Genomic DNA, 72,089 nt, shown 5'->3' with positions numbered 1-72,089 from the left:
CAAAAAGAATTAAAGCTGCGGCCCTCACCAAAGAGCTGCAAAGATGTGTAATTACACTACTTCCAAGGAAGAGCACATAGGCCAAATGAAGAGAGAAATATTAGAAAGGATGGAAATGGTCTCAATATACAAAGTCATAGAAACTGCACAGGAAATGTAAAGGCAAATCCCATTCCTTCTCTAGGAAAGAAAATGTGGCAATACAATTTTAAATTATTTTTTAAGTGTGGATAATTGTAATGAGTCCTTCTCTATACCGCCTGCTCCCAAATAACAACATAAAGACTTCTCATTAATTATGAAAGCTCGGTCTATACCTTAGGCTTATTCCTAACTAGCTCTTATGACTTAAATTAACCCATTTATCTATGTTCTATCTTGTGGTGTTACCTCTGTTCTGTCTTGCACCTCCTGTTTCCTCTCTGTGTTTCCTGGGGTCTCCTGCACACCTCATTGCCTCCTTCTCTTCCTTTTTCTCCCCAGAAATCCCGCCTATAACGCCTGCCCAGCTATTGATGTTTAACTTTTTATTACACCAATCACAGCAATACATTTTCACACAGTGTACAGATATCTTACAACAGATAATGAAATTAAAAATGTAGGGCCTGGAGAGATGGCTCCGCCATTACAAGTGCTTGCAGAGGACCTGGGCTCAATTCCCAGCACCCACATGGTGGCCATAACCATCTGAAACTCCAGTTCCAGGGGATCCAATGCCTCTTCTGGCCTCCAAAGGTATTAGGCATGCACGTGGTGCGCAGACATACATGCTGATGAAACACCCATACATATAAAATAAAAATAAATAAATATTTTAAAACATTAAAAAGCAAAAGAAGAGAAGTAACTAATTGGCTCTAAGGATGAATTACTAGAGCATTTAAGGAAAAAAATCAAATTCAAAGTGATAGCTGAGAATTCATCCATACGGAAGCATGGAAAAGTTCCGCTGCATAGCTGGGTTGCTTGCATTTGAGACAATAAAAATAACTAGCAAGATTATATAAAAAATGAATGAGATCAGAGAATCACATAGTAAATAACTTGTGATAACTGTGATTTAACACTGCCTTAGTGCTTTTTCATTGCTAGGTACAATTCTCAACACTTCACAAGATCAAAATATGGAAACTGCATTACATCTGATGAGGTAGTTACTGCATTATGCCCATTTTTCAGATGTGGAACTGAAACCCAGAGAGTTCATATTCATTCAAAATCACAGTAAATGAAAGATCAATATTTTAGGTATTAGTTCTAAATTATACTTCAGAGTTAATGTAATACATAGTACATGAGCAGGTCAGCTTCTTGGTTCCATTAAATTTAGATTTTTGAAGATTGTAGAGGAAGGAAAAGGAATTCCAAAACACTAAAAGAAAATTGATTGGATGACAATTAGAAAATAAGGAGAAAAAGTTAAGGCCAAAGGCTGCATTCAACTTTGAGAAGCAACAATGAATTTCAATGTGGATCAGATGAAAGGAAGACTTGGTGTGTTACAGATAAGAACGGAGTTTGTTTATTTAGTGGTACTGTGGATTAACCTAGGACTCTGTGGGTGCCAGGCAAGAGCTCTTCTCCTGAGTTATCCCTCAGCCCTCCCTCTACTTTTTTAAAGTTCTGAGTCAGGAACTCACTATACTCAGGGACTCACTATACAGGTTGGTCTTGAACTCTCTCTGTAGCCCAGACAGGCCTTAACGTTTTGGTTTTCTTGCCTCGGCCTCTCAAGTAGCTTGAGTCACAGGCCCAACAAGACATTTTATCTCTAGGACCGATAGTCCTTAAAAGGGGGAGGCTGAAATGAGATGCAAAGTTTAGCTCTGAAGAGTTTGTAGACCATTGGCATTGTGTTTCAGCACGCATCCTTCTGAGAATGACTCCCTATAATTCACATAACTATTTAGAAACTGTGACGGTCCTATTCACCTCATCCTCCAATATTCTACTCCAGTGATGTTGTTCCTTAAAGCTCCACCCCTCACTCTGCCCTTCTTGAGCGCAGCTGACGGGAAGGAGCTTCAAAATTCTTAACAGTCCCGCACACTACTCCATTCGAACTATTTTCCCACACCACTGTGCTATTATTTGTTCATAAGCACACAGGCCTTAGATAACCTACAAGCTTCCTTGGCGGGAGCCAGTCAGGACAGGGCACATGCTTGGAACAGAAGAAAATATGCTGAATGGGAACGAACACCCGACAAGCCGCATGCAGTATTCTCAGTTTTGCAGCTCTTGAGACCGGGCAGTGATGATAAACAGAAGCGGATGGATGGATGCTGCTAACCGGGGACCCGTAGTGGAAGGGAAAGGCAGGGCGAAGAAAAGAGTCAGGGGTGTTGCCAAGCTATTTCTTTCCAGGAGTCACCTGCTGACCTTGTCCTCTAAGGCTAGAGCAGGAATTGCTGGTTCTTTGACCTTTGTCCTTTGAAGGGCAAAGAAAACATCCCCAGAGTAGCCCTCAAAACCAGAAGCCAGAAAGAGGGGCAGACTGAGCCTGGCTATCCTGGCTTCCTTAAGGTTGTGTCGCAGTTTTGTGTAGCCTTAATGCTTTGACTGTGACCTCTGTTTGCCCCAAGGTCAGGTCAGCTTTGAGCACAGCTTACAGATTAAACCCTCCAGACCTTCCTAGAGCCTGAGCTTTAACTGGTTTCAAGAACCCATGCCCAAACCCGCATATTATTTTCTTTGGCCTTAGAGGGGATGGGGCCTTCTTTTAAACCCCAGGTTCAAAAGACAGTAGCTGGAATTTATGCTGAAGTGGAGTACCGGCCTCCGGGCTGAGCAGTGCCCTAATGCAGGTGAAAAGCATGTATTGATTACTTAAAAGAAAGTTAAAATAAAAGCAATTTTTTCTCCCCATTTTGGCACATTGCAGCTTTTGGCCTATCCACTCATAGCTAAAAAAGCATTCTTTCCTCATAATCAAGCTTCAGCTGTCTGAATTTCAGGCCGAGCCTCTCCTCCTGAGCTCCGCCGAAGAGCTGCTTTAATTAACCATTATACCACAGATGTTATTGATTTTTTTTTTTTTCTCAAATCGGGTTGAAACATCATTGTGCTGGATCATGGCCAAAACCAAGGCCTGAATTTGTGCGCGGGCGCTGTCTTACTCTTTCTGCATACCTTATTAGTCTCTGTGTCTGCTAAGTGCAGTCCTCAGTATTAACTCAGAAAATATAGAATTGATTTTTTTCACTCAGCAGCCGATCTAAGGGCCCGTAATTTGAAATCTGAAAAACCTGGGTCTGAGGAAGTCTTTCTGCTCTGACTCCACACTTCCTTGAAGTAAGCTTTTTATTCTTTAATTTAAAAAAGAAATCTCCCTCTGCCTTTTGACTTGTCTCTCAAACACACATCTGGGGGTTTCCGCAAGAACCTGGCCCGGTCTTTGCCTCTGAACTTTGTCCGGAAAAGGCCCCCAGAGTCTTAATTCTTGTCCATCCAACAGGCTTGAGCAGCGGTGTCAATGGTACGGGAATTTGAAATCCGAGCGTCTCAACGCTTTCTCTGTTTTGGAGGGAAATTTGGAAGGCCTTGAGCAGAATCCTCGGAGCACTGTGCAGGGCATCAGGCAACAGGACATCTGCATTCCTCTCGCAGCTCACCTTCCAGTGATGAGAAACTCAAGGACCAAACAATCACAGCCGGCTCCCCTCAGTTCTGATAAGGCTTCTGTGAGTTTAGTGATACCTTCTTTAAATGTAATTTGAAGCTTTTAAAACACTGTAATGGCAGCCCTTGACCTTTAAGACTCACACGGAGAAAGAGAGGTGGTGAAAAATGTTTATTTACTCTGCATTAGCGTGAAACTCCCGTTCTCCCCTGAACCAGCGGTCCTTTTATAGTACGGAACTCACGCATGTCACCCTCATTCTTCCAACAGGAACCAGACAGGCCCACTTGAGCTGGAGAAACAATGGCCCGTGGCGGGTCCTATGCCTCAGTGCCAAACAACAATGCAGAGACCTCTTGACGGATCCTGGCGTCGTCGCGAGTGGGATCTTGCAGTTCAACATGTCTGCTGAACAGAAGTTGGAAAAAGAAAAGATCATCTTGTAAACAATTAATTAATGTTTGTCATGAATTATCATTTTTACTTCCTTCTCGAGAGGCTCAAAGGGAATAAAAAGGCATTTTTGCAGGTGGTGGCATTCAAACTAAGGGCAATCAAAGGTTTGAGAGCTGAGGCACGGCACTCGGAGTCTCTAAGGGTGAATGGCGCTAGGATTAGAGCTCAGCGGGGGGTTGAGGGCTTCAGGTGTGAAGCTTAATGTTTGTGATCAGCAAAAAAAGTCTTGAATTTATCTAAACTGCTCTTCTGCTAACAGTACTTCTAGCACATAAATGTTCTGAAACTGACAAGTGTTCTCATTGCTCTTCTAATGCAAACATGATCTGCATTTGAAAGATGCATCCCTTTTGCCTAATTTAGAATGTGCATCACAAAGGGCGTTAGATGATGACCCACAAAGAGATACAAAACACATTCTCTCTCTCTCTCTCTCTCTCTCTCTCTCTCTCTCTCTCTCTCTCTCTCTCTCTCTCTCTCTCTCTCTCTCTCCATGCTGCATGCATGTGCACACATGCAAACGGTCTCTTTCTTGTATGGATCTTCTTTGAAGTACCTAGCGCAAGGATCTTGTGTGATTTTTTTCTTTCTTTCTTTCTAGATTTCTAACACTCAAATTAGGTGACTAATCATCTGGCCCATGAGGTCTAATTCTTCTAATTCTTTTCCATTTAATTTGGATAATTGCCTAGAATTTGTTATCCTAATTTTTAATTTAACTAACTTTCTCCTGTCCACTTTCCATCAGTAGCAATATGCTGAAGGTATCCAACTCATACAAAAATTTAAAATCCACACCATGTGAAAATTTGATAAAAAATTATGTTAAAATTTCCTAAAGAATTCTGAGCAATGTTTGTGACCTCCCAGAACTAATGATGTGGGCAGGTGTTGCCGATAATTTTAAGGTTGCTATCGTCCATATAAACACATCTGGCTACTTTCCAACTCCTTTTCATAATTTACTATTGATCTCTATTCATTTTGTCTCCATATATGAACAAACATCTACTTCATGAACCCCAAGAAGAAAGAATATGACGCAAAATGTGGATGAGATATTGCTTCATGAAATAAATCAAAATTTGATAGGAATGCATGAACCTGAGACTCGAGGTCATTTTTAATCTAACGCTCCGAAGTTCTTTAGCTTTCCTGTGGTGCCCACCCATCTCCTCTCCCTTGTATTACTCACTGATTGTCAACCTAATGTATTCTGGGTCTTAGGGCTTCCAGCCCTAAGGAATCCAAAATAAGGAGAGCAAATGGAGGCACACGTTTGTCCCCTTTGCCTCGTGCTCTGTGACGGCAAAGCTGAGTGCCACTCAGAGGCTTGTGCTTTCCATTCTAGACCATGCCGTGGGGATTTCTCTTGAATCCGAATGTGCAATGCAAACCTGTGGGCTTTGGAGAGATCTCCCAGGAATTAGATGGGCTTAGGTAGAAGGGGCCAAACTAGAGTCTTGTCAGGCCAGAGGCCTGAGGGGAGAGTTTAGAAAGTTTAGAAGAGAAAGGGAAGCATGGAAAGAAGACCAGCAGAGCCTCTGAGGCAGAATGAGGCACACTGCAAGTGTCCGGGAGGCCTGCCCCAGTCTCTGGTAACTTCTAAGGCTAGGTAAAATAACTTCCTATAAAAGTAAGTTCCTTCAAAAAAAAAAAAAAAAAGGTCTTCAAGCCTAAGGTCTTACTCATGTAGTACCTTCCCTTTTTGTAAAGATGTTAAAATGCCAGTAAAAGCCTAATGCTGTAGGGAGACAGGGGGATGGTGGGGGAGAGGGAGAGGGATGGGGAGGGAGAGGGAGAGAGGAGGGGTTTGGGGAGGGGTGGGGAGGGGTGGGGAGGGGTTGAGGGAAGGGGATGGGGAGAGAGGGGGTGGAGAGGGATGGGGAGGGATGCGGAAGGAGGAGTGAGTAGCAATAGTTGTAATCCAAATGATGGGATAATTCATGACACCCAGCACCCAGGGGAACTCCTAAGGCCAGTGACAAGGCTTGTTTCTAAGTCCCAGGACCCTGGACCTTTGTGGCCATACAAAGCTCTACTTGGTGGCTCTCCAGGTGGCACTGACTCCCACAGCTGCTGATCTCCCCACCCTGCTGAGGAACCTCGCCCTGCAGGTCTGTCTCCAGTGTAGGTCGGGTGGGAGAGAGGCAAGGGAAGCCCACCCTTCTTCCGCTTGCTGGCACATTCCACTGCCGCCCGCCGTGACTCAGGCACTGTTCTAGGAAGCTGTGAGGGATTCAGTAGAGAACCAGGGGTGAGGAGCTGAAATGGCTCTCCAAACCTTAAAATGTGAGTCTGTGTGCCTTTTATTGGTATTGAGGCAACTTGCCTGGATGTGAGAAGAAAAATATTTTGGCATAGGATGAATATTTACGAAAGAACATTTTTCTTAAAATAAACATCAATTCGCCAACCATAAAAAAAATTACATGCAAGGAAAGTATCAGAGTTGTATGCCTCTCCTAGTAGGAAAGGAATATAACTTTCCTATTCTCTTTGCAATGTATACAGTCAGATACCCCCGACCCCCCACCCCCACCCTCCACCCCATCTGTTTAACCGCCAGTTGCATTGGCCTGAGCAACATAGGAAGAGTTTCTGGGACTGCTCGGAGTACATCTTCTTCCGCCTATAGTAGGGAACCAGGGATTTGAGACTAGCGTTTTCCTATAAGCTGCTAATGAATGCTCCCCCCAACCAGCCGAGAATGAGTCGATGATGAAAGAATTAAGAACTGTTACCACTTGACTGGCTCTCCTGGTTGGATCTGTCTTTTCCAATGGGATTGACCTTTCTAGGACTTCTGCCTGCGTGAGAGGTCCCACCCCGTCACTATTTTAAGGGGATCTGTGAAAGGCTCCTTATTTCGTGTCCCTCCCCCACCCACATTAGGCCACCACTGTGTGCTAGTGCTTGAAATTAATCAAGGGCCCCTTCTAGGAAAGGGATTCCTCTTTGAGAGAAACGGAACCGGACACTTTGCTGCCTTCCCGCGCGCGCACATCTCTTGGCCCTGCCAGCCCCTCGTTTCCCAAAGCTCTCCCGAGACAAAGCCTGGCGACTCCGGGGGACGCAGCAGCGAGGAGCCCAGGCCCGCTCCTGCCAGACAGCTGCTGTTTGAACCCAGTTCTGACCGTAAAATCAAAAGTGGGTCCGAGGGAAGCGGTAAACACGGTGCAATGAGCCTTTTGAAGGCAGCTGATGCCTCATTTGGGGTGACATGTTGTGGCTGATGAGTGTGGATGATGTGGGGTTTTCGATAAGTACCTCATCAGTATCCTCATCATGCTCGTGTTGCTCTGCCGCGGCGTGTGCCCTGACTTGATTGTAATTGCCCGAATCTGCTCCCGCTGCTCAGGCGCGCACAGTAATATGCAATAAAACAGCAAGGAGTGAATGTTAACCGTCTGAGTTCTGACACGGTGGCTCTGTGGTTCAAGATCTCCATTAAGGACTGGGGAAGGGGGGCAGAGGGGGGGGCGCGGGCTGTAAGAAAAGAAGGCATCAGAAATTTCCCAGGGCCCGCTTGTGTGATGAAAGGGAAAGAACAGAAATTAGGCGCCATTTAGTCTTAGATGCTCGCAGGTAGACACTAACAGGTAGTTTGCTGGCATAGACTTGTAATTAATTTTTTCCATCCCCAGGTGTCCCTGTTGGGCTCATTAGCTCTAACAGCATGCATGGCTGTCACCTTTTTCCAGATGTGCATGGTGGTCACTTTCTGCAGGGGTTGCCCAACCTTCAAGCGCCCAGAGCCCAGAGTCTGCAGAAGGTTGTCCCAGGTAGAGTTGCTAAGGCGTAGTTTTTCAGAGGACTCAGAGGCAGAGCTCAGAAACATTAACCAAAGGACCACTGCCCACCAGCTCCCGTTCACCTTCAGTAGCGCCCAGGGCGGCCTGTGGTCTCCTTTGTTCTATGATGTTCACACATGTAAGGAAGCCTTAGGGGTATGCTTTGGTACCCAACCTGCTAGTGTCAGGGCATCAGGAGACACAGCTCTAGAGGAGGAAGGAAAGGTGTGCCCACCCCAGGACTGCGCCGTCACAGTGGCAACAGAACCCTTCTGAGAAAGAGGGCTGTCAGGTGGGCACCCCTTTCCTGTCTCAGGCAGGTTATTTTAAATGAGGGAGGGATGACTGGAGTCTGTCTTGAAAGGAATGAGGTCATTTTCTTTTTAAAAAATAAATATTTGTGTGTGTGTGTGTGTGTGTGTGTGTGTGTGGTGTGAGTGTGAGTGCAGGGGGTTGTGTCTGAATTCAAGTCTTCAAGTTTGGCAGAAAGCACCAGGCCATTTTAACAGCCCCAGTGACATCACTTTTTGAAATTAAGGTACACTTTGTACAGTCTGGGTTCCCATGCTAGGTCTCATGATAAATATAAACACTTGACAATGTGTATAATTTCTGTATTGTAAACCTAGTTTTCTTGGTCTTAACCCCCACCCCACCCAGCCTTTAAAACCTGGGATGAATCATAAATTGTTTATCTTTCGTAAGTAATGCTCCTACTCAATGTGTTATCTACCTAGAAATATACTCAAGGCATCTCAACTGAGATACCGCTATTCATTGAGATTTCCTATTAGCTGAGTTTTGGGGGAGATAGCGGCAGGAATTTTAGAATGAGATTTTAATTACATATGAGAAGGTCTACCACTGTGTTTCTTTTTAAAGAAAGTAGAGTTTGTTTAAAGGTATCCCCTTTTTCCCTTCCCACCCCACTTTATAGTAGCGTCTTTTCAGGACATTGCAAATGACATTTGTTTAGACTGGGTTTTCTCCTTCTTTGAAAAAAAAAAAAAAGCTTCACATTTGAAACTAATTAATTCAGCCTACACTCCCCCTTGGAAGCCCCTATACAGATGGGATTTCATTAACTGTTTGAATGTATCAGGAACTGCTTAAGAGAAACAATTCCTGCCCGTGTGGATAATTAATAGAGCAATCCCCAGAAAGACCACCTCCGCAGTAACTACCTGGCCCTTGCTTAACAAGCCTCTCAGATTTAACCTCCCCCTGACCCGGCCCTCACCAGTCTTTCCCACAGGTAGCCAGGGGCTTCTTTTCCTGCAGGTAACTGTTTCAGCCCACTAGGTTCTGCCTAAGTCCCTGGTAGCCTTCAACTTGGACATGAGAAGAGAATGAACTTGGCCTTGTTTGCCAGTGTCTGTGGTGATGTGGGAGGCAGCCATTCTCTGTCCCAGGGACAAGCCTTGCTTTGAAAGTAACGGTCCCATCCATGTCTTGTTACTCGTTCAGATTTAACCCCGAGTTTTCAGATTAAGTTCTCACACAGAGTCACCACTCTGTTCCGAACATCCCTTCAGGCAAAGTCTTTCCCTTTTCTTTCTGCCTTAACCAGATGTACAGTGCTAGTGGGTGGTGCTTTGACCAGCTGTTGCCTTTGATCTGAGAATTGGTGTGTTTCAGAGGTGGGTCATTCCTGGACAGTGTTCTGGCTCCTCTAGTCAAGTTGACATTCTACTAAAAGTCATGACATTAGCACATGACCCCTTAGCAGGTGACTTTGTCAATGAAGTATTTTAACCTCTGAAGAACAAGCATATTAAATGTATGCAAATTGGAACAGTTTTCAAAAAGGGGAATGAAGAATTGTATCAGAGAACTGAAAATGCAGGAACCGACTCTGCTGAAAGTGTGAGAGCTCTAAGTCGGTGTGCTACGGGGAATGTTCTGGAAGGAAAAGCTAATATAAGCCAAGAAGTGTTATAAATGCAACCAGGACAGCAATAAATTTCCTCTAAGCAAATGATAGTAGTTTTTTTTTCTCCAGAAATTTATGATTAAGAATGTGCAAACAAATGATTTCTAAAATATATTGGTATGTATAAGATTTTCTAAGATCTGTTGTTAACTAATATTAATTCATTTATACAATGGTCCAAAGGAGTGGTGAAATGAAAAGAAGAGAGAAGTTAGTAGAACTCACTAGATACACCTATGTGCCTTTAGATTTACATCATTCAAGTTTGGCATCTGTACACACATCTAAAGTATGTGCTTACCGTAAGTCCGAAGCCAAGGTTTAACCGAGTTTGGCCCTGGCTTTACAGTTTTCAACTGTAGCAATTAAGAAAAGGTGAAAAGAGGAAAAGGAATTACGAAATGTAAGACGCTTTAGTTAAATGGCAGGTTTAATCAGCAAGAATGCATAAGTCAGCTTTTTGATAGAGCAGCAACCTGATTGGATCCAGGCTTAAAAGATCTGGCTGTGAATTCTGCACAAGCTGAAGGATGTGCAAAAATTGCAGCATCAACAATTCATTTCAAAAAGGAAAGAAAACGCAAACAAAATTAACCCTGGAATAGCATTACAACAGTAGTAGATAGGGTTGCCATGGGAACCAGAGAGACGCTGGGTATCAGAACTACAACCTGAGTTTACCTGGAAGGATGGATGTACAGAGGATATACTTGTGGGGCCTCATGTTATCAGCTGACTAGTGGTGTCTTCTCTGCATAGTCTTAGCACATGCTGTGTACTGATAGTAGAAGAAACTAGGTCCACTTGCTTGTATATCTATGCTAAGTCAAGAATTGTTGATACCCTATTATAGTGTTTCTTATTCAGGTAGTATGAACAGGGCTGAGAATCATTTGATGTTCCCATGTAGTTGTCTGGATCCTGGTCCTTTCCCCACGTGCTATATATTAGGAAAACAAATGGCCAGCTATCCTACCAAGCCTCAGCATTGACTCCTAGCTGCAAAGGGAACTGGAGTTTGGTAAGATCACATGGCCTTGCATTAAGCCAGCAAGAGCCAGGGAAGCATTCCCTGAAGAACCAAATTTCAAATATGAGTTTATCTGAGCAAAGGTTTGGAGGCAAGTAAGTCTCCCCCAAATGAGTTACCCATTCTGATAAAGGTCCCAATCTCCCTGGCATTTGGGATAGATCTTTAGGTCAGAAACAAAAATGTTCTCAAGTTAGAACCACAGCCCTGAGATTTTGGCAAGCATTTGGACTTATTATAAGTGACTATATTCTATTCCATGGTCATGCGAAAGGAGCTTTAGTGGCTAATGGTGGATTTTAGGGTCAGAAGGAGGGTGTATTGAAGACAAGGGAGATGGTGGCCGCAGAGAAAAGCAGCCTGTGCCCTAGTGTGGAGTAAGACATCCTTATCTTTCCTAAACTTGGGACAAAAGAGATAAGCAAAGATCTGAGTTTCATGCACCACCACCCCCTTTGCCAATAAGACGACCTTTAAAAGAAAAATGAATGCATAGAATAAACTAGAAGTGTGTCTCAAGACGGACAAAGGGAATGCAAAATTAAAGTCTTGATGTGAAAGGGAAGGCACAATGGAACCTTCCAGATGAGATACCTTTGGAGAAAATTTCAATTTCACTGTTTTCTTTTCTTTCTTGCTTTTTCTCCCCCTCACAGATGTGTTCTGTGGAAAGCCTGAAAGCCTTTTTTATTATTATTACTTCTTATTTTCTTTCTCTTTTCACTATGTGATATACATTCTTTTTTTCTTTAAATCCCCTCTAATGTGGAGACAGTCCCCTGTTACCCTGTTTTGTTCTGGCGAGTAGCTGCAGTCAGCGATACTTGCATCCAATCCTCTCTTGTTTCATTTCTTATTTTCTCTCCCTTTTCCTCCCTTCCTCCTCACCTCTTATTAACCCTTATGGTTCAGGCATCCTGTGATTTACATAAAAAAGTAATTTCCTTTTATTTTTATTTTTTTTAAAAAAAGCACATCTCACTTACTTTTGGACATAAACTCAAGTTTCTGTCTATGACTTTGTGTACTAAACTAACGGGTTCTGTCTTGTTAGCAAGCAGGCAGTTCATGTTAATTTACTATACTTGTCGTGATTCTGCCTATGTATTGAAGGTGTTTGTAAAGGACAAAAACAAAAGTGTGTTTTCACCTGAGCATTGGCTGACGTGACCCACAGTTTTCTATTCTATAAAGCTGCAAAATTGCTGCCCTTTCAGCTCTGGGTCGGGACATGACTTGAACGTGGGATGATGGTCGTGGAAGAGAGAGGTGTATTCCACCCGGGGTGGGGGGGATTAGGTCTTAAAATCAGAGCTCTCTAGAGAGCAAAACTAAAATTTGTTTTGTATAATTTTTTCTAGATTTATTTATTGTATGCATGAGCATTTTTATCTGCATGTCTGTAGGTGCGCAACGTGCATGCCTGGTGTTCTTGGAGGTCAGAAGAGGGTGTCTGATGCCCTGGAACTGCAGTTATAGGTGGTTGTGAAACTATGTGTGGGTGCTGGAGAGTGGAGCTCAGGTCCTCTGCCAGAGCAGCCAGAGCATGTAACAGCTGAGCCATCTGGCTAGCCCAAGACACGAAAACATGAAGTTGGCTGATGATGGCCGTATCTGGAGCTTCCAGGTGTGTGGCAATGATGTTTGCATACATTCATAGTTCCCCACTCAGAAAAACCCTGGATTTTCTCATTTGCAATGCCCTCTTGGTTCTTGAACATGTGCGTTCTGTGATATCCCTCTGTGTGCTTATGTTTTGATGCTGTGGTACAGTCTGACACTGAGAAAAACAAATGGATGTTCTAGAAAACCAGGGGTGTTGGTAGATGTAGAAGAGGTAAAGTTTTCTTGAATAATACAAAGTCAAAGATGTAGAGTTCAGTATGTTTATTTGCCAGTGTGGGGTAGGGGGATTCTTCCTTTATATCTACCTGGAAAGATACTAAAAAAAAAAGAAGAAAAAAAGCCTCATTTTTCAGTTGCAGGTGTGGATTTGAAAAGGAATTGGTTGGGGGTGGGGCAGGACACAGACACAGTTGCAGGGAGGAGACAGAAGGGTAAAAATGATGCGAGTACAATCCTCATCTCAAAGATTTGTAAACAAAAGAACAATCACTGAATAAATACTCCGAGTTTATATTTGAAGTTCTGTTAGTTAAGAAGCTTGTTGAAGAACTGGTGAGTTGGGGAAAAATACTGTCTATGTGTCAACAACGGAATGGTAGCCTAGTTAACATCTTGGAAATTTCTTTTTTCTTAGTCTCCTCCACTTTAGAAGAAGAAAGCACGCTCCCTCCCCGCTTCCTCAAAGGGAAAGTTCACTTTTACTATAACATAGATTTTAATCTTTACTGCTTAAGAAAATGTATAAAAGTAGCAACTGTTTGGTTGTTTTGTTTTTTAATGTGGCTTTACTTTGTTTTCTTGGTTGGGGCAGTTTGTTGTGGCATTGGGTTTTTGTTTGCTGTTTTAGAAAGAACTTAAAGTTGGGTAGGCAAGGAGTGGGAGAGGATCTGGGAGGACTTGGGGAGGGGAAGAAGATGAACAAAATATTTTCAAGTTTCAAAATTGATTTAAATAATAAAAATATAATGATAATAATGCTCCCCCAAAAGTAATAACTGTGAGTAAAGGGGAACGTATGAGCTACCTGGGTGACAAAGAAGTTCCATTTCTGTGATTCTGTAGTCCCTCATCCTGTCCAGTCCACTCGAGCCACTGAAGCAGAGCAAACTTTAAATAACTGAAGCGATTACCTTGAGGAAAAAGAGATAGAAGTTAATTAGAATGAAGCCAAACTGAAAAGTATTAAAAGAGACTTAGGAACAATCTTGATTAATATCTCTAAAATATGTTGGAAGCTGGGTCTGGAGGCACACACCTGTCATCCCAGTACTTGGGAAGACTAAGACAGTAAAAACAAAAGTTTAAAGCCAGCATCTACAACAGAGTGAGTTCAAGGCCAGTCTGCACTATGTGAAACAAATCTCTCTCTCTCTCTCTCTCTCTCTCTCTCTCTCTCTCTCTCTCTCTCTCTCTCTCTCTGTGTGTGTGTGTGTGTGTGTCCCCTAATAAATAAAAGTATTTTTAAAGTAAAATATTTTAAACTCTTTAAAAAAAATTTTGAAAGTCATTTTGTTTTCCATATTAAGAAAGAAAGAGAGAGAGAGAGAGAGAGAGAGAGAGAGAGAGAGAGAGAGAGAAAGGAAGGAAGGAAGGAAGGAAGGAAGGAAGGAAGGAAGGAAGAAAGAAAGAAAGAAAGAAAGAAAGAAAGAAAGAAAGAAAGAAAGAAAGAAAGAAAGAAAGAAAGAAAGAAAGAAGGAAAGAAAGAAAGAAAGAAGGAAAGAAAGAAAGAAAAAGAAAATGCATCAACTCCTCAGGCTGTGTGCTACCTAAATGTATGGAACATAGAACAAATGTCAAAAGTTTTTTATAGTAGCCACAAAACTACCAGTAGGACCAAAGAACAAATCATACATTCATGGAGTGTAGAACAATTGTTATCACATTTGATGTCGAGGGCATGCTCTTAAACACGTGTGAGAAAGGGCCACAGCAAATGGTCTTTCTGCAGCATGGGGACTCCTGGTCGGCAAGTTTCTCTTCTGGTTTCAGGACACTCTTCCTGTATCTTCACAGATGCCACCCGCACCATCAGGCTTCACATTCACCTCTGTGCTGTGTTTAGGGGAAAGATCATTAGCATGAGTGATTGCAAAGCCCGTGGACCTCAAACACAGTTTTCCTCTTATTTACTAACGTGGGGATGTTGAACTGAGAAAATAATGCATCTAGGATTGCTGAGGGTATCAGATTCTTTTAATAGACAACAGTCATTTTCTCTAACTGCCTTATGTCTCTCCGTGTCGGTCTAATAATTGCATGCTATCAATTTTGTGTCATTGCCTCCGGGATTCCCTGTATACTCTACACCACTCCCAACTGGTTCTCTTTACCCAACACACGGTCTAATTGCTGTGTCGAAGGTTTACTTGAACCCATTTTAAATATTATACATTTGACCATAAAATCATGCATCTGCTGTTGAGTATGCATTTATATCAAACTTACAGCTTTAAATTTCACTCAAGAATGAAGCCTCAGATTTAATGCAGGTTTTGAATGCAGATTTACTATAAAATAAGTGAATAATAATGCCAGGTTATTTTGGAAAGTGTTCTTTTATGCATTTAATACAATCACAAAATGGTTGCCCACAGGTGGCCTTTTCAGAGGGTTAAGCCACAATGCTCCGGACAAAAAGGACACTAGACTCTAATGTTCTTCAGAATTTAAAAAGCTGTTCACTTGCTTTTGTTAATTTTCAGATTTAGCCATGTCCATTATTGTCAAGCCCCAAATGCAGGACATTCTTTTTTGACATTTTGCCCTAAATAGACACTGACCGAGGCTGACTCTCCAACTAGCTGTTTTGTCCCACAAGCGGAAACTAGTTGTGAACAATGAGCAGGCATTCTTGGTACTTAAATAGCTAAGGAATAGGCCAGTTTGGACAGGCAGCAACTCTGGCACATTCTGGGTTAACAAAAGTGTGTTTGACAAAAGATGAATTTCTTTCCCTATATTTCTCCCAAAAGTAAGTATTTAATTATGTCTTAACACATTTTCTTCTTCTTCTTCTTTTTTTTTTTTCCTAGAGGATTATATGCCCCAGTGACAAGCTCATTCACTTTCTGAGGTTATCATGTGGCATTAAAGACTATAGCATTTAAATCCTGCTACAAAACAGACTATTCTTTAACCAAATAATTATTCACTTAAGAGAAAAGGGTTAAGATACATATGGGGTTTCATTGCAGGGCTAATATTACATTGTAGTGCTAGCATTTTGTAAGATGAAATTGTTTATGAAGCTTATGGGAAAATTGAAAAAGGTGGCAATGCCTTTTTCTAAGCAAAGGATTTGGATATATTAAATATATGAGAAAAATGTTTCAAAGGGGGGGTAACTCATAAATAAAGGAAAATAAAACAACCTTTATATTAAAATATATGACTTAAAGCATAACTTTGAACAAGTGGTATAACTTCCTAACCATCCTTATAAAAACTAGCCTTTTCAATTGCACTCTTAGAAATACTAATACGTGCAAAGCATGGACTCACTTACATTTCTGTAAAGCTAAACAGTCCTTCACTTGAAGAAAGAGTCTAGTAATAGGTATTTGTGAGAAGGGGATAAATAATACTTGATGAAATGAATACATTGAAGTAATGTATATGAAATAAATTTCTACTCATTTTCAATAAATGAATAGAAAAAAATAACTGAAGTAGTTTTTGTCTAGGAAATATCACAGTAAGAAAACCCTAATTTAGGTGTTTTATATAAAAATGCAGTTTGGGGGATGTCCTGATCTGTTCCCGATTCAGTTATATCACCTTGGCCATTGGTATCAACAGTGCAGCTCAAAGAACAGCAACATTTGGAATGGGAAACTGGAGGCATTGGAGACTGACCTTCACAATCATCAAGAGGAAAGAGGAGACATTACATATGGTGAGGATTTTTAAACCTCCCTCTGTTATTATGAGTGTGTCTTTGTCCCTGTTGTCAGAAATAAATGGATGTTTTCCAAGTAGACCTTTCAGTGGGTAAGACACAGAGTCTTTTAGGGACAGGGCTCTCCAAATATGTTTTGCTCATAATTTTTGTTAGACTTCCTAATGAACTTTTGCCCTTCAAGGATTCCAAAGTTTTCTACTCTAGAGGATCCCAGCTTAAATTACTTAAAATGTGCTTTATTTTAAGAGTAGCTATGTTTCCCTATGTAAAGTTGGGTTAGCCTCAAAGTCTGGTAAGCAGGATCGCGGTTAGGCTAGGGAATGCTCAACACCTTGCCTTTTACCACTTCTCCATCCCATTGGCTCTTGCTCAGGTTTGAGGCTCCTGTTTAACTGCAAAGGAGTCTGGGAAGTGTAGTTTATTAGTTACTTTTCTCCTGCTGTGATAAAATACCATGACCAAATATATATATATATATATGAGAGAGTTTATTTTGGCTTACAATTCCAGAAGGATTAGAGTTCATCATGGCTGGTAGGTATGGCAGGAGGAAACTGAGAGATCCACCACCACAGCATGAAACTGAGAGAGCAAGCTGGAAGTAGAAGGAGGCTCTACAATTTCAAAGCCCACCCCTGACTGAATTACTTCCTGTGTCAAGGCTACACTGCCTGATCCTTCCCAAACAGTGCCACCAACTAGGAACCAAGTGTTCAAACACCAGAGCCGATGGGGGGGACATTCCTCATTCAAACCACCACAGGACATTTTTACTCAGATCCAAAAATGAAAATAATGGTCGATGATATTCTAACATATCTCTGCCAAAAATGATCTTTAGCAAATGATTAATTTGCCTGTCCCCTCAATTGTTGAAATGTATCATTGATGAGCTGGGCTTATGTGTATAGGCATCACCAGTGTCTTTGTGACTTCATAGACTAAATGGTTCCTTAGCACTTTGGGACAATTATTAAAATACCCTTCCAGCTTTTATGAAGCATTTTAACTGATCTGGATTTGAGGGGAAACACTTCTAATTAGCTACTGAAAGCATATTTTAAAATAAGCTATTTACTGCTATTTACCTAATAAGTAGTGACCCTAAAACTTGTTCTTGCCTATGCAAATCTTACATCTAAACATACAATGAAATGTTAATTTGTAAAGTAAATGCTCAGGAAAGGAAGCTGAAAATGTTTTATAGATATTGTGGGATTCCTGTGATGTAATTATCTCAAATAAGACTATACGAGCATGAGACATGTACTACTAAAAGAAGTAGTTCATTGAAAAATATCAGAGACAATGCTGGCAGAGAAGTATTTGAGTGGTTATGGCTTTCTGGATCATCAAGTTTATATATATATTTATTTTTAAGACATAATTGTACTTTTTATTATCTAGTTCAAAAGTAGAAGAGGTATAAGTCTGCATCATAAAACTTAATATCCGTATTGAATATGCCTCTTCTTTTATTATCCTCTTAGAGAGTTTGTATTGTATTGTGGAACTAGAAAATGATGCCATAATTAATTTCAGCAGCTAGTCCAACCACATGGACAGAAGCAATTCACCTGCACTTATGAAACAAATTGGTAGTGAGAATCTATTTTGCTGCTGAAACCAAATAGATTTTTCATGATATTGTTATGCTAAGTTGAACATCACACCTTTTGTGTTCTCTCCATTTGGCCTTGAATAAACATTAGTACAATAATAATCTAAATGATTTGCAAGTGGTCGTGTGCAGTTGCCCATCTGCTTTGGACAAAATTATACAAATCAATTACATGGACATGAAAGCCAAACAAATGTGGATGAATCAACAGCATAAATAAAAAGGGGGAACCCTTATGATTTTTTCATCATATATCGCCCTTCCTAACCAAAGATGAGTAAATTAGACTCATTAACCTTGAAAAATTATATGATTTGTACATAATAGGTTTGAAACAATACTTTGTGTCCTGGATATGATGAATATTTTGTCAATGGCACAGTATAGCTTAATTGGGAGTTGACAAAGGGGATTATTTGGAAATGGTTTGTTCTTTCCTAGGGAAACTGTTTCATGAAATTGCCCGGTGTTTGCTACCACTCTAGAACTCTGACTGAAAACTCTAATTGCTCCGTCATGTTTAGAGGAAGTGAGTGAGCACTTCACTGCGGGAGAAATGAGTGTGCATTACATTGTAAGAAGTTAGCACTGAATCTGTGGGCAGAGGCTTGACATAAATGAAACCAAAAGAAACACTGTTTAGCTTTTCACTGGACATTTGTCAATAAAGTCTCATAAAACTATTTATTGCTACCCCCCAAAACCCCCCAGAGTTTGGGGGTGGGGGTGGATCCAAGACATTGAGAAGAGGATTTGGGGGTGAATTTGATCAAAATACATTTATAAAATTCCCAAAGAATTAACAAAAATATTTTTCTTTGAGACAGGATTTATCTGTATAACAGCCCTGTCTGTCTGGAAACTCACTCTGTAGCCCAGGCTGGCCTTGAACTCTCAGAGATCTGCCTGCCATGCCACCTAGGTGGTGGCATTAAAGGCATGCACCACCAACACCCATCTCAATAAAAATATTTTTTAAGACATCAGTGAAGAAAATTTTCATTTGGGGTAAAGGGAAGCAAAACCTGAAACTTTTTCTCCCTGGAGGGTGTCCTTCTTGCAGGGAAGTGAAATTTCACTTCTGTTCCAAATACTGTTCCAACATCTCAACTGGTTTGACAATCATGGCTAGAAAGCTCTGTGACTCACGTTTCCAGTTCCCACTTTCTGTTTCTATTTAGATGCTTCAACATCACTGCCTATTGGTTGTCCCTCTCCATCAAAGAACCCCTGACTACCAGGAACTGGGCTGAAAATCCCAGTGGCTATCCTTCTAGAATGGCTATCGATGAAAACATTTGTTTCCAAGCTGAGGTGAGCATATGCATGAGGAGACAGGCTTGTAATTCAGAGGGCGAGGGCGAGAGCGGAGAGCGGGAGCGGGAGCGAGCGGGAGCGGGAGCGGGAGAGAGAGCAAGAGAGAGAGAGAGAATGGGTTGGCATAGGAAGAATGATTTGGTCGCTCACTCATTAAGCTGAAAGAGGTTGTATACACTGATACCTGACATACACCCTCAGATGTTACCAGCCTGGACAAAAGATTCTTTGATCAGCTTATTAATTCTGTAAATCTACCATATAAAATGACCACAGAAAAAATGATTTTCTTTCCACTTGCATCTTTTATCACTATTATATCTTGTTTCCTGGTGACTTTGGTACCCTCTCCTTGCTCAGCTCCCCGTTAAGCGAAATTTTCTTTCATGTTCTTCCTGTACTCTGTCTTCCAAACTTGCTGCTGATAGTGAGATGTGGGACTGGAAAGATGGGTTAGCTGTTAAGAGTACTTCCTGAACAATCATGAGGATCAGAGTTTGGGTATCGGCAAGCACGTAACAAGCTGGGCATCCTGTATACATCTGTTATCCCAGCTTGGAAGGAGGTAGAAAAGAGGGTCACCGAGGCTTGCTGACTTATAGCCTAGCTAAGAAAGCATGAGTCCCAGACTCAAGGAGAGACTCTACCTCAAAAGAATATGGAGAGAGTGATGGAGGAGGACACCTGGCATCCTCTTCTGACATCCACATGCATACACGGTGTGTACCCACACATATATGTGAGCGTGTGCGCGTGCACACAAACACACACACACACACACACACACACACACACACACACACACAAATTTAATCTAATAAATCCGAAGGTGAGATCAATAGAAATGTGTGCTATTCTGAGCCTTAAGTGTGGAGTTTGTTCTGATGATGCCTGGGCAGTCTTTGTAACTTCTTCTTGCTGCCTTTTTCTCTGTGTGTTCTTTCTCTCGGCACCTGCACACATCTTGATTTCTTAATCACCCAGGGTTGTTGCCTGCAATTGTTATGTTTTCAAAGCTCTTCATGCATCAGGATTAATCCAGAGGACTTAAGCTTGGCACTGGGGGAGTTAAAACACTTGAGGAGTAGTGTAAGTTCTTAATTAATACAGAAAGAAGAATCACTTATAATTTATTTCAAAATATCCAGTGCTGATCCAAATAATATTTTGGAGTAAATGGGTGTGTGGTGAATAGTCTTCCATGGTTCCTCATTCACAGATTCTCCCTGCTGGTGTGAGGGCTGTTCAGAACGGCACTTCACTTTTGGGTTTATTTATTAAGATCCTGCACTCAACTATAAGAAATTAGCCTCCTAGAGGTGAATCACTTCCTACACTGCAAAGAAGAAACCTGTTACTATAGCAAAGAAGAAAAGCTTGCAGACATTCCTGAAGCAGACAATAAAGAAAAGATCAAATAGGTTTATTGCATCGTCCATTCCAGGTGTGAAAGAGGGCAGCTGGATGTTTGAATAATGGGCGCTGGCTGTCTAACAGGGTGAGCTTGTTACATCCCATTAGACAAGGGGTATGTCCTAGATGAGTGCATGATAGGTATGTGCATGCGTGCGTGCGTGCGTGCGTGCGTGTGTGTGTGTGTGTGTGTGTGTGTGTGTGAACTTTTCAACTCAAAGCTCTCTAGTCATTTTAAAATGGAACAGCTTAAAGAAAAGTGGTTTTCACCACGTAGGGCATTCTGAACGCTAATAGCAGGGCTGCAATGGAAGAGGTATTGCGAGGAGGCCGGTCAAGACCTGTGTCCAGTATGCAAAAATCACCCAGCTGCAAGGCAGCCAGTGCTTTTATTTTCTGCCAAGGGCTCCAGGAGGCAGCAGTGTCTCTCCTCTGTTTTCACTGAGAGTACTGTCTGCTGGTTAGCTGGGGTAGCGTTGCCAGATCACTAATGCCAAATAGACTTTGAGTCTCTCAGCAAAAATCATATCTTTTTTTCCCCCCAGTGACAGCTACCTTGACTAAGATGTAGCTCAATGACAGAGGACTTGTCCAGCATTGCGGGGCCCTGAGTTCTATCACCAACACTGAGAAAAAGTGAAGAATAAGGGCGACCTCAGGACAAAGTTGTCTATCTTACAATTAAGCTGCCTGCCTGAGCAGAACCGTATACAGATCCCCAAGAAGGCACACAAGGACTAATTCAATTACTCGGTGTTGGTCATGCCCATTCCCGCTCATTCTCTCTGTTCTTTTCTTTGCTATCATAATATAGAAGGAAGCACAAACGTATCCATTCGTTTTTGGAAAGTAAAAGCTCACCTACAGCTCACAGTCCACAGTCATGAACCACAGAAAGATCTAGGTAACCTTCACTAGCACTTTGCTCAACGGAGGGACTTTTTGACAGTGACATTTTTGTTCAACAAGCATTAGCTTAGGGAGTATCCCTAAGCCCTGCTTCTCATATATTCAGTTCTTTACTGAAGTAAGGAACATTGAGCATTGACTGTAAACACAGCACTGGGGTCTGCCAGGCATGTAGCCCCTAGCCTCTTTATTAAGTTTCATGTACTTCCTGCCCTTGCAGACATCCGTGTTAAGGCAGGCTGTGCTGAGCCCATGTTCTCCTCCACACCATCCCTGTCAAAGTCACTGGTTCCGTGTTCCACTCTCTGGAGTTTGTGGTGGGTGGTTGGCAAGTTAATGAAGTATGTGCGTCGTGACTCTGCCAAGTCAAGCCAAGGTTTCTCCCAGGACTAAGGCATTACTGGGGGAAGAGACATTTCTCATTCTATCAGGGCTCATGCTATGAGTGACAGCCTATTAGCTGCCCAGCCAGCCTGAATCTGCCCATGTCACAGCAGAGGCGTGACAGTAATATGGGTAGATCTGCTTCCAAAGAGAGACTCCATTCCAGAGTTGGGGGCAGAGATCTGCTGACCCGCTTTTAGAGATAGATCTGATTAAGCCTCACCAGCCAATGCCAGATACCAGGCATGTGAGGGGTTGTATCAGTACATTCATAGTGGGGTGTCTTTCCTGTAGCATTCTTTCTTTTACGTTAGTACCTCACCAAGAAGGGCATCTTTTGAATTATGTGGCTTGCTAGAAATTGTGATGTGGTTGTACTTGTGATGTGTTAAAAAAAATTCAAGTTTAATGATCTCTGTATCACTTCATTTGAGATGCCAACTGCAATATCGCACATATAAAAAGAGGTACTTTTCATAATTTTAATTTACCAATTACCCCTTTCTTCTTCTGTTTTTATTGAAGACCACCTCAGCCTACACACAGTGTAGACCCACTGTAAATATATTTTCCTCTCCCTGTAGAGGCAAGAATACCAACCTGAGAGAGGACAAGTCAGGCAAAGTCATCCTGCCTTTTGTACTCCTCACCCTGGAGTCTGAAGGCCATTCTCTGCAAACAGGGATAACGCAGAGACCGTAACCTCTTTGCTTATTGAAGGCACACATCTGATGAGGAAATGCATGAGAAGTCCACCAGAGTTTGTATACAAAGCTATTAGCTCCAGCCAGGTCTTTATTCCCCTTTCTATATTTTATTAAATCATTTGTCCATTAAAAAATTCAGAATTAAATAAAAATTTACATTTTCAGTATAGCTACTTTTAAAACGGTATTTAAGCAGATTACAAGAAGGTATTTCAAATATACTCATTGTGGTTTCTTCAAAGGGATCTTTTTCTGAAATGGATGCTCTGAGATTTAGAGGTTAAAGGTGAAGACCCATTCTGTCATAACCACTTTTTAATCAAATTCATGTACCAAATATTTTCATCAGTTCTCTGCCTGGTAGCCAGTAGCCAGCAGGAGCTTGCAAATGCACAAGTCTGCTGGACGGTACTCTGGCCCCTCCACTGACCCCTTAACCCTATTTATAAAACCCTTTGGACCTAGGTCCTTCCTCCCTCTCAAGGACCTGTGCGACACTCTTCCATTTCCAGAGGCCGACAGTGCACTCCACATGTGCCATCTGAACAATGAACTGGGCTGAAGGAGGAAGCGAAGCACGGCATGGTTGCATTTTCTAGAGTCTGCAATGAATTCAGCCAGATGGTCTTCTTGCTGCTTTAGGAACAAGTCCATTCATGAACTTTATATCTAATATATATATATACATCTGCATTTAGTTACTAGCCAAAGAATCGCATTGAAAAATCCAGTCTGTGTATTTAAATATCTTTTGGTTTTGACATTGTATTTTCTCTTTTATTGGAATTCTCTGCTTTGTAAGCCATGAGGATAATGCACTTGGGGAAAGATAAACAACAGGTGATGGCAAGCAACTGTATTCACATAAGTGCACATATATTTAATGTGTAAAAATTAGTGGTTGGTAAAACGTCTTTGTGAAAAGCAGAATGAAAATGTGTAAAAGTGGTAAAAATGCGAAAAATACAGAAGTGCTTCCATTTCCCCATATATTTTTAATAATACTTTCTAACTCTTGAAAGCAGCAGAAAAGAAATATTCTGACAAAGAAGACTCTTTAACCACAAATTAAATCTTGCTTTTTGTGCTGGAAGGGCTTCGAGGAAGATGGCTTTCACGGCGAGTCTGGTAACAAGCATGGTATGAAAGATTAGCAGATTAAAACAAAATGTGTGTGTGTGTGTGTGTGTGTGTGTGTGTGTGTGTGTGTGTGTGTGAGAGAGAGAGAGAGAGAGAGACAGAGAGACAGAGAGACAGAGAGACACAGAGAGAGAGACAGAGAGAGGCAGAGAGAGACAGAGAGAGACAGACAGAGAGACAGAGAGACAAACAGAGACACAGAGACAGAGACACAGAGAAACAGAGACAGGTGAGAGGAATCTGGCCCATGGGGCTGGGAGGGAAGGCAGAGCATACCTGGGTCAGGGTAGAGTCCATTGTAGGATAAGATTTTGAAACAAATAGGAAAAACAAAGCCACAGCCATCTAGTTACATGTGAGTTTCAGATAAACACTGAATACTGGGAAGCTATTCATTACTTATCTGAAATTCTCATGTGACTAGTGCCAAGTGTTTTTTCTGACAACCTTACTCCACTGAGAGTATGATGTGAGCCAAGATATAAAAGGGATACAGGGCAGTCATGTAGGAGAGTGTCTGTTCGGGTGATGAGGGCTGGGGCCCGGGAGTGGAGGGAAGACTGTTGTTGGAAGGGGGAGCTCTGAGGGGGCAGACCTTATAGGGCCCTGTGGGTCTCGGACAGGCTTGGTTACTTCTGCTGGGTGAATTGAGAATGCATTGTAGGATTTTCAGCAACGAAGTTTGTGCACCAACTCCGGGTGTGAAGGAGCACTCTTGACTGCTGTCTGGAGAATAGAGCGAAGCAGGAAGAGCAGAGCCAGGATGCTACGGTACAGGTTGGAGTACCAGCCCCAAGGGGGCTGGCAGGACAGTGGCTCACAACTGAGTTGTAGCAATGAAGCGATGAGAGCCAGACAAAGTTTGGATTTATTTTGAAAGTGTAGATAACATTTTTTGGCCAAAATGAATGTGGTATACGAAAGACAGGAGCTAACAGTGGTCCCAAGGTCATTTGATGCAAAAACCTATAAAGCATTGGTTCTCAGTCTTCCTGATGCTGCGACCCTAAATACAGTTCCTCATGTGGTGACCCCAACCATAAAATTATTTTCACTTCTACTTCATAACTGTAATTTTGCTACTGTTATAAACTGTAATATAAACACCTGTTTTCCAGTGGTCTTAGGAGACCCCCGGGAAAGAGTTGTACAATGCCCACCCCCCACCATGGGTCTTGACCCACAGGTTGAGAAAGGGAAGTGTGGGATACTGAGGTGGGAAAGGTGACTGGAGTAGACACCAGTGGGCATGGGGGTGAGGTGGGTAGGGGTGGGCATCAGAAGTCTGGTGTTCAAATCTTAGATGGTCTTTCAATAAAAAATCCAGAGCCAGATACAGAGTGGAAGCTGAAAGATCAGAGAAGCAGAACAGCCAGCCACTAGTTCTTACCTTTATGAAATCCTCAGCCTAAAGAGAGTGAGTTCCTATTTCCTCATGCCTTATATACCTTTTTCTACCCAGACATCACTTCCTGGGATTAAAGGCATGTGTGCGTCCTAGTACTGGGATTAAAGGTGTGTGCCACCACTGCCTGGCTGTTTCCAGTGTGGCCTTGAACTCACAGAGATCCAGACAGATCTCTGCCTCCTGAGTGATAGGATTAAGTGTGTGTGCCACCACTGCCTGACCTCTATGTCTAATCTAGTGGCTGGCTCTGTCCTCTGATCCTCAGGCAAATTTTTTAGGGGCCACAATATATCACCACAGAGCTAAGTTGGATATGACTCCACCTTCTTAGGCAGTAGGGTGGGGCTGCTGGATATAGGAGTCTAGCCTGGGCAGGAGATGTAAATTTTGTGTTCTCTATCACCTCCACTTAAATCAGTGTTCTCGAAGAGAAAGGACCTGTCACGGTTCTTCGGTTAAGGAAGCTTTCCTTCCGTCTAGTTTTAGTTAGACGAGACGATACCTTTTCTTTGAACTTCATGCTTTGTTGGCGTCTCACCCGTCCATAGCTTCTGAAAGATGGTAGAGTCTGATGGGCTCGAAACATTTCTTTACTTCCCCCCACTAACATCAAGGAAAATGGGAGGACCTTTGTTGTTCTACATAAAGCCCCTGCTAGTGATTTTTCTCAAATGCACCTTTGAGCGTCCAATTCAGGAAACGTGGTTATTTTTACTTTGGCCATGGGCTTTTTCTGAATTCACTGAGAGTTAAAAGTCACACACGTGTCCAGAGCTAGGGGATGCCTGCTGAGTTCCGTGGATGGTGCATCACTGTCCTCTGACTCAATCACCCACCATCTCGGGGAGCTGAGCTTCAGTCCTTTGCAAAAGGGGCTGTCACAGATGGCCTTGTTGACGTTCACCCTCACTCATGGAGGGGTGGGAGCTCACAAGACCCCCACCTGGGTATCCAGCTACTCCATACCACCTGTTGTATACAATCCTGCCTTATTGTATGTACATGTGAACCAGGAGGGACTAGAGTATATATGCCTGGGGGGTGGAGGCTCATTTATGTGACTATGGGGAAGCTTTCGTCCTTGCTGGATAAATGCTTTCTGGGAGAGGATCACCCACATTCCTGTAAGTAACTATGGTGGTTTGAATAGTTATGTCCTCCCCCCCCCCATAGACTCATGTGTTTAAATGCTTGGCCCATAGGGAGGTGTGGCCTTGTTGGAGCAGGTGTGGCCCTGTTGGAGGAAGTGTGTCACTGTGCAGGTGGGCTTTGAGGTCTCACATGCTCAAGCTACACCCCGTGTGGGAAACAGTTGCTTCTGCTGCCTGCAGATCCAGATGTAGAACTCTCAGCTCCTCCAGCACCATGTCTGTGTGCACGCCATCATGAAAATTACAGCCTAAACCTCTGAACTATAAGCCAGCCCCAATTAAGTGTTTTCCTTTATAAGAGTTGCCATGGTCATGGTCTCTTCACAGCAATAGAAACCCTAACTAAGACAGTAACCCCTCACCTCTGCTCTATAATTAAGCTCAATAAACTCACTTGTTCCCCAGAGTGAACTTTGCTGGAATCATGCATTGGTTTGTTGTTAAGACCTAAGAAGAAGGGCTAGATATTGCTTATGTTTCTCCCTGGAAAGGAATTTTAGCAACAGTTGCTGTAGTCAGCAGGATATAACAAAACTGAGAATGAGTTTGGGAAGAGTAGTGGCGTCCATGAGACAAGGAATGAGACTAACAGTTGAAGCAATGTTGCACAAGGAGATGGTTTTCGCAAAGGACATTTTGACGTGGTAGCTTTTTCCTGTAAGACTTGTTGGGGTAGTGGCAGAGAGATGGACGGTGCAGAAATTTGTGAGACGTGTGACTAAGGTGAGGTCAATGGAGCAGGGACTGTTGCGGGGAGAAGTCCCAGGATGGCAGTCTTCTTCCCGGTGGTATAGAGGAGCAGAACTGCCTGCCGAGTGGAGACTGCCCAGGAAGTGTGGAAACGTTCTAAGAACTACTCAACATCTGGAGATGAAATTATAAGCCCTGGATATAGCACATCAGGAGCAGAGGTGTCAGCAAGCAGCTGGAGAGGCCACCCAGGCACTGCTGAGTACTAGAAAATCTACCTGATGTCAAGGTGGCATCTTGGAAAAAGATTGCAAGTGTGAGGAAGGAATTACCACAGAAAGCAGGGTGAGGTTGGTGTCCTCAGTGTTGCCCCCTGACTCAGGCAGCAAATTAGACCAAAAAGAGAAATGGAGATGTTGGCCTGTCGTTATTTTTAAGGATGGGAGTCAAAAGAGGAAGACAGCCGAGAGGAGACCGATAATACAGAGCCCCTTCTGGGACCCTTAAACCTGGGACCCACAGGCATGGGTAGAAATGAGGAAGAGGTGAGGCCCCTTCAACAAAGGATACCCATAAAGTCTGAACTTTGATACAGAGAAAGGGAAGACCCATGGTCCAACATGCAATTGGGGGTCTTACCAATGGTCCTGTGTGAGAGACCACAGTACTTATAGAATATTCAACACTGGAATTCCTGGAATTGGGGGAAAAAAACTGTAAACAAGCCATGAAAGATTCCCCGCATATGGCTTGTAAGTAGGTAGTGAGATATGGAGGCAAATGGGATCCGTTTGGGTAGTGTGGGAGCAGAGAAACTGAGCAATATAACCACACATCAGTCCCTGAGACACAGCTGCATCACCTGAGGTGGTACAAGAGGAGTCAGTTCCTGGTGCACTGGCTCCGATAGCCATCAGAGATGCTTGGTCCTCACCAGGGCAGGTTCCCATGTGTATGAGGGACTGGAGTGCAACTGAGGAAGAATAGATGCTACTTATGGGTGAAGTCTGGGGGAAGCAGTGTGTGACACTCAGGTCGCAGGGTCTAAAAGACAGTGTTCGCCCAAGATTGAACAAGGAAATGAATCCAGCAAGGACCTCAAGACTGCCATGCAGCGTTGGCAGCTTCGCTGAGTACAGGGGGAGGTTTCTCGGTCCCGCCTAGCCCCACGGTCCGGACGAATCTCTCCCGCCCGAGCTCTTACAGCCGTTTATAAAATAATCACCCAGAGGTTTATATTAATTACAAACTGGATGGCCTAGGGCTCAGGCTTTTTGCTGGCTAGCTCTTTCATCTTAAATTAGCCCATTTCTATTAATCTATATGCTGCCACGTGGCCCTGGCATTACTGGTCTGCTGGCATCTTGTTGCTCCTTGGGCAGCAGGCTGGCGTCTCTCCTCACTTCTTCATCTCCATCTTCAGTTTGAATGTCCCACTTAACCTTCTTCTGTGTCACCATTGGCCAAACAGCTTTATTTGTCAACCAATGGCAACACATATTCACAGCATACAGAAAGACATCCCACGGCAGCTGAGCCCTTGGTGGGACAGGGTGTGTAGAGAGTGTCTGTGGGGGCGGGTGGAGAGCCACCTGGAGGAGATGAGAGAAAAGCGAAGCAGAGAAAGAAGAGATCTGTCTGGGTTACTTGGGAACAAATGTGGCAAAGTCATGAGGGAAAAAAGGGGACAAGAAGTCAAATTCTATGCTAGGAAACTTCTGGAAGGCTTTAAAGCCAGAGGAACAGGCATCTCTGATGAAACAATTCAGGTACAGAAAAGCAAGCTGTCCCGGGGTGGGCTGTCACCCTTCAGTCTAGGCAGGACATTTTTCTCTCCTACAAGAGTTAGGTTAAGGGCAGAGATAGTTTGCCTAGTCTGAGCCTCCCACAGCAGCCTGGTGTGGTGAGGCCGCAGCTGCAGCTGCAGCCACGTGCCCACCCAGAGCCTCTGACCTAGGGAGCTGGCTGAGAGCAGTGCAGCAGGGGTGAGTGGTGCCTCGTGTCCCCCTTGGCCCTGGGCAAGGCCAAGCAGCCCAGGTCAGCCCTGAGTTCCTCGGGGGTGGAGAAATGCAAAGAAGCCCATGCAAGAGCCCCAGAGTGTTGGAAGTAGAGAGGCTCAGAAAGAGAGTGACTTGAGGGCTGTGGAAAGCTAAGGTAGTGTCGCCTCTCTATGCCACCGTATCCAACACTGATCTGTGGAGGAAACAGCTGACACTAACGGATAAAATCTTCCCATGCTGTCAGATCTTGCTTATGTTAGACGTTAGTATCTCCTTAGCTGTGACTCCATGCGATCATTAGACACTTGGCTTGGAACAGACGACAATGGACTTTCAAAGTGCTTCATCAGGAGTATCACCACAGTTCCACTCTTCATGATGAGAGGATGAGGGGACTTTGCATCACTGTTCTGCTCATCCTTGGTATAACTGTTTTGTTATATATGTGTATAGACTGAGGGTTTTGGTACCAGATATCTAAACTGAGGATATGACTGCTCCGAGGTGTGGTTGAGGGGAAGGCTTATTGTAGATATGAGGGAGAGTACAGCCAGAGACATCTGGAAGAGTCCAGAGCAGGGAGAGAAAATAGTAGGCTGAACATGACCAGTAGACTGGACTAGGCCATGAGAGGCAGGTGAGGGGCTACAGAGGAAGACAAAGAGAGGACAGATAAGGAAACTGAGAGAGGGCATCAAGAGAGGAAGGAGAGAGAGAGAGAGAGAGAGAGAGAGAGAGAGAGAGAGAGAGAGAGAGAGAGAGAGAGAGAGAGAGAGAGAGAGAATATTAGGTTATAAGGGAATGAGAAGCTGGGGCTGGGGAAGTCCATGAACTGGAGAAGTTTAGGGTAGAGAGCACTGTGAGAAGAGCCATAGGTACTTACAATCGTGCGGCAGCCCGGAGGCCAGCATGTCGTTGGTATGTTAATAGACACCATGGATAGCCATTTATTCTCACTTTCTTTCAGGTCCTGGCAATCCGGATAGCACAACTCTACTCTGTGAGTGTCTTGCAGATCTGGAGCTATGTGAGCACATCTGAAGAAGCGAGCATTGGGGAATTAGTTCACAAAGGAGTGCAAAGGCCGGGGGCCACCGTGAGAATTCTGGAGAGATTTATAGTTGGGGGAGGCACCGGTGATGCCCACCAAGGGCACTGGAAAAAGTTTGCATTAGTCCCCGTCTCTGAACACCGAAAAGGACATAAAAGTTTAAAAACAGGTGTTCTGAAAAGCCATAAGGCGGTTAATTGGGAATCTCTGTGCTAGGAGTGGGTTCCCTTCTTAGGAGTAGTTAGCCAAAGGCCTAAGAGGTGCCTAGAACAGTAACGGCTGTCGCCACTGTTCTTGGTTGCATCCCAGAACTGAATGGTAAGACACTGCTGTTGAAGAGGTTGCATGCTTTGGTTTCTGCACTTGGAGAAATAAAGACAGGACTCGGGCAGCCCTAAGTATCCCCTCCCTGCAAGCTAGCTCCTTTAGTACCAGAAGTAGCTACTGAGCATGCTGGAGAGAAGTAAGGCCCCGTGGATCCTGCTTCACTTGGATCCTGTTTCACGATGGAAGTGCTAGGTCAGATGTGCCGGCCAGTGAACAGTGGCCTGAGTGGTTATGGATAGAACCAACTTTCTTCTGACTGGACGTAAGGCCCACCTCACAGAGGCCATTCACATCTGGATGGGGGACGAAAGCCTGTTACCAGGGGAGTAATGGGCTATAGTGGGGAAACAAGGGTTATTGATTGGTTAGATGATGTACCGGCTTAAGTGCTCCCCAACATCTGTGTTTACAATCAGGTTATTATTGCAGCCCACATCTGTTTGGATACATTTCTGATTCCCTTCCCTCACCTGCGTTTTTTAGTGGGAGAAATACCCAGAAGACTCACCAACGGTCACGTTCTGGATGCAGGTGCAGCCTTCGGCGGGGGTAAGGGGGTCCCCACATCCCTGCAGCCTTAGGAGGAGGGGTTAGAGCTTATCTTCCTCAAAGAAGGAGTTTTTCACAATAATGGGGCATACAGCAATTTCTAGTAGGAGAAGGTAACAGGGAAATTTGGGAAAAGACTATTCCTTCGCATCTAAGGTCCCTAAATTCAGGGAGCTGATAGCTGGGATGACAATGGAGGTCAACTTTTCAAGACAGCATCATTCTTCAACTTATCTAGGAGTGAAATTCCCACTTTTAGGTTTTATAAATATATTTTTTATAGCGTCAAATAATCGGGGGACATGACACATGTATTTTCTGTTAATCTTGTCTCCTCATTAAGGAGAATTAGTATGTTATGATGGAAACAGTCTAAATAAAATTAGCTGTTTAACACAGATTTTCATTTTCCATTCATACCAATGTTTATATATCCACGAGCCTTCATCTGGTTGGTTGGTTGGATGGTTGGTTGGTTTTTTTCAAGCTGTAAATAGAGAACATTTAGGGTCTGGAGAGATGGCTCAGTGGTTAAGGGCATTGGCTGTTCTTCAGAGGAACTGAGTTCCCTCATAGCTGGTTCCCATCTGCAACCTCCAGTGCTAAGAACTGAATGTCTTCTGGCCTCCATGGGCACTGCATGTGTGTGGTACACAGACTACACCCAGGCAAAACACTCCAACACACGAAACTGAAAAACTACTTTAAAGATGGAGAACTTTGGACAACTCAAAACTTTAAATGAGCTATGTTAAACTGTAGAAATAGTCCCCCCTTTGTTGGTAATTGGTTTACAAAAGCATGTGGCGCATTTGTGGGGAGGATGTTGAAGAAAAGGACTAAAGGAAACATTGCTTTTCCCACCATTCTAGACTGTTTTATCTGGACGTGATACCTGAAAGTGTGGAATCCATGTCACCACCGTGAAGTAGCCTAAATGTGAGAGTAGAAACACGTGAGAAACCAGGTCCTCAAGTGACAGTGTTGCTGACCTATGTAACTGGAGAAATAACCAACATGGGTTCCTCTATTCACAGACCTTGGTGTTTAAGCCAGGTCAGCAGTAACAGAAGATTATAACCCACTCATGTTTAGCTTTTCTGGGTGGTTTCATTTCTGTGTTTCTTGAACATGTTCTCCATACTCCTTTCTAAAAGGTTCCAATAGTTCTCTAGAAAGAAGCAACTAGGGCTATTTTCAGGGATATAGAAGAGATCCCAGTGTAGGCTTATAAGGGCAGACATTTCACCTGTTTTGTATCAATGTAGTGTAGTCTCCCTTACCTGAGGTTTTGCTGTGACTTCAGTCCACCTGTACTCAACCACTGTCCAAAAATGTTACATAGAAAATTCCAGAAGGGAATGAATTCCAAAGCTTGCAGGAACATGATGGAATCTTTATTTACGAGGCCGGAATGTGCAACATCTTTGCTCAGTTTCTCCACACTGTACACCTCTCCCTCTGGACTTGCAGGGGAGGCCTCTTAGGCTTCAGATCTCCTGCTGTTGTGCTGGAGTCTCGGTGACACATGTCACCACTCATGTCTTTCACCTCATCCACTGTCATGTAGGCTGTAAGGAAAGTCACTATTGCGCTCCCATTGACATACACAGTGCAAAAAGCACTCGCGTCTGTTCCCAGCAAGTACAGTGCATTGGACGGAAGAGAAGCTACTGTTCTAGACAGTTTCCTACGCAGAGTTGAACTAGATATGGCCCATGTGTGTAGGAAGCACAGTCCTTTTGTTTTGAGCAAGCTCTATCATCTCACAGCAGCACAGGAAAGGTGACTACTGTACAGTAAGGCATCTGAGGAAGAGGCCATAATCAGAATTGCTTTTCTTAAAAAAAAAAAAAATTCACGTGTGTGAGCGCTTTCTCTACATGTATGTCTGTGACCACATTCATGCCCCACTTTTAATTCCTCCTTTCCAGATTTTTCTTTGTAGATGTAAACCATGGTCAGAGACTGGGACCTTTCAAGCATTTTCTTTCTTTCTCTCTTTCTTTCTTTCTTTCTTTCTCTCTCTCTCTCTCTCTCTCTCTCTCTCTCTCTCTCTCTCTCTCTCTCTCTCTCTTTCTTTCTTTTTTTTTTTCCTTACAGACTTATTAGTTGCCATGATAGATCCTCTGCTGCTCATCTTTCTCCTGAAAGTAAGATTAGGGCTCTGAGAAGGGGAAAATCAGTGGGGAAGAGCTGCTATTTAACTGGCTGCTGTGTGAAGCCTGGAGTTTTTCTTCAGCAGCGTGGTGACTTTCAAAGTTCAATTCCCAAGCTATTAAGGTCTACACACTGGAACCAAGGGGAACATGTAGGAAACAGAGCTGTCAGTTAAGGTGAACACACATTTTAGGTCGGTCTTTACTTTTCTGTCTGCCGTTTGTGGGTCCTTTTTCATCTGTAGCAAGTAACTTGTTAATCCACACCTGTTTTAAAATCACATTCTAATGAATCTCTGGGGTGGCTTGTTCTCCAAGATTGGAAGCTAAGTGCTTGAAAAGCTACCCACTCTAGACTCCACACACACACAAACCGGAAACAGAGCATGAGGCACCATATAAAATGCTTACATAGCTTGTATGAGGCCCTGAGCTGCTTATATTTGGCCTAGATCTTTTGCCATTTTTTTTTTTTTAAAGATGAAATCTCATGTAGCCTTGGCTGGCCCCATGCAAATGCATCTGACTATTAAATGCAGTATCTATTAAGTCTGGGTGGTTTAAGATGTCTCGTCTGATCTAAACCTTTGTGCTTTCCTGTATATCTGAAATAGTCACTATTTTAATAGACCTCTAATTTCACAATTCTAGAATGGCAAAAAAAAAAAAAAATTAACTTCATTTTCCTTTGTTTGGCAGAGCAAAATTCTACCAATATTCAGGTTCCCAATTCTAGATAGCTTGGAAAAAACTATTTCTTAGAGACTGGTAGCAGCACACAGGCCATCCTGGAAAGGCCATTTAACCCTAGACCTGCTTACCAAAAGCTTAAGTTTACAAACATTTGAAGCATTTTGTCCTATAAGGATGGATGGGTTATTTTTTAAGTGCCCCTATTTACATATGACCTTATTTTTGTAAGGTTTAGACTTATAGCAAAATTTAGAATCTGATACTAGAACCTGCATGGCCTCCTCCACTGCTCACCTGCTCCTCCAGGTGGCCCACAGGACATGGCTGATACTTCCATGGACATGTCACTATCACCAAGAAGGCAGAGCTAGCTCACAGTAGGGCTCACTCTTGTTGCACATTCTGTGGGTTCAGACAAGAGTACACTGATGTCTTCTGTCCCTTTAGCATCTTAGTCTTTCCGATGCTCTAAACCCTTCTGCTCTGCCTACACACTCCGGATTCTTCGGCTCCCCACATGCTGACCACTGACCTTTGGCCTCCTCCATAACTGTGCCCATGCTCAGACTGTCACGTAGTTAGAACTGTATTGTGTGAGGTCTCTTAGAGTCACTTCTTTTAGAAATATGTTTCTTCATCCGCTGACTGCTCTTTTCCTTTTAGGGCTGAATACAGTCCTTTTTACACACAGAAAGTAGTTTGCCAGACGCTTTCTTTAAAAGAAGCATGTACGTGTACACATTTTGCAATCTGAGAATTTTTTTTTTTTAAATTCATTCCTCCCAAATAAAGCTTCCTGGAGGAAGAGTGTTAAGGGAAGCAATTTCATACATATTTAAGTTTCTTGGAATCATTTTTTAAAAAAAATCTTTGAAAGTTATTTGCTTATATACATAGGCATAATTTTTACTTTGGAACTACTTAAAAATTTAATGTTAAGCATATGAATTTTACAGAAATCTTCAGATTTTAAAAATATATTTAGCTGTCAACATATCAGAAAAAATAAACATCATTTACCATCTAGTTCTAATGAATCTTAAGATTTAAAAAAGTAGATGTATTTAAAGCCATTTTCTGAATAACTTATAGATCTTTATTAGAAATGTCAGTAAAAGTTCAGCCATAGTAAGCGCAATTTTTCTTATTTTCTTGGTTTTGAAAGTATCCATCCTTGACAAGAGCAATGACAGTTGGCTATACCTACCTGCCAATCGTGTGCCATTAGTAGAGGTAAGACAAATCCATGTCAAGAAACTGAGTCTGGCCAGGCGGTGGTGGCACAGGCCTTTAATCCCAGCACTCGGAAGGCAGAGCCAAGTGGATCTCTGTTGAGTTCGAGGCCAGCCTGGTCTACAATGTGAGATCTAGGACAGGCACCAAAACTACACAGAGAAACCCTGTCTCGAAAACAAAACAAAACAAAACAAAAAAAGAAACTGAGTCTAGAGAAAGACCATCTTTACATTTGAATTGACCTGATTTCTTTCAGTTATGAAAGTCCTGTTTCCTTTTAGAACTTATTATACTTAAAACAAACACCTTAAATGTATTTCCCGAAAGCTCAGGGGCTGGGTGTATGGGGAGGAGGCAGATGGTCTATCCAGACTCAGTCTTTCCTGAACAATGATGTTCTTTGGGCTATGTGAACGTGGAAGCTATTCCAACGGCCACCACCCACTGTGTTGTTTGCATTATCCTTTAATTTCACTGTTAGTCTTAGCATAGTTGAGAATAACTATTGATTAATTCCTGGGATAAAAGAAAACATCCAAATGTTTCAAAAAGATGTATGAAAAAATTATATCATTAAGTTTTCAATATAGATCTCACAAGAGTCCAAAGAACCAATATTGGAATAAATTTTGTCTTTTTAAGGATATCCAACTTAAAGTTATAAAATATCAGTTGTTTTAAACAAAATTTTAGATTTATTTTTATGTGTATGAGTTTTAAGTGTGTTTGGCTGGAAGTATGTGTGTGTACCACATGTATGCCTGGTGCCTGGAGAGTTCTGAAGAGAGCATCCGATGGCCTGGAACTGCCACTACATATAGCTGTGAACCACCATGTGGTTGCTGGGAATCAAACTCCATCCTCTGTCAGAGCAAGAGCTCTTAACCACTGAGCCATCTCTCCAGGCCCCAAATATCAATTTTTATATCTGTAACCCCTAAACATCTTATTCGATGCACTGAGATGCCGTCTCTCTATCATACATTTTCAGTTAATATCACTGAAAATTTTTTCTGAGTAAATTGAAATTTTTATAAAGGCCAGAGGTCCCAGCCCATTTTCTTTGTGGCAATAACCTTCATTCATTCCCTAAAGGCCTAGTCACATGCAGCAATTTTTGTGCTTGGAGATCTTATCAAACCAGACATCCTTATTCTGCGGTATACAGTGACCCACATTAAAACAAAACAAAACAAAGAGTTTGAACCCTGGAGACCAAGTGTTCCTAGTCATAACTTGGAAGCACCCACAGAGCGCATGTCTGGCGCGGGATCTACTTCAAGGAAGCAGGAGAGGCAGGCTTCCTACATGGGTGTTTCTCAAAACCTGAGTGTCTCAAGGTCCAAGACACTCTGGTTTGTAAATATCCAGAGTGAGGGAAGGCCAAGCCCCTAGGAAACACTTGATAGAGTGTAACCTGGGATGGACTGAGGAGGAGGTTTGCTGCTGTCCCCAGAAGCAGGTCTTTTTCTAACCACGTTCCACACCTATTTAAGGACACTACCATTAGGAGGAAACAGCTGTGTCACGTAACAAAAACCCAAAAGGAATGGTCATCGGGTAGCTTGGATTAAGGGAGCAATAAGCCTCCCTAACTCCTGGTATCACTTTTCAGTGAGTGATGCACCCAAGAACGGACAAAAGGCTGAAAGCCTACTAGCTCTAGAATAGTTATCGCCAGACCTTCCTCTGGGCGAATTCCCCACGCTAGCTGCCATCGGCATGGCCCTTAGTTCTGGCTTTCTCAGCAGGTTCCAGACGCAACAGTAAGCAGTGGTTCTTGGAGGTGAGGTTCTAAGAGTTGGGATGACACTATACTAAAGCCAATCAAAGACGATTACAAGTGAAGCTGGGCTACAGAGATGGCTCAGCCGTTACAGGCTAGGCTCACAACCAAAATATAAATGGAGGGATAAAGACAGAACTATTGTTATCAGTTCACACGGTAAAGCCAAAGTGTAGCGGCTTTTGTAACTGCGTAAGTGATACACGCAGTAAAGGGTGGGCAGAGAGGGAGAGCAGGAGACAGAGTGAGCTGGGGACAGCACAGCCAGGCCAGTGAGCCAGACCGACGGCTGGTGACGCTTCCTCCAGACGAGCTCCAGGTTCCTGGTTCTCTTCTAACTTCTCTTCATTTACAAGTGGTCCGAGGGACAGTTCTGATTCCTGCCTCCAAACAATCCTCAACCAGCCACTGTGTATTTACTGGATGTAACTGCAGCTACATCTTTTACATGCTGTTTCCAGCTGTGGCGATAAAACTTCTCTGTGAGGGCTTTACTGCCGTCCAAAGACGGACACACATTAAATGCTAATGTGTACTACGTCACTCCTTCAGGACAGACCAGCAGGATTTTGCTCACTGTTCTTCACAGCCATAATGAAGGAGGCTCTCCTGTCATTTCCCTTTAGAGCAGCAAATCAGGGCACAAAGAGATTAACTTGCTCAAGGCCACACAGCCAGCAGAGTGATAAAGTTGATCAATTGTTTATTTACAGTAAGAAAGACATATGGGAAAAAAGTTTATATACATGCATTTGTCAGTTTTTTTTGTCAATAAATTTTTGATAACTGCCCACTATGTACAAAATACTAATATAAACTAAGAAACTGGTTATTCAATGTTACAAATATAAAGTCCTTTTAAATATCACTATTAAAATAATAATCTCTGGTAGATCACCAACAGAAGTTATTTCAAATTAAGTTTTTCAATATCCAAAATGCCTCCTTTAAAACAGAAGGAAATAAATTCCAACAGTGCTATTTTCAGGGTTTACATCATTTCCAAACACTGGAATACTTGATTGTGTGCTGCAAGCCAGACTCATGTGAAAATAAACCTTGACTTCACAGAAAAGTTTATGTTGATAAATATGCTGCAAACAGTTAAACATATGTAGGTTACACGCACATGCATCTTAAAGGAAAGCATTGTGACGAGGCGGTTCTCACGGAAGGTGGTGAGTTGCCATGGATTCTGCTTCTCTTGATTTTCTGAGCAGGGATCGTTTGAGGGCACTAATTTTCTCATCCAGTTCAGCCAGGGAATAGTTCTGCTGGAAATAAGACGAACACAGATTGCTGAAGAAGACTGAAGTTCCTTACTGCAGATAAGGTGCTAAGTGAACCTAACCATGCAGCAGCACAGCAGTGTATGTTTAAGACTGACAGCTGTGGGCGGTGAGTGTGCCAGAATTTAAAGGCATACACTAACAAGGCTGCTAGTTCTTCTGGGCTGCAACCTTATGGCTCAGTGCAGGGCATCTGCCTGGCACATGTGAGGCCCTGGATCCCATCCCAACAACACAGAACAAATGCATATATAAACACAGAGCCATGCTAACCTGCTTCTCTTTCCTAATGACAAAGCTCTCATGGAGTTTTCGTGCTTTGAAAGGCTAGTAAAAGCTTTTGTAAAAACAAAACAGGAGTCCTGTGGATCCTCATAATCTATAGCAAGAACCAAACACTGAAGACTTGCTACCTCCCAGTGCTGAGGAAACAGGGCTCCACACTACACCCTTGCTACCTCCCAGTGCTGAGGAAACAGGGCTCCACCACTACACCCTGCTACCTCCCAGTGCTGAGGAAACAGGCCTCCACCACTACACCCTGCTACCTCCCAGTGCTGAGGAAACAGGGCTCCACAACTACACCCTGCTTTGGATGCAGGTGCTAGGGTCGGATCTCAGGTCCTCTTGAATGTGCTGTAAGTACTTTGCCCACCAAGACATCTCTCCAGTCATGAAGTCACCCTCTTTTTTATTTAGATAATGCTAATTAGTGGTGTCCATAATAAGGAAAGGGTAGAACACTGAAGTTATTTAGGACATTTAAGTGTTTCCTAACCTAAATATTCTTCTATTAAAAATAAGGTAAAGATTTTTATGTTTAGTTGGCCTGTTGGAATCATTCTATGCTCTTAAAAGTAAAACTACTTCCCCAATTCAACCTAAAGTCTGCTAGGGCATGACCTAAATGCAGCCAGAGTGGGCACTATTATTAATCAGAAAGCTCATCAATCTATTTTGGAAGTCCAAAGGAAGACAAAAGAACTTACTTGAGGGGGTTGGACTTTTCTTCTTTTTCCAGAGAAGTTCTAGTTTAAAAGTAACAAAATAATCAATGTTTAGAAAAATATCAGCATTACTTCCTTATAGAAGACTGCAATAAATGATAGCATCTGGGAGCCCCAAGCCAAACTCCAAACTTGCCAAGCACTGTCCATGAAGTCACCTCCACAGGGCTGGGTTCTGTTCCACTGTGGTATATACCAGTGGAGCAGCGAGCTCCTCTCTGGCAAATACCCGCTTCCCATTCATTACCAGCTGCTCATGAGTTTGAGTAATTGTGGAAAAAGGTGCTCTTTCTAGTTTACAGACTCTTAGTATTACCTTAATGAAACAACAAGCCCCTCACATCCTTATTCTGTGTTCTACATAATATAGAATGCTCTGTTTAAGAAGCAGAATCCACTGGAGAGATGACTTGGCAGTTAAAGGCACTGGCTGCTCTTCCAGAGGTCCTGAGTTCAATTCCCAGCATCTACATGGTGGCTCCCAACCATCTACAATGAGATCTGATGCCCACTTCTGAAGTGCAGGCAAATATGCAAATAGAGCACTCATATACATTTAAAAAAACAAACAACAACAACAAAAAAAAAAAACCAACCCATGTTCTGCTGCCTCGTTCCCCAAAGAAGGCATTCCTTAGCCTGAGGAGTCTCAGCTGTGCAAGGAGATCATGATGCAACCCCTTGGCTGCTAGAGCAAGAGTCAGTCAGGGAACCATGTGTTATGGAGCCAATCTGACAGTGGCTTTCTCCCAAAGATTCAATAAATTAAAAAAAAATAAAAAATAGAAGAAGAAGAAGAAGAAGAAGAAGAAGAAGAAGAAGAAGAAGAAGAAGAAGAAGAAGAAGAAGAAGAAGAGAAGCAGCAGCAGCAGCAGCAGCAGCAACAACAGCAACAGAAGAAGCCACCACCAAATTGTAGAGAAACTTCAACGCTCTATCCAGCTTTTTATCTTTTCCAGGCAGGGATTTACTGAAAGCATTTAGCAGGGAAGTGACTCGTAAAAACAGTATTTGGAAAGCTTTATACTCTTTTAGCAATAGATCAACTAAGACTGAAGAGATATTGCTCTATGAGTTTAGGTGTGAAGTAACATCCCGAGATGGGGACAGGATGGGCAGCAAACAGTTAAGAGAAACAGCTTGGAGACTGGATGTAGGAGAAGTCCAGTTTCTGGTTAGTAAAATGATTCTGTCATTGATAGAAATGAGAAAATCTGGAGGGGTGATGCTCTTTAGGGGAATGTGAATTTGAAAGTAGAGAAAGGTATGAAGACAGAAACAGCAAATTATTTTCTGAATTTTATGACCTACACTTGAAATAGCTGAGACAATCTGTGCTGAAAAGCTGGTTGAAACACAGTGAGTGAGAACTCTGCAATACTCCCAGGCATGCGGCTTACTAACTCCACAGCTGCATTGGAAAGAAGAATTAGAAATACAGATGGAGATTAGCTGGAGTGAGTTAGGCATTCAGAAAAGGAGGGATAATGGCAAGTTGGGATAAAGTGGTGCTTTGTGAAAAAAAACGATTTCTAGATCTTTAAAATTACATCTTTGGATGGAAGACACCCTATGGATTAGCACTAGCCATGACATGCAGGTTAACAGCACAGAACTGGAAAGGTTTAGACATCCAGACTAACTCTGTCCTCTGAACAGATGTGGCACAAAGCCAAATGGAAAGATTTTAGACTGGCAATCCATAACAGAGCAAGTCCTCTCTAGGAGCTACCCACCAGTCAACTCAAGGGTTATCTTCCCACTGACAGGAACTAAGAAGTCTGCATGCCTTACTCTCGATACAGAGTAATGGTATAATGTTGCAAATTATCTCCAAGTGAACTGAAAGACTATGTGGACTCTACTCCAGCCTTTCTGGTTAGGGCATAAGGAAACAATGAGTCCTTATGTCTTAAGGAGTGATCGCTTGTTGGAAATTGAATTTCTGAACTATAAAAAGATTTTAATTGAAATGTTTTTTATATAGATTCACATATAGATGAACTCTACACATGGAGAAGCTTACAAAAGCCAGATCAAGGTTGATTTTCATGGGTAATGTCAGAGTACAGCACATGAAAAGGTGAACATTAACAGAAAAAGGAAAATTATATTTGATTCACAGAACAAAAGAACTAAAGTTCTTTCCATTTGTTGAAAAACAAACTCCCAGGTAAACTATTACAAAAAGCAGAAAACTATGAGAAGCATCAACATGTGCTGCATCTTTTAATGTAAATGTTCTAAAAAACTGACCCTTCAACATGGAAATGTTTTAACACAGTAATTTAAAAGTTGTTTTGGTTTTGGTTTTTTGAGACAGGGTTTCTCTGTGTGACAGTCCTGGTTATCCTGAAACTTCACTTTGCAGACCAGGCTGGCCTTGAACTCAGAGATCCATCTGTCTCTGCCTCCCAAGTGCTGGGATTAAAGGTGTGTGCTACCCTGCTCAGTTGTAATTTAAAGTTTTTTGTCTTTTGTTTTTTTGTTTGTTTTGTTTTGTTTTGTTTTGTTTTTGAGACAGGGTTTCTCTGTGTAGTTTTGGTGCCTGTCCTGGATCTCATTCTGTACACCAGGCTGGCCTTGAACTCACAGAAATCCGCCTGGCTGCCTCCCAAGTGCTGGGATTAAAGGCGAGTGCCACCACCTCTCGGTCATAACTTCAAGCTTTTAAGACTGTAGCTTACTAGTGTATTTAAAAGATAGGATCTTTATGAGTCCTTCTAAAGACTAACTTTAAATTATGGTACTTGAAAACAGTAAACACATAACAGTTTACTAGTATATTCTCACAGTGCTTTGCTCATACTAGAGAACTTATTGCTTATGTTTCCACATGCTTCTTCTTCTTCTTCTTCTTTTTTTTTTTTTTTTTTTTTTTTTTTAACCTGCTTTTCAAGATAGAGTTTCTGTGTCCTGGAACTCACTCTGTAGACCAAGCTGGCCTCAAACTTAGAGGTCCTCCTACCTCTGCCTCCTGAGTGCTGGGATTAAAGACGTGCGCTACCACGCTGAGGTCCACATCTGTTTCTTGCTTTCTTTTGAACCTTTCAAGCAAGGTTCACCTTGGGACACACAGAATGGATCAGACATCAAGTGCATGAGTAGAGAAATGGATAGGGCACGGCTGGTGGTTTAGTTGTAAACTGTGGAAGGAGGCTAACACCAGAGGATTGGGGGTTCAAGGCCTGCCTAAGCCATGGGCTCTACAGTAAGAACGTGTCTCAAAACTCAAACACACACACAGAGTGCAAACAAGCATGAGAAAACAAAGCACCTCCTCAGAAGACAGTGGGAAGCAGAGTGAGCTCAGGGCTATCTGAAAGAAGAGTTTCTCAAATGTCCCTGAGAAAGGGGGTTAAGAATGAACCTCCAAACCTACAGGATCTCCACAACACAGGACAATAGGATGTCCAAGAGGAGGCCCAGTATCAGTGGCAGAGCAGAAGCCAGAGGCCTCCAGCAGGACCAATGACTCAGGCAATGAACATTTGCAAGTAAAGATGGATGGACTAAAGGGTGAACTGGGTGACTCGGGGGCCACACCACAGCTGCCACGACAACATTCTTCTCCCTTTTTTGTTTGGTTTTTCTGTTTTTTTGTTTGTTTGTTTGTTTTGTTTTGTTTTGAATTTGGCTTCGTTTGGGGGAGGTTGCAAGAGCAGAGGGCAGATGTGAGGGGAAGAGGAGATAAGTGGGATCAGAATGCATGATGTGAAACCCACAAAGAATCAAAATTTAAAAAAGGGATGACTGAGTGAATATGGGAATGGAGGAATTACACAAATATGGGTAAAGACAATGGGTGAAAGTGTGAGGTGCGGGTCTGTTTAACTGTGAGAAATATATCTACTTATGAGCCGAGTCCGAGCTCTAAAAGGAAGGGTCTGCTGCTTCCCGAGGCTGCACGGGGAGTCGCAGGCTGGACCACCACGGGCTGAGTGATTATGACACGAAGATGGCTGGACACAATTTCCAGAGACGAGGCTGACAAGAGCTCCTACACTTAAAAATCCTCCGAATCGGGATGGTGAAAGCAGATAATCACCTCCACAGGCCTCAGTTCCTCTATCTCTTACTTGAGAACAGTGTTTCACACGTGGATCAATGAGTGTACTACCACATAACGAAAAAACCCAAACTAAAATAACACTTTGTTCTTAAGACATTAATACTTACTACAGATTGAAAGTATTCAGGAGAGATGCCCTCCAATTCAAGGATTTTATCTTCAAGCTTTTTAATTCTCTGATAAATGTCTCTTGGTACCGGGCCACCTAAATTCATGGGGGAAAATGCTAAAATGTTAATAATTCTGTTTTACCATTTTTATTCTTAAAATACCATGCAAAGACATAAGAATGAAAACCATTTAAACTTAAGAAAAAAAACAGATGAAAGCAAAATCAAGTGAAACCCTTAACTCATGGTTTCAGTCTTAGTTACAGTTTCACTTTGAATTCTGAGACAAATTACAGACTTCTGCTTTCTAAATACTGTTTGTGCGTCCCACATTGCTACAAGATTTCTACAAACTTCATCTTAGGGGACACTGAACAGCTTCTGTGCAGACAGCAGTGTTTCTAACAGGGTGGCAGTCACTTAGAAGGACAAATACTGCAGAGACAGGACGACAGTCCCGCTTGATGGCTGCGCTTCCCCATCATTTCCTTCACCTTCTCCTAGCGTGGGTGTCTCTCCTCTGACCTAGAAAACCGGTTCCACGGGCTTTCTCACAACTCTCAACTGAAGTTCTGTGGGAGATCCTTGGACATCCGGGTCGTTACTGGATTCAGAACCTCTCTACTCCTTCAGGCATTGCCACCGCGACCTGCCTGGTCCAGACCACAGTCTCCCTGCTAAGTGCGGAGGTGGCTGTGTGTTTGGGAGCGACAGAGAACTAGTCAAGAAGTTTTAGCTGGGTAGAAACAAGAGCAGATATGAGCCTGAAAATCTACAACTTGGTCACAGGGTGAAAAATGACCCAGAGGAGGAGGTTTAGGGACAAACAGATGGCAGCCGCTGTGAGAGGGAGTAGAAGGGGCGTTCAGAAGGAGAGTCAAGCCCACGGAGACTGAACAGGTGGCACTGTGTGTGTGTGTTCCAGCTGTCACTGCTCTAACCTCCTGGGCAAGCTGCTTGAGCGCTCTGGACGTCAGTGTTACCCCCTTCCCAACAGTACCAGCACCTACCTCCGCAGGGTAACGTGAAGTGCTAGGCTGGCACAGGCGTGACACTTCCACAGACAGGCTGTTCTGTCTGTTCAATAAATACGGGGTCATTTCCCCATCCATGGGACTTACTCATGTGTATGTTAATCATCAGGAGTGCACTGAGGACCAGGACCACATTTATCTACATTTTGTAGCTGACGGAGGGGCTAATAACAATTAGAGGTAGTCATACAAGTTCTGAAATTAGCCATAGCAACACCTTACATTGATTTTCTGTTGTAACTTCAATAAACCGAGGCTAACAGAATCTGTTTAGAATTTGTTTCCCAATTAGAAAGTGGCAAGACGTACTAAGGAGAAGCAGCTAACCACCGAGAACTTCAGCAACTGTTTCCTGCTCCTAGAATGAGGGCTGTACAATGGATGTTCAAGGAGAATCCGGAAGCCACAGGAATCTAACTTCTTAAGACTTGCAAAGGCACATACAGAACATCCCCTAACTCTCTCCTTACCCGTCTGCAATCGCAGGTGAGCCTCGATGTTCTGGAGTCGTTCTTCCACGGCCTGATTTCCACAATCTCGAAGCATGCCGGTAGGTTTGTGACCTGACCCTGGAATTCCTTCGGGTCTAGTCTGTGGCCCATATGTATTCACAACTCTAGAAACTAAGTTAAGAAACTTTAAGCTTATGTGAGTTTATGTTTCAAAAACAGAAATTCTCTCTCCCTAACAGTATATTTTTTCCATAATGATCACCTAACCAAAAGCTCAAAAAGGAAGAAAGGCAATGTTTTGTTTCAGAATTAAGGTTAGATGAGAAGCATTTCTATTCCATACTGTTATGAGGCTACAACAGACTTCTGCCAGGGACAGACATTGTATGGTGGCTACTTACCCTTCACATGACTTTTAAATCCAGGGTAAGGAGTAAAGATGGCATCAGTTCTGGCACAACTATTTTCTAGGGAGAATTTAGATAAATTTAGACCAAATACAGTCTTAATTACAAATGTATGAGATTATGATAAACTATTAATTCATATTTTACTCATAGGAGAATTAAAAATAAAAGCAATAATAATTACATTACTATCAAATACAGAATAATTTTGGTGGTCTTTACTCTCTGAATTGAATCACATGTAATATTTTTTATCTAATGTTCAGATTTACATATAGAAAAACCTTTAACATTAAGTGACATAACTTCTGATAATTTTTTTAAAAATTAGTTATTACTAAGAACCACTGACCTTTGGAGAAAATAATTCATATATTCTAGAGCACCATATTTTAACTCCATTATATAAACAGAAGCCAATTTACCAAATTATCTTTCAAAACTAAAAGCATTTTTGTTATTACCAAATTAATGAACATCTAACGGATGAACCGATTGTCTATTTTATACTTTTTTTTTAAATCTCAGAACTCCAGATAAAAAAAGACCCTGAAGCCTCAAGTGCAATGCACATTGAAACCTCAAGTACAGCATACACTTTCCCTCTGTTCCTAGATTTCCAATGTTCATTGAAAAAGTCCAGATCAAAAAGGCATCATTCTTCTCAATCCTATTTTTTAAAAACTATAATTTTAAAAAACATAGGTTGTGAAAATTTTCCCAATATTTTTATCAAGGTGAAAACTATAATTTCTTTTAAATGATGTATCAACAAATAAGTTATAAAAAAAGAAGTTAGAAATATGTTAACGATATATACTAGTAAATATTAGCACAACTGTAATATATAAACACACAGTATATAACACAGTAACATATAGAAATGTGCTAATACTTGAAGTAACAGTAAAACTATAATTGGCAGTAAATTTTCTGATAAATTCCCATCATTTTATAAAAAATGGGTATAAAATGAGTTAAGTCTTTTGTTATTCCATGAAATCTGATTTTTAAAATTTTTTTTCTTAGACCAATTGAAAGGTTTTTAAAAAATATACTAACACATTAAAATGTATTTTTGGAGCCTAAGTTTAACACATCTGTGATAAGTCAAACTGTAAATCAAATTGCAAACCCACTTAATCTTGCACATTTAAGTACTAAACAGACTCATTTTCTTTACCTTGGAAACACCTCAAAATATATAAGGGGCCTACACTTCTCTATTCTTTTTATCCTTTCACTGGTCTAAGGGTGTTTAAAAAAAAAAAGTTATGATCCATTCCAGGGCTCTATTCCAAATGCACAGACCATCAGAGAAATGCAGCGTGGTGTGGGGACAGTGAATGCCTGAGAGCTAGTCCCTCTCCACAGCAATTCTTGCTAGCACTGTTTTGAGCCAGCAAGGGACTGAATGGGCCAAGGAATCCTGCTGAGCATTTCACTTCTTGTCAATTTCTATCCCCTGATGGTTTATAATAATAGAGTTAGCAGGAAGAACAGAGGAGCAACATTAGTGACACAGGCACTCAGCCCTCAACAAACCTTTCTCTTGAGGGGCATGCAACTGGACTGTCGAACCTGAGATCTGCCACCCTCACACCTGTCCTAAAAGGCTAAATCCTGAGAGCCACAAAAGTTCAAGTAGAAAAAGGGAAATTTAGAACCCAAAGTGAGCTTACATTACTATGTTAAGAGCATCCTGTACCAATGTGATTATGTCACTTACAGGTTCAACTGACAATTCCATGCTTATAATCATCAGCCAAGAGAGAGGAAAGGCAGTAAGAAAAATGTCGAGTCCAGTTATGAACCTTTCTCCACAACGTTTTTCTAAGAACTATATGCACTGGTTCTTACAAGGATAACTGAATATGATCTAAGGCAGTGTTCCACAGTCTAAGGTGTTCTGCAGGCTCACTGCAGGACCTGAAACTCACCGCAGCATCAAATGAAGAGGGAAAGGAGACTGATGAAATACAGCAAATGTAAGCACAATAAAAAAGGGAAAAAGCCTAAACTCCACAGTCTTCATGGCAAGCAGGATATCTCCATGATGAAACTCAGGAGTAAAGAGAAAACTGCTCCCTCTTGAAGAATGCTGTCAGCTTTACTGAGGTCACTGGTACATTTACAGACCTGAAAGTCACACTGCTTTGTTCTTTCCTAACAGTGAGTCTGCACAACCCTGCCATCCAGCGTCCACCTTCACTTCCTAAACACACTTACACCTTCTCCTTCCTATGGGAAACATTTGTCTCTATAGTTTACCTTCACTTGATTCTTGTTTAACCAAAATGAAAATCAGCTTGACAACACAGTCCATTGCTAAACAGAAGAAAATTCCTATTGCCTTAATTACCAACTAAAGACTTGTAAAACTGAATTTTGTTCTTAATGTTATTCATTTTTAAAACAAAATATTACAGCAGTTGTCAAAAATATTTAAAGTCTTATAAAAATAAACTTCTAGTTACCTTGATTACAATCAATAACATTGCAAAATTCCCTGACGTTGTTCTCATTGATTTCAGCTTGTTTTCTTTCAATAAATGCAGATATTCGTCTGTCAATCTACAAACAACAAATATTTTAACAATCAAACACAACAGAACTTTTAAAAGTAATGTCCCCTGCACCACCCAAACTTACTTCTGCTTTGCCAGCCTTTATCTGAACTACTTCTGGATCGAAATGGATTTGTGTCTTTTTCACATCTACATCACAGTCTTTGAGCTTTCCTTCATCTTGTAGGTCCCCAATGGGATGCTTAGCATTTACTTCCCTCTTGGTCTCCGTTTCTGTCTGTCTTATCTCTTCAACTGCAGTTGAATTCTCTTTAATTAAAGACTGAAGTTTTGCTAAAAAAGGCTGAAAAGAACACAGTGACATCTGCTCAGGTTCAAATTAACTCAATTAGTGATATATTTATATAAACTGATGCTGAGTAAGCGAATATTATCAGTTATTAAATACAAAAAGCTGGCACACAAGGAAACGCAGGTCTGACCACACACGTGTTTACTGTTTTCTACTACTGTTGCCTTATCGTTTGCTGTAAAAATTATTAAAAAAAGAAAAAGAAAACCTGAGGAAATTTAAATGTTCTTTGAGAAAATCATCCTGTCACTCTTTTATTTTGTGCCAAACCAAAGCCTTTAGTCTCTGGCCTGGGCGCCTCTTAATGAACACGTCACTCAGAGCCCTAGGCTCCCTGTTCCCCCTCCTTAGCAGGGGAGCAGCGTCTCTCACTCAGCAACGCCCTGCATTATCACAGGGTCTGGAGACTCCACTTCCAAGTGCAGCTGGCCAAAAGGAATGGCAGAGCATGGCCATGAAGCATATAGGTGTCACACTAAGTGAACCTTCAGCCCTGTTCTGACATAGCAAGTATCTTATTAGGTCAGGAAATGGAAATTTTATAAAGAAAATGAACAATGGGAGAAAAAAGGAAAAAAAAAGGAACAAAACAAACAAAACAAAACATGCTACAAAGACCCCAAATGGAAACAGATCATTCTAACTAGAGTAGATTAAAAAAAAAAACAATGCTTCTTCATAGTGGAAATTCACCTACTTCTGGTCTTCCTAGCCATCCCCACCCCAATATGGCCCACAACTGAGTTCTACAGCTCATCACCTGCCCTTTAAACAAACTGTTACCTTATTTAATGAATGCAGGGCTGAAAACTAACACATTATTCCTAAACAACATCCCAAGCGTCTTTTCATACAATTTTGTTTGTCCCATTGTTTACTCTGCCGAGTACTCCTCGGAAACCTTATGACATCTTCAACACAGGACAGTGACCGGGAGGGAGAAGCAGCTCTGCTCATCCCTGAGGCTTCACATTTCACTTTGATTAGAGGAAACCTGCAACTCACGTCAATTACACTCCCAGAGATGTTCAACAACAACCAGCAAGGTCATAACACTGTTCATTCCTTAAACTGAAATATTAAAAAATGTAACAATACTATTATAAATAATTCAATATTGACTTCCAATATCAAGGATAAATTATTTCAAATTATTAAAGGAAACAGTGACTGGCTACTCACTAAGATGCAACATTAATGTCACAGAAATGACTTTCTTTTTAAAAACTATGCTGAAACTGTTTAATTGCAACAGACACTCCAGGATGTGTCATGCTGGGATAATGCCACTTCTTGAACCACTGAAAGCACTCCATGAGCCTCCAAACTCACCCAAGGCATGGAATCATTATCATAGCATGACTCACACCTGCCGTGTCTTATTGCTTAATTATAACCCACCAGAGATGAACTGTATTGAATTTTCAGCAAAGCCTAGAATTGAATAGAATTGCATTTATTCAATTTCATAGCCACATCGGCCTATTGAGCTATATTCTCATAACTATCCGGAGTGAAATGAACAGACTTAGACTCAGTATAGATTTAGGTAACCTTTTATTAATAACACTATTAGCAGAGTGCTGAGGTAGAACTGACAAATACTGCAGCTTATTTAACTGTAATTAATTTCTATTTCACTATCCCAGTAAACATTTCTAATATGAAATTTACCTGTAAATACAAAACGTGTTGTTCAAGTGCAGTGAGAAGCAATGCAGGCTGGGATGCTGAGAGGCTCTGGAGCCTGTTCCAATCGATTGTAATTTTCACCACATCATCTCTGAGGTTAAGCTTCAAAGGAGCAAACCAGCAACATCACAAAAATTACACGATTAAGCTGTATATCTGGGATTATCACAAAAATAAGATTTCTATGGAGTAATACATGCCTATTTTGCTCAAAGTTACTAAGTTTCAATGACATAATAAAATGCTTTACCTAGATGCCATTTAAAAAATCAAAGGGTACAGCTTTGAAAAAGATGAATAAAAATCTTATTATTCTAATTCTGTTCCTATGGTTGTATAATGGGGCTATCTTTGAGGAGAAGCCACCCATGGAAGATAAAAAGACGGACCTCTTTTGATACTTTGGTATCTAAAATACCTTTGGAAGGTGTCCCAAAATAGGTCTGCCCTAGTTGGAGTCCTACTAATTCCAACTAAGCATCCACAGAGGAAGCACAGCTGCTTTCCAGAAGTTCCAGAAAGTGCATTCTCTTTGTTACATATCACACAAACACATGCCTAAAATAGTCATTATCTCCAAGGCTTCTCACTTTTATTGTTTTCAAATTTAACCAATTTAAAAAATATTCAAGATTATTCACACATAGGGATAGATGGCAGTAACTACTTCAAATAAAAAACAAAATATCAGTTATGAAATTGTTGAGCTGAAAAAAAGTACTTTTCCATAGCAGCATAACAAATTGCCAGAACTGGATGTCCAGTGTTTCCTAAGGATTTTCTAAAAAACTGTAAGTCTCATTACATGAAAATTTCTCATCAGCTAGTGAGTCATTAGAACAAAATTAAAACCAGAAAACTACCAAGAACCTGGATATTTAATTAATATCAAAATCAGTCAAAACTTTAGAGGGAGAGACTTTCATCTGTAATCACTTGACTGAGTATGAGGGAATCCCTATAAACTTTTCTAAGGACATGTGTCATAGCATCATATAAGGACTTACTCCATAGTGGAAGCAGGTTAATTATATCTTATTTTGCAAGAATAACTTATTGAAAATTAGTCATATTTTTCACAAAGTAAAGATACAAGTTTCATGAGTTCAAATATAAATCTAGTAAGTTGTAAGAATAAAAAACCAAAACATGAATCACTGTCTATGGAACCAAAGAAATCTCAGGTTCCCAAAATAAGTACTCTACTTTATAATGGATATAGACACTTACTGCTGAGACAGAAGCATCTGAAGTCCATATTTGGCAGACATAAAGAAATATGAAATTATACATAGGCTATACTGGCAAAGATAAGCTTATAGCTAAGTTAAGATTTGACATTAATTAGTAAGATTACTGAATTCACTGTGTATGAAAGTAATCCATCAGCATGTGCTTATAGTCCTCCAAGAGATCTATAGTTGATTATGACAAATTTTCGATGGTGTGGGGGGAAAAGCAGGCAAACCTTAAGCCAGAGCAAAGTATCACATTCTCTAGAGAAAATAACTGTAGAAAAGAAATCTTAATGGTTGGGTCATATTCTCATGCCAATTCATCAGAATTATGTAAGTCTTCAAAGGCAACTCAAGATACTTGGTCTCTTATGGAAATCAAACCATAATGTCATAAATTAATTTAAAAATGACCCCCAAATACATCCAATTATTCATTCAGCAAATTCCTCATTAACAATATGAATTCTATGCATTTTAACCCATAACTCTTGGAACAGTAACCAGGCATTCAAAATATTCTATTAATATGCTATTAACATAGATTATTCAATTATGTATGTTCAGTAGAAACATTAGTATTTAAAAAAAACCTAAGCTAACAAATCTTTAGCTTGATAACATGGGCCAATGAGAGGAAAGAAAAAGGTTAATATTAGTATATTTTGCATTTGGAGGAAAAATACTTTTTAACAATTCAGTTTTATATTTTCTATTTAAAAGCACTAATAATTCAATGATACTTAGGATGAACTAAGGCATATTGCAATTTACATCTTCAAAATCCTTTTAATTTGTTGCAAAAGGACACACTCCCCAGGGACAACTTTATAAGTGTGTATGGCTTAAATCATACACCTCAAAATATTTGATATTATTAAAATTGCATGTAATTGATTTTTTTTTTAAATCTTATATTTGACATTGTATAGAGGTTCCTTTACTATGTTATGAAAACTTCATTTTCTCTAAACATTTTTTGGCAGATGCCATAAGTTAAGATTTAATCATTTTTTCATTTGAACCTTTGGAATAAATTTATGTCATTTTGAAAAATTCAATAAGCAAAATACTTTAGATGTTCAAACCATTTATCGATGTAAATTATTTTTGCAACTTCTAAACATAGTAGACAAGAATATTTTTTCTCATCTTGACATTAGAATATGAATGAGTAAGTCATTAAGCTCCAAATCAATGCCCAAAAAGTTCTCTGACTGTGAACTATTTAAAGATCTGGGATATTACCACTGAAATGTTAATAAGGAAAGTGTTTAAGACTTTGAAAAAAATTGGTAAATTCTTATTAAGCAATTGAGTTTAAAAGTTTTGATTTTTGGAAGACCATTACTAATTGCCTCACAACACCAAACAATGTACAACTCAAAGTAGTTTGCCAGTCAAAACAAATGTACTAAGCTTTTACATTTTTTATTAAAATAACTTTTTACAAGACTAATTCTTCATCCATCTAAGGGTTTTAAAAAGAATTCTCACAGATCAGGGAACTCCCTCTTGTCACGAGTACCACTGCTCCTGACACAATGTGTATTGTTTCCATTTCATGCACTAGACCAAACTAGGAAACGTGTTTGACAGAAAATATTCTTAAAAACAGGCAAACATACTTTTGCTCCTTATTAAAAATTAGCTTCATTATATCATGGATTACTTTATCTAGTACAGTGAAGGAACCTACTTTTTAAAATCCAATTTAACTATGACATTTCCGCAAGAACAATTAGCTAATAGCTACACGACAGTAGTAATAAAGTTAGAATTGGCCATATATAACTCATCCAACAATTTACACTAAAATTCAGGCACATTACAAGGTTTATTTCAGAAATCCTTAAACATCTTCCATGCCCCTTTTTGAAGAGTAATAGATGCCATAAATAATAAGAAGAGAAACAAAACACAGAGTTAAACACCCCCTAAAGAGTGGAGATGGCGCTAGGAAAAGTTTCAGGCCATACTAACCAATTAATTTCTGCAATAAATACACCGAAGGCAAAAGGACCGGACTGTAAGCGCCAGGGGCCTCCTTAACCCTCCCCATCTCTGATGCATCGATTTTCTGCAAGCGTTCGGCGCCAGGACCCGGGTTTTCTCTGGAACCTGGTACTCACGCTCGGCCATCGAGTGTGCCGCTGGCCTCTCGCGGGCCCAGGCAGCTGGGCCCCGGGCTCCTCCCGGCCTCGGCAGCCGCGGCCTCGGCATCCCGGCTGCACACACCCCCGCCTCCGGGAGGACGGAGAGGAGAGGACCGGGATGCTCCCCGCCCCCCGGCCCCGCCGCACCTCCACTCACCTGTCCAGTCAGGGTGTGCAGGGAACGAAAGAGTTCGCAGAGCACCTCGCGGGTGAGGAGGGGGCTGGAGCTTCCTTCCAGGCTCCTCTCGCTGCTGCTGGAGGAACTGGGCTCCGCAGCAGCAGCCATGACACCTCCACAGCCTCCCCGAACCGCGGCCGAGAGGGCTCGCACCCGCCCCGCCCTCGCGGATTTCGTCGCCCCGAGATGACGTCAAAACCACGGCGTCTCCTTTAGCGCTGGGGGCAGGCCCCACCCTCTCCGTGTGACAGACACGCACGACGACCAATCAAGAGCAAGATATCTGCGCTCGGAGGGAACGTGTAGTGCTGACTAGGGCGAGGCGGGCCTCTCTGGTGGTGTTCTCCGTGGGTCGTCGTGGCTCGGAAGTGTGCCTTGGCTCTTAGGTGCTCCCTGTGAATTACTGCTAAGGGTTAGAATTTGAGTCCCGCTAGTAGAATTTAAAATGTTAACATGGCGATGTGGAGTTGTCTTGGGAAAAGATTGTGGGTCCGCGATGATGGAACGGGGCTTCCGTGTTTGCAAATATTGGAAAATTCACCCAGGATGATCGTAACCGGATAGAACATTTTCATCTCTACAAGGTTATTTGACACGAAGAATGTAAGAAAAATAAAAGGGCTACGTTATGCCCCATTTTCCTACCAGGAAAGGACATTGATGACTACATCTGCAAAATAGTTTGCCAAGTTTCTAACACGCAACAGTTTGTCAGTCTAATAACTGGGCACTCAATCCTAAAATTGTTTTACTATAAATCCAATAGAAATGTAAACCAACTAATTTCATGTAACCACACTCTTTCAAATGGATGCAGAAAACTAAATCGACACTTGTCGGGTATTAGCTTTATTATAACTGAAAAAGTTATAATTTTATAATGTAGAGTTCTATTAAAATTTTAAAGCAAGCTCTTAAGAGATAAAGGATGAAAGAGTTAAAACTTGCTAGGTGATGGTGGCCCATGCCTTTAATCCCAGCACTCTGGAGGCAGAGGCAGGCAGATCTCTGAGTTCAAGGCCAACCTGGTCTACAGAGCGAGATCCAGGGCAGCCAGGGTTGTTACACAGAGAAACCCTTAAAAAAGCCGGGCGGTGGTGGCACACACCTTTAATCTCAGCACTTGGGAGGCAGAGGCAGGCGGATCTCTGTGAGTTCGAGGCCAGCCTGGCAAAGCTACATAGAGAAACCCTGTCTCGAAAAACCAAAGGGGGAAAAAAAAAAGATTTAAGTCCTCATCCTGATTGTTAAGTGCATTTAGCATGTAGGAAAGGAATGGGCTTAGTGTGTATTCTATAGTTTGAGAACAGGCTGAATGAAGGAAGAAATAAGGAACCAAGGGACACTGGGATAAGGATAGTGAAAAATGAAAGAACTCCTTTGACTTGTCTGTAAGGAGCCCCTTACTCAGTTATTTTCAAAGACTTCTGTGATCATCAGATTTAACAGAATCTTGAGAAAGCTTGCCTGTTTCCTTGCTAGCAGTGAGATGTAAAGCTTGTAGCACACCTATGTTTGGAGATAGAGCCTTCACAAGATTTAAACCCAAACCAAGCAAACTTCTCATTCAAGTTGATCGTCCTTATAGCTAATAGAAACTCACAATTCGTTGCAATGTTAGCGCATTTTTGTCCGTGATTCTCTTGTTAGTGGGGGATAATTGTAATGGGAATCTAAGAGTCCTTGTTCTGTGCCAAGAAATGAACTTGAGATTTTTTTAGGCAATAAAGGACTTTTTATTACATATTTGGGAATGATGAAGATGCTGCTCATTCTTTTCTTTGTCATGACTGATTTTGAAATCCAAGCCTTTAATTTCACAATTTTTATTTTTAATTTATGTGTGTGACCGCGTGCGTGCGCACAAGTGACCAAGGAGGCCAGAAGCATGGGATATGAACTGCTCAGCTTTGGTGCTTGGATTCAGCCTCCAGCCCTCTCTACAAGAACAGTTGCATCCCCCCCCCACTCTCTCTCTCCCTCTCTCCCTCTCTCCCTTCCCAAATTCCAAGTCTTACTTGATTTCTTTTTGTTGTTCTTCTGTTGTTTTAGTTTTTCGAGACAGAGTTTCTCTGTGTAGCCCTGGCTGTCTTGGAACTCTCGGTGTACACCAGGCTGACCTCAGACTCAGAGGTCACCTGCCTCTGCCTCCCAAGTGGTAGGTTTAAAGGTGTCACCACCACAGCCAGCTCCTTGCTTGATTTCTTGAACCCCCAATAGAAGGATAACTAATGGTCATTTGATTTATCTGTCAATTATCTAATAATTCTGTTATTCGAAATCCAGACCTGCACTTGTGTTTTATTATTGCTTGCTTAGATAATTCTTAGAATGTAACTCCTCCATGAATTATGTCATCTGTCTTGACATCTTGTATTCCTTCCCGCTGCCCAGTGAGCTCATTTCAGACACTTTTCTTCTTTGATAATAACAGCTTCTATTTTAAGTTGAAAGCTTTATAGGACAAAAAGATGTGGATTCCCTTGAGCTAACTGCAGAAGAAATGTATAGATACTAATGTATAGCAAATGCATAATAAATACTGAAATTTAGAAAGGGAATAATTTGCCCTTTATAGAAAACTAATTACAGTTTATGAAGTGGGCTCTGAAAAATCGGCTGCTCAGCAGAAATGCTTCAAAGTGTTGATGTTGGCATTAGCAGCAGAGCTAGAGCACTGTCCTGCAAGCTTATGCCAAGAAGCAATTGAGAGGATAGGAATTAGACATGAAATCTAGGCTAGCTCCTTTATCAACAAAAATGCCTTTTATGGTGAGCTTTAAAGGCATGACTGACTCCATCATAATCCATACCCAGAAAAATGCTCAAGGTATCATGTTTTTAAAAATACATGATAATACAACTTTTTTATTCTAATGCAGAAAATTAAATAAGATATCCATTGTCTCTACGTTACCGGCGGGTCAGGACTAAGTTCCTTACTCTCACTATTGAACTATTTCATATTGTTGTACCGTTTTTGGTATAGAGTAGCTGCCCAATACAGTCGTCCCTCCTATCTGAGGCAGGTATATTCCAAGACTTCCAGTGGATGCCTGAAACAGTGAACAGTACCAAACAAACCCTGTTTATAATACATTTAATTGTTAGCATAGATCTTAGCAACCTCAGCATATATAGACTTTATTCTCTCCCCCTACTAAGAACTTTCATCTTTTCACTTAGAGGTAGAATGTCACAGTTTTTGTTTGGCATATCCAGATTGCTAGTGTCATTACTCTTATGCTTTGGGGTGACTGTTAAGCTGAACATAAGCACTGTGACACCATGGCAGCTCTGGTAACTGAGATAGCTGAAAGTGAGTGATGGACAAATAGTGTGTATGTCACAGATACATTGGACAAAAGGATCATTCATGCATGAGATAAAATAAGTGTATAGAGCTGGATTATATAAACTTCATGACATTGCCCAGCATTACCTGAAATGTTTAGTTGGGACATGCTTATTTCTGAAGCTAGTGTTTATATATTCAGATCATGATTTGTCTTAAGTAACTGAACCCGTGGAAAGCAAAGCCATCAACAAAGGTAGAACTGCTGCATATACTCACTGAGCACAACTCGTTTGCCAAAAATGGACTTATAAAAGGGGCGGGGGGAAGAAGTTAATCTCTTGAGGGAAAATTGTAACAGGTAGTAAGAATGCTATTCAACAGTTTCTTTAAAATTTTGTGTTGCTGTTTACTTTCTTTGGAGACAGAAAACTCAAAGTGCTCAATTTTTCCATAATGAATAAATGTAGGCAGACTCTATCTCTTGCTGCCTAGTCTTATGTCAACTACACACACACTAGAGTTATCTAAAAGGAGGGAACCTTAATTCAGAAAAGGCTTCCATAAGATCAGGCTGTAGGCAGGCCTGTATGACATTTTCTTAATTAGTGATTGATGAGGGAGGGCCCAACCCATTGTGGGTGGTGCCATTCTTGGGCTGGTGGCACTGGGTTCTATAAGAAGAAAGCAGGCTGAGCAAGCCATGAGGAACGAGTCAGTAAACAGCACCCTTCCATGGCCTCTGCATCAGCTCCTGCTTCCAGGTTCCTGTCCTGTTTGAGTTCCTGTCTACTGTGATGTGGGGGAAACTTTCCCCCAACTTGCCTTTTGGTCACAGTGTTTTGTCACAGCAATAGAAACCCTAACTAAAACATTTTCATCGCCACTCTTATTAAACTATATGTTCCCATTCCAAAAGGAAAGATTGGAGGTACAGCAAGGAAAGACTGGACCAAATCAAGACTGAAACCTAGCAGGGTAGATAACAAAGCCTGTAGCTCCTGTAGCTCCATGTCCACTATCTCGGGCTCCCATTTGAAAGGACTCAGATGACTCTGCTGCTCCAGCCTTGCTGGCTGTGTTACAAACAAGGAATAATCTCAGTGTCACACTCAGGGACATATAAACAAAACCAAAGTGGCCCAACCAAGCAATTCTTTCTGTAAAAAGGGTTCAACAAGATCCAAACTGGGCTGCCAAGAGTGCATTAGGTCAAGATGGCTTTCTGTGCTTTACCCGTGACTGCATCTGATCCTGTTGATGAGTGCTGAATGTCACAAGCTGACACTATTGGCTAATTGGTGCAAAGGGGAAGGTTCAAGTTCAGGAAACGTGAGTCCCTGATGGGCTGGCAAGCTCTGATAGGAAGAAACAAACAAACAAAACAAAAACAAAACAAAATTAACTTCCAACGAAAAAAACATATAAAAATGTTTTTAACCTCTGCAACATATGTCTCTCTTTTGGACTGGTTCAACTCTCTGCATGCATCTCTTCCTGGCAGATGTTTCACGGTTCTGGTATTTCCAGCATCTGGGGGTCTCCACTGCAACCCAGGCTTCCCCTTCCCAGTCTCACACAGTGGACTCTCAATGCCTTCTTATGGGAACATTCTGTAGATGTAACCAACCGTCTTATTAAATAAGAAACACAGAACCAATGTAAAAGAAGAAAGCCAAGAGGTCAGAGCTCAGAGCTAAAATCTTACCCTTCCTCCTGCGGTGGTCCTACCTCTCCAAAAGAGACCTATTTCCTGTGTGTTTGTCTTTATATAGTCTTTCTGTTCTGCCTTCTCATTGGTTGTAAACCCAAACGCATGACTGTCTCGTCACTGTCTGCATGTACAGCCCTCCAGGTCTTCTATGGTATTGAGATTCAAGGCATGTGTCTCCAATGCTGGCTGTATCCTTGAACACACAGATATCTACCTAGCTCTGTCTACCAAGTGCTGGGATTAAAGGCGTGCACCACCACCGCCAAGCTCTTGCTATGGCTCTAATAGCTCTGACCCCCGGGCAACTTTATTTATTAACATACAATTAAAATCACATTTCAGTACAAATAAAATACCACCATAACATTTTCTGGCTTCAGGGGCTCTCTGAAACCATGGAGGAACAACCCACCCACCCCACTCATGCAACTTCCATGCTTCCCAGACCAGTACCATGTGGATGACACAGCCAGGTTTGATTGCCAACTGGGGGTGGATCCTTACCCCCTTGGGTCATGTCTGTAGCAAATTATATATGTTGTTTAGGAGCAGAAAACCTCTTAGACTCATTGCTTTCACAAACTGGAATTTTTGACTTGATGGGGTTTTGCCCTGACGGCATGGTCCCCTCCCCCCCATATACCTTTTCCAATGCTTAGTAAGTGGCTTCTCTTTAATGGTGCTGCTTTAGAAAAACATACTAGAACACATACATATACAATTCAATAAATATTGTGAATGAACATTCCTAAAAGGAAGCTGTGTCTGGCTGTGAACAAAAGACTCCCAGAAGGAGTCTCTATGTCTGCAGAGACTGATGAACTGATTGGAATTTTGGTGCTGTGGAGAGTGGAATTTTGTAGGTTCAGAGGCTAATTCATTTATAACTGGGCTAGTTATAGCCTTCTGGAACAGCCATTCCTTGTTCCACTCTGTATCTGAACTAACACCTTGTGACAATAAGTAAACAAACAAACAAACAAACAAAAAAACCTCGTAGAAATTATTAATTTAGCAGAGCACTAGCTTCTGCCAATCCAAAAGCTAAGAACGTCATTGGTAGCATCTTGGGCCTATAGGAAAGCTCCCCCACCTAGTTATACCTTCCTCTCTGGTATACCCACCAATGTATTTTAAAGTTGCCTTGATTTATGACTTTTTTTTTCTCTCTTTAAAACTATAAAATCCCTGTGAAACTACTTTCACATTAGAACATGGAATTTGGGGTAACCTGAATCTGTGTCCCTGAGCCATGGCCACTCAAAATGCTAAGAATAAACTCTTATTCCTTGTAAGATGAGAACTGTGGTCTTTTTTTTTTTTACCTTGACAGTATAATACACCACATTAGCAGAATAAAAGACAAAAATCATATGAACATTTCAATAGGTACAGAAAAAATAAAATTCAGTGTTCTTTTATGATTAAAGAAACTGAACAAATTAGCTATGAAAGGGAACTGATAAAGTAATTAAAGGAAGTTGCATAATACTAAAGGCAGCTTTTCAAAGTCAGCAGGATTTTTATACACCTATAATGAGTATGTTGAGAAAAAAATGAAAAAAAAATCTGATTCACAATAGCCACAGACAAAAATTAAAAAGAAATAAATTTACCAAGGATATGAGAGACATCTGCAAAACAAGAAGAAAATCACTAATCATCTAAGAAATTGAAGAAGACATACACTAAAATAGAAAGGCCTTCTTGGGTGAAAATACTAACAGCTGCTAAAACTGCCATATTAATGCCACTGTTGGGGTCCCTTCATGGCTACTAGACGATACAAAAAATCGGGGTTCCCTGCTTTGGGTTCTTAGTCTCATTAACAAAAAAATTTGAGAATGGAATCAAACAGAAGATAAACAATAATGTCATTAGAGTTTAAAAGAAAACCTCCCAGGGCTGGCAAGTTCTAAAGCTCAGAAGCTGCCTGGGGGAGGAGAATGGAAGTGAGAAAGAAACAGATCGTGCTGTTTAAGCGGGCATGGAGGTGAGACACAGTAGACGAGCAGCCACATGGCAGGGATGGAGGCTTGGGAGGAAAGAAGGCCCAGATGTCGGGGGAAGCCCACGGTGTTAAAGAGAGCATGCTCATAAAAGAGAGAGAAGAAAAGAAGTTCCGCTTACCTGAATAATTCTGAAGAGCAGCAGGGCTTAGGAATGCATGGCTATGGCCCCCTGAACTACTACACTAGATGTGCAAATTCTGCGAAGGAAAAGTACAGTGTCTTGTGAATGGATTAGTCACTCTATTTCTTCAGCATGACGTAAGGGCAGCTCACCTTCCTAGGTGTGGGTGGCCCCTTGCCAAACTGATTGAGCTGGCCCGACTGTTGTGCTAGGTCTTCATTCAGGCCAGAGATCCTCTTCTCTTGATCAGAAATTTTTCTTAATGGATTTTTATTATCGCTGTAACACTGTTCAGTGCTCTCTTTACATTCAATATAAACCCTATGAAAAATATCAGAACTAGAAGAAAACAATCTTAATGTTTATCTAGGCATATAAGGACCCCAAAGAAACAACGCAATAGTGAAGAACAAGAACGAAACTGGAGACATCAAAATAATTGATTTCAAGACAGACCAGACAGAACAGTCTGGCGCTAACATAAAATCAGACATCCATACCAATGGAGCAGAATTGAGAGCCCAGAGCCAACCTGACACATCTATAGCCAACTAATTCTTGACAAAGGTACCCAAAACATACAGCAGAGAAAGGACAGCCTAGTCAACAAATGGTGCTGGGATGTATATCCATGTGCAGAGGACTGAAATTTGATCTGTATTTTTCATCCTACACAAAAGTCAACTCAAAATAGATCAAAGACCTAAATGTAAGGCCTTACCTGTAAATCTATTCAAAGAAAACATCAGGGAAATACTTCAAAACATTGGTATAGGCAATAGTTTTTTATGTGTGCCGAAAGCAAGAACAAAAAATAGGCAAAGGGTATCCGAAGCTGAAGGTTCTGTCCGACAGAGGAAATTACAACAGCGTGAAGAGAAGGGAGGAAACGTTTGCCACCCAGTCATCTGAAAATGATGAATATCCAAAGTAAAAAAAGAATGGAAAACACTTAAAAAAAATCGAAGAAACCAATTAAAACATGGCCAAATCTCAGGAGGCAGAGGCAGGCAGATCTCTGAGTTCGAGGCCATCCAGGTCTACAGAGTGAGTTCCAGGAAAGCCAGAAAGCCTGTCTCAAAACAAACAAACAAACAACAACAACAACAAAAAAAAACAAAAATAAAAATTAAACATGGCCACATAAAACATGGCCAAAGGTGTGAGTAGATACTCCTATAAAGAGTAAATGCAAATGGCCAATGAATTTATGAGAAGTTCTCAGTATCATTAGTCATTGGGGGAGCAAACATCAAGCCTCCAGTGATGCTGACGGTGCATGCCGGAAGTCCCCACCTTGGCTGAGGTGGGAAGATCATTTGTGCTGAGTTTGAGGCCAGCCAACGTAATGAAATCTACGTAATGAAATCTTCTCTCGTAAAACAAAACAAACAAAAGCTGCATTGCCATATTATTTTACCCCAGTTAGAATAGCTGTTATCAAAAATTTTAAACTGATGAATGCTGAAAAGATGTGGAGAGAAAGGAGCTGTTACACTTTGAAGATGATAATGTAATTTAGTACAAGCTGTTATGGAGAACATCGTGGAGGTTCCTTAAAAAAAAAAAAAAAACAACCCTAAAAATAGATCTACTGTATATGTAATCCAGCTATCCTACTTAGGGCATAGATTCAAAGGAAATGAAATCTACATAACAAAGAGATACCTGTGACCCCATGTTGAATGTGGTACTCATCAATGGATATGTGAACAATGAAGCTTGATATTTTTATTATACATATGTATCTATATGTATATATATGCAATGGAATATTATTTATCATTCAGAAATATATGGAAATGAAGGACATTGTGTTAAATAAGCTAAACACTGAAAGTATGTACTGCATGTTCTCTTATGTTAAGTTTACAAAGTCAGACTACATGGAATAGTGACTGCTAATGGCTGGGAAGGATGGGGAGAGACAGTGAAGGGACTTGAAGTTGTTTTGATATATGCATGTATTGAAATATTACACTGAACTTCACTAATATGTACATGTTAATTAACTAATGTTAATGCATGTTAATAAAAATACAATATTTTGAAATTAAATTTTAACTATATACAACTGAATGAAGGCCACTTTATACATGGGGGGGTATAGCTCAGTTTGTATGAGACCTGGAGGTTCAATCCCTGAATCCTTTCTCTCATACACTAGCTCTCTATCTAGAGAGATAGAAAATGTTAATAGAAGGATGGTAAAGACATACTGTGCAAACACCAAGAAAACTAAAAATATAATAGTTCTTTTAACATCAGATAGTGTAGGTGTAAGAAGAATATTGTGTGAAGTTAAAGAGACAATTCACCAAGGAGAGTAAACAATATTAAATATTTGTACATTAACATCCTAGCTTCAAAATACTTAAAGCAAGACCTAAAAGACCTGAAGGGATAACTATACAGTTTTATAATTATATTTACTGTTTATTTATGCATTTATTGATTTATTATGTATACAGTGTTCTGCCTGCAGATGTCCCTGCAGGCCAGAAGATGGCACCAGATCTCATTACAGATGGTTGTGAGCCACCATGTGGTTGCTGGGAACTGAACTCAGGACCTCTGAAAGAGCAGTGCTCTTAACCACTGAGCCATCTCTCCAATCCCTATTTACTATTTTTAATATCCCTTCCCTTAATAATTGGTTAAAAAACAGTATTTAAATTGCCAATTGTAGAAGATAAACCAACTAAATGTCCTCAAATTCTAAGAAAGACTTTTATTCTTTCATTTAATTATTGTTTTTGTTTGCCTCATTTACTTCAATGAGTGCTTACTTTACATATAAATGTTTTTCCTTGAAAAATCACGTGAATCAAGTTTTACTAATCCAACATCACTTTTCTAATTTTCTTTCTTTCTTTTCTTTCTTTCTTTTTCTTTTTTTTTTTTTTTGTTTTTTGTTTTTTTCAAGACGAGGTTTCTCTGTGAAGCTTTGCACCTTTCCTGGAACTCACTCTGTAGCCCAATCTGGCCTCGAACTCACAGAGATCCACCTGCCTCTGCCTCCTGAGTGCTGGGATTAAAGGCGTGTGCCACTACCACCCTGCATTCATTTTTAATTTCAGAGATCATGGGGTCTTCATTTTTAATTCATCTTCAGAATCCATATTAAAAAACCACAAAACCACTCTGAGAAAGATAGAGTTGAATTATCAATGATCACATTCTTAGCTATGATCTAAATATAAGCATGACATTTCCCCCACATTGATATGTAAATTTAATGTAATTCAAATAAAAAATTTAAAAGTTTTTTTTAAAATTTTACAGTCATTTTTAAATATGGATACAATGCAAAGAATAAGAAAATCTATGACAACTAATTATTACTTTAGTTTTAGTCTTATATCATAAAACTATCTGTTTAAAAAAGGTGAAATATAAAATCATTTTTGTCTGTTTGAGGGACAGAGTTTCATGTTGTTTAGTCTGACTTCAAACTTGCTTTGTAGACAGGGATGTACTTGAACTCCTGATCCTCCTGCCTCCTCTTCCCAAGTGCTGGGATTGAACATATGCACCACTGTGTCAGGCAAGAAGTGTATTCCTGTGAGCCATATGTCCATCTTTCCTGCTGCTTATTTATTTATTTATATTGTGTGTGTGTGTATAGATGCTGGACAAAGAAACTCTTGCTGTACTGTTATATTTCATGTTTCGGTGACTTGCCTCCACTGTCTTTGAGCTGTATATATTCGGGTTCCCTAACCACAGCTGCTTTAAGGATTTTTCACTTTTGCATTAGTTTTCTTCAGATCTATTGTGCTATGCCATGGCACTTGCTGTGGTTTGAATTTCTCCTAAAGTTCACTTCTTAGAATGTAATCCCCAAGATAACATTGCGAAGAGGTGGGATTTTAAAGAGATGAGCTTGATTTGGGCCCTAATGGATGAATTCATGCTCTTTGTTACAGGTGGTGGCAATGCATGCCTTTAATCCCAACACTGGGGAGGGAGAGGCAGGAAGATCTCTGAGTTTGAGGCCAGCCTGGTCTAAAGAGCCAGTTGCTGGACAGCCAGGGCTGTTCCACAGAAAAACCCTCTCGAAAAACCAAAAGCCAACCAAACCAAACCCAAAAACCCTAATGCCATTGTTACAGAAGTAAGTTAATCGTTGACAGGGGACTTATGACAGGGGGATGTATTTGGCTCCCTTGTCCCTTCCCCTGAAGGGAGTGGGCAAAAACACCTTTGCCCTGCCATTTTGACTTCAGACTTCATTTACCTGTAGAGTGAAACAAAGTTCAGGTTCCTAAGCCTAGGGGAACTGAGAACTTTCCGATGGCTGGCCAACCTCCTCCTTAAACATCATGAATAATCTGTTATGCCCCTGAGTTCTTGAAAACATTATGGCTGTTCCTAACAACAGAAAGAAGAAATGAATCTGATTGGTTGGACTGAAAAGCTTACATTTTGTGTCGGTTGACAACAGAACCCACAAGGAAAGACGTTAATCTTTGACTCCTGATTGGTGAAAATTATAACAGTAACTTGGCAACAAAACTTTGTTGTTTTTGTGCTTATAAACTCCGTGCTGCCAGGAGAAACAAGGCTCCAGGGTCCTTGTCCTGCGACCCTGATTGATCAGCGACCCGATTACGTGGTGATTTATTGAGACATAAGTATTGTCTCTCTCCTTCCTTGTACAATGGACTGTGTCACGTCCCCACAGTCTCTTCCACACTCCCTTTCCCTGTCATATTCCATCCCAGGAGGGCAGGGCAGGGAGGCTGTTGTCAGACAGGGCCCCTAGGCATGAGACTTCTTACCTTTAGGATTAGAAAAGTAAATCTGCTCTTGATAAGTTAATTTAAGGCATTCTCTTATAGCACCACAAAGCAGACTAAGATACTTAATTTTCTTTATTTTTTATTCTGCTTGGGGTTCTTTAGGCTTCCTGGATCTGGGTTTGTTATTTTTATCAGTTTGGGAAAGTTAAAATTTTATTTCTTCATATTTTTTTTTTATCATCTGGCTTTTCTCTTTGAACTCCAACTACACATGTGGTTGATATTATCTTTGATGAATTTTGTTTTTGATAGTCTCTGTTGCTATGGCTTCGAGTTCACTGATACCTTCTTTAGAATATTTGGGCCTGCTCTAAATTCCATCCAGCGCATTCTTGTTTTATTTTTATTTTATGTGTATGAGTGTTTTGCTTTATGTCTGTGCAGGATGGCCTTATATAGTGCCTGCTGAGGCCAGAAGAAGATGTTGGATCTCCTTGGACTGGAATTATAGATGGATCAGGTAGGGTTCTGGGAATTGAACCTGTGGTCTTCCAGAAGAGCAGCCAGTGCTCTTAACCTCTAAGCAACCTCTCCAGCCTGCTGCTGTACATTGAATTTCTAATACTGTATTTCTCTAGAAATTTCTCTCCCATACCTTCATTGTCTTGTTCTGTTCATGCTTCCTCTCATTTTCTTGGGCACATAGAGCACACTTATTTTTGTTAATTTTCATTATTTCCATCAATTAGTCATATGATCTCTTCTGGGTCTGTTTCTGTGGAATGACTTTACTACTCATGGTTAGAGGCTCTATTTCCTTGATTTGTTTTTTATTCTCAAACATTATAAATTTTGCTAATTTGGTTCCTAAATTTGGTGCATTTCTTTATAGATGGTTTTATTCTTTTTAGCCCTGGCTGTCCTGGAACTCACTCTGTAGACCAGGCTGGCCTTGAATTCAGAGATCTGCCACTGCCCGGCTTGGTTTTATTCTGATACACAACTTAATTTGTTGCTTTGGAGATTTGCTGACTTGGTTATGGGATGCTCAGTACATCTTCAGGACAAGGTAAATTTTACTTACCAACTAAGGAGCTCTCTGGATGATCTAAGCAATATTAGGACATCTTTCCAGCCTTTTTAATGAGAACACTCACCCCTGGGTGAGCTCTGGGAATGTCCCTGCCTCTTCTTTTCCACTCTTTAGTTTCTTTTTGCACAATAGACTCAGGAGGACCTCTCTGCAAATGTCTGTTGTTGGCTTTCTCCACAGAAGTCCTTTTCCATGGATACTTTGTCCCACAAGTTCTAGCCACATCACATCTCCAAACTCTGATCAGTATCTAGGTTTTATTTACATTCTTCTGCGACATAAAGCTTGGAAACTGCCTGTAGGCAGTAGACTCCTGAAAATACAGGGATCAGATTAGAAATGTATTTCTTTACTATTTGGTGGGGTCATAGTCCTGTGTTTCTAGTTTGTGGTGGTTTGGATATGGTTTGTTCCCCAGAGAGTTATTATGATATTAATCCCCTGCCACACTAGTATCTGGGGAAGATTTCCCCCAGTTTTTAAAACACTGATGTATTTATTTGTGTGTGTGGGGCTGTGCATATGCCACAACATTGGTATGAAGGTAAGGAGACAATCTACTGGAGTCAGTTCTTTGATTCTGTCATGTGAGTTGTGAAGATTAAAAACAGGTCATCAGGATTAGCAGCAACCCTCTTTACCCAGGAGCCATCTCACTGGCCCTTTCTCCCATGTCTCAGACTGTCTCTTTGTTGATTATTTTCTATGCTGTGCAGAAGGTTTTTAATATGATGCACTGTTTGTCAATTCTTGTGATTATTTCCTGAGCCACTATAATTCTGTTTGGAAAGTTGTTGCCTATGCCTGTATCTTAAATGATTTTTCTTAAGCTTTTCTCTAGTAATTTCCAGATCTAAGATCTCTTGGTAGATTACGATTTATTTTGAAGAGATTTTTCTAGAAGGCTATAGATAGGAATCTAATTTCAGTCTTCTGATGGGGGTATCTAGTTTTCCCAGCACCATTTGTTGAAGAGGTTGTCTTTTTCTGCCATAATTTGGATGTTGGAAACCTTTGTTAAGAGTTAGATGGCTGTCACTGTGTGGGTTTGCTTCTGAATATTGTTCTATTCTATTAGTCCTTATGTCCTATGTGTGTGCCAGAATCATGGTATTTTTGTTACTATGGCTCTGTGTTCATTTGAAATCAGTTGTTATGATATCTCCAGCATTGACATTTTCCTACAGCTTTGGCTGTGTGTGTGTTTGTGCGTGTGTGTGTGTGTGTGTGTATGTGTGCATGTTTGCATGTGTACAAATATATGAATTTCAGGGTTGTTTTTTTCTACTTCATTTGTATTTGGAGGAGGATTGCCTTGAAGCTATAGATTGCTTTCAGTAATTTAGCAGCTCAGAATCTGATAAATTTCGTGTATGTCTGTGTACATGTGTGTATATGTTTGTGTGTATGCACATGTGTAATTATATGCCTACAGGTGTGCTTGCACATGTGTGTCTGCATGTGGAGGTCAGAGGTATTTTTTTTTAATTTAATTTTTTGAGATAGAGTCTCTCTTTGCAGCCCTGGCAATGACTGTCCTAGAACTCACTATGTAGATCAAGATGGCCTCACAGAGAGATCCACTTGTCTCTTCCTCTGGAGTGCTAGGATTAAAGGTGTGGGCCACCACACCCAGCCAGCCGGCTTCTTAAATTGCTGCCAACTTTACTTTACTTGGCTCTTTGTGTTTTGTTTGTTTTGGCAGCAGGGTGTACTGACCCCAGGCTTTGTGTGTGCTAGCCTGCACTCCACCACTGGGGTAACTCCAGCTAACTTCCACCTTGTTGTTTTGAGATAGTCTCTTACTGAACCTGGCTGGCATCCACCAATTCAGCTGGCCATGGAGTGTCAAGAATCCACCCAACTTCTCTTGCCCCCTAACTCTGGGGATAAAGGCATGCATTGTCGTGCCTGGCTTTTATGAGGGTGTTGAGGATCTAAACTTATCATGCTTGACAGGAAACCACTTTACTGACCAAGTCATCTTGATAAACCTGTAAAATGTGAAGACATATATTCTTTTGATGTCTGTGAAATTGTTAATTATTCTCAGGATATGCCTACTCACCATTTTCTCTATTATTTTTTCCTTTAAAAAATGTACCCTAACGCCAGGCAGCGGCGGCACACACCTTTGATCCTAGCACTCGGGAGGCAGAGCACAGACAGAGCTCTGTGTGTTCGAGGCCACTCTGGTCTACAAAGTGAGTTCCAGAACTTCCAAGAATGAAACCCTGTCTCAAAAAAACAAAAAGAAAAAAAAAGTACCCTAAATCTTTGTGAACCTCTCTTTCTCTTCTTTTTCTCTCTCATTTTCGAGATGCTAGAGGTCAAACTTGGGGCCTTGAGTACGCTAGACAAGCACGCCAGCATAGAAGTGCCCTCCCAGCTCGCTTTTGGTTTTCGTTGTGGTTGTTTGTCCATCTGAGATGAAGCTTTTGCTGCTATGTAACTGAGACTGACCTAGAAATCCATGTGTAGCCCAAGCTGCCTTCCAGCTAGAGACCCTCCAGCCTCTGACTCCCTCCTCCTGGGATCGCGGGCGTGCACCACCTTGCTTGATTCCACGGATGTTGATACCCAGGCACCAAGAGCTTTCTTCAGTTCCTTCTCCTGATTAACTCCTTCTCCATCTGTGTTTTGTTTTTACTAAGTTTCTTTTTTAGAATTCCAAATACACTTTTCATTCATGGGCTAGATGACTGGTTATTTTGTAACTACTTTTTTTGTTTAATCACCTTCTGTCTAGGCTTGTTTGTTGATTTTCTCCTTTATTTCTTTGAAAATATTTCAAGTATTCATTGAAAAGCCTTATTCTCTCTGTTTGCCTTATTTAGCCTGCACAAATTCTTATACTTTACCAAATGCATTCATCTCATGTGCTGTTGATGTAATTTTTTGAATATGAAATCATTTCTGATTGTGAAGATATCACAAATCAGAACTCAACTCCCTTACCACCACCCCCTCCCCAACACACGCACCCAAAGAATTATGGGAACTCACAGGTTTCTCTTTTTAGATTTAGCTGAATCTTCCATTGTTTGAAGGTGGGTTACATCATGTCAGCCTTTGAACACATGGATTTCTGCCAATATAAATAGTTTAGTCCCAGTGTCTTTTATAGTTAGGTGGATGTGTATTACTAAACTTGGTCTCTGTAACTTATGCAGAGTGGTGTTCACTATATCCAGGTCACACTGATAAAATTTCCTCCATGGTTCTCTCTTGTTCTTTCTATTCATTGTCTCCTAACAAACTGCAGCGAATCCAGAGCAGGGCTTTGAGGTATATGGAATTCTGGAACTATCGTATCAGAAGTTTCTCTTTTGGAAGCCATAGATAGAAACAAGGATGTTCATAAGCCTGAATATAAAATAAAAACACATATTTATTTCTGCGACCTTTATCTAAAATTTAGAATTTAGAACTTTGAGAGGTTAAGTATTCAAAGCCACCACTTTGTGGTGATTTCTTGCAGCACATTCATTAGGGAATGAATACACTAACTATCTTTGTAAAGTTTGTTGTTCCAGGGTTGTTCTCCTGTGAGTACAGCTGGCACTCATGTTTGTGGTTCCAAGTCACTGGCTTCAGTCAACACAGACCAAAAAAGTATTCAGGAAAACCAGCCTCACCTGTGACGAACGTATTTATATTTCCCTCTTGTCATTTTTTCTTCAACCATACCAGGTAGCAATGATGTGACTAGAATTTACATTGCATGAGGCATAATAGTTAACCTGGAGATAACTTCAAGCATATGAGAGATTTGTGTAGGTTACTATGCCGTTTTATATTAAGAGGTTGAATACAGAGTTTGGTACCAGGGCTGTCCTGGACCCCTCAATGGACACTGCGTTATAACTGTGAATACCTTGGTCTTTTGATTCTGCTCCTAGTGTGATTTTTGAGTGAGTGAGTGATCTCTGTTCTTGTTCCTTTATAAGCTATACAATGAGAATAACAACAGTCCTATCTTACATGGTTGCTAAAATGAATGGATATTTTAGTATATGAAAACTGCTTAAAGAGGATTGTGGCATACAATAAGCATTCAATAAGGTTTGTGTTTATTACTTCCAAATTATCATTATTATGACATTCAGCACATAATGCTTAAAATACTTGCATAAAAATCACCAATAAATCAATAACTTCTTTTCCCTCTTGATTAGCTTTAAGATATGTGTGACTAATCATAATTAGGGTTAAAATTGAATAATTTTTCTGTTAGAAGAGTGAAATACATTAGCAACTGGAATAATAATTACAAATCCTCAGTGGCAACAGTTATGAGTTGGAGTCGTACCTGATGAGGTTGTTTTATGGGATTAATAATATTTCTAAGTTAGATAAATAAAACAGTATTTTAAAGATTTATTTATTTTTATTCTCACTTTCTGTGTCTGAGTGTTTTGCCTGCTGGTATATATGTGCACTGCATGTGTGCCTGGTTCCCTTGGAGGCCAGAAGAAAGTGGGGGATCCCCTGGAACTACAGGTGGATATTGAGCTGCCATGTGGGTGCTGAGAACTAAACCTGGGTCCTCTGCAAGACCAGCAAGTGCTCGTAACCACTGAGCCATCCCTCCAGCTCTGAAGAAGCGTTTTAAATTAGGTTAACTATGTATCTGCATGTTCTGAGGAAATATATCTAGAACCAGGTAAAACAAGCAGAAGCTGCTAGGCTAGAAAACGGTCAGTCTTCTTTCGGTTACCATTATAAACACCTTAGGCAATTAACTTAGAAAGAGTAAAGGTTTATTTGGGCCCACAGCTGTAGAGCTCCCTGTCCATGATTGGTTGACCACATTGCTTTGGGCTTGCAGCAAGGCAGCATGTCACGGTCGGGGTGTGTGGCAGATCAAAACCGTTCATCTCATGGTTTGGAAACAAAAGAAAAGGAGGGAGGAGCTGGAGGTCCATTGTCACCGTCAAGGTTATGTCCTCAGGGACCTGAGGACCTCTGGCTGTCCTTACCTCTTAGAAGCTCCATCCTCTTCAATGCTACATGTGATGGTTTGGATGTGAAATGCACCCCACAGGTCCGTGTGTGTGAGTGCCTGGCCCCCCACTGGTGACGCTGTTAGGGAAGGTCGTAGAACTTGCTGAGGGAAGTGTATCGTGGAGGGGAGGCTTTGAGATCTAGAGCCTGGCCCTATTTCTTCTTCTCTCTCTCTCTCTCCACTTCCTGTGTGCAGATAGATTGTGATCTCTGCTTTCTTACAGTCTAGCCAGCCTCAAGCCCCACACCTTCCCTGTCCTGAGTGACTAAGTCTCTGGCGCTGTAAGCTCCTTTCTTCTCTAAGTTGCTTTTGAAATCTAATTTAAAAAAAAAATTTATTTATTTACTTATTTTGAGAATTTGCTTTAAAAAAAAAATAGTCTCACTGTGTAGCCCTGACTAGACTGGAACTTGGCATGCAGACAAGGCTGGCATTGAACTCACAGAGATCTGCCTGCCTCTGCCTCCCAAGTACGGGGTGGGACAGAAGGTGTGCTCTAGCATGCCTGCTCTAAGTTGCTTTTGGTCATAGTATTTTATCATAGCAACAGGAAGTAACCAATCCAGTACTGCTCTGAGGAAGAAGCCTTTAACTTATGGGATTTGGGAGACATTGAAGGTCCAAACTAGAGCAGCTATTGAAGCCTAACCTGCCTATACAATATCTCTTCAATATATATGGCT

The 72,089-nt window shown here is 41.3% G+C and overlaps 1 protein-coding gene and 1 long non-coding RNA gene across 10 annotated transcripts; both read right to left on the bottom strand.

Moving 5' to 3' along the window:
• Positions 1-3,781: 3,781 nt before the first annotated feature.
• Positions 3,782-8,088, bottom strand: LOC143268413 (uncharacterized). Of its 2 annotated transcripts, none has more exons than XR_013044285.1 (3): positions 7,959-8,088; positions 7,352-7,434; positions 3,782-4,033 (listed from the first exon to the last, which is right to left on the bottom strand). It is a non-coding gene; the product is annotated as an uncharacterized LOC143268413 (long non-coding RNA). The 2 variants fall into 2 exon arrangements; XR_013044286.1 differs by having other exon boundaries at positions 3,782-4,030.
• A 29,504-nt stretch (positions 8,089-37,592) lies between these two features.
• Mbip (MAP3K12 binding inhibitory protein 1) lies at positions 37,593-53,595 on the bottom strand. Of its 8 annotated transcripts, none has more exons than XM_006985250.4 (9): positions 53,398-53,595; positions 49,832-49,951; positions 47,930-48,148; positions 47,755-47,851; positions 45,272-45,337; positions 44,889-45,041; positions 43,382-43,479; positions 39,185-39,223; positions 37,593-38,180 (listed from the first exon to the last, which is right to left on the bottom strand). In XM_006985250.4, the coding sequence occupies exons 1-9, from the start codon at positions 53,524-53,526 to the stop codon at positions 38,073-38,075; spliced, it is 1,029 nt and encodes a 342-aa protein (XP_006985312.1). In that variant the 5' UTR covers positions 53,527-53,595; the 3' UTR covers positions 37,593-38,072. The 8 variants fall into 8 exon arrangements, with proteins under 8 accessions (XP_006985312.1, XP_006985313.1, XP_076406743.1 ...); XM_006985251.4 differs by having other exon boundaries at positions 37,593-38,177; XM_076550628.1 differs by having other exon boundaries at positions 47,930-48,169; positions 53,398-53,588.
• Positions 53,596-72,089: the final 18,494 nt, after the last annotated feature.

The sequence above is a fragment of the Peromyscus maniculatus genome, chromosome 14 (assembly GCF_049852395.1).
Source record: "Peromyscus maniculatus bairdii isolate BWxNUB_F1_BW_parent chromosome 14, HU_Pman_BW_mat_3.1, whole genome shotgun sequence".
NCBI classification, from domain to species: Eukaryota; Metazoa; Chordata; class Mammalia; order Rodentia; family Cricetidae; genus Peromyscus; species Peromyscus maniculatus.
Note: the sequence above shows the minus strand (reverse complement) of the source record. Positions and strands in the feature narration are given on the sequence as shown.

Bases quoted from the DNA above. Each gene is read 5' to 3' on its own strand.
- Mbip (XM_076550628.1), bottom strand. From the start codon at position 53,526: ATGGCTGCTGCTGCGGAGCCCAGTTCCTCCAGCAGCAGCGAGAGGAGC. The intron at 45,042-45,271 runs GTAAGTAGCCAC...TTCTTAACTTAG, and splicing joins ATTTAAAAGTCATGTGAAGG to TTTCTAGAGTTGTGAATACA. The intron at 38,181-39,184 runs GTAAGTTCTTTT...TCTTATTTCCAG, and splicing joins GAAAAGTCCAACCCCCTCAA to CAGAACTATTCCCTGGCTGA.